Genomic DNA, 72089 nt, shown 5'->3' with positions numbered 1-72089 from the left:
TCATCTCCATTTTCCATTAATTCTTGTGAAACACCTAAAGAGTTAACAAAGTTTGTAAAATCAGTTTTGTATACCTTGAGGGTGTAGTTTCTAAAATGACGTCATTTTTGGGTGGTTTCTATTATGTACAGTAAGCCTCACAAAGTGACTTCAGACCTGAACTGGTCCTTAAATGTGGGTTTTGGAAATTTTCCTAAAACGATTTGCTTCCAAATCATGAAGTACAATGTCTCACGAGAAAACAATCTCAGAATGGCTTGGATAAGCAAAAGTGTTCCTAAGCTATTACCACATAAAGTGATAAATGTCAGATTTGCAAAAAATGACCTGGGCAGAAAGGTGAAAACAGGCCCGTGGTTGAAGGGGTTAAAGGGGTTATCCCATGAATAATGTAAAAAATGAAAATCAGACATTATATAGTCCATAACAATACCTTACTAATAAAGCTAGAACCAGCCTTGTACCTCACATGGATGCAGAGATCACTCCATTCATTTCTATGCTAGATTTATATCCTATACCTGACCTATAAGGGCCACATATGAACCACTACAGAGCCTATTAGAAAAATATATATGCCCTGAAATAATCAAACATCAATTGATATAAAATTGGATCTTTATTAGTATCACATAAAAAGCATATTACATTCCATAGTTATATAAAAAGACACATAGAAGTCCACACCGTACAAAAAGGAGGGACACCTGGAAGGAAATTGGCCAGATACAAATGGTACCAAATATATTGGGGAAAAATTGTAAGTGCTAGTACCATATATAATCCTGGGCGTTTTGGTATGCACTTGCACTTTATACAGATACATTAGTTGGTCTTATGAGCTGCTGGCTTTATAGGGGATTTGTTGTTACATACCCCTCCGGTTATATGTACTATCATATGCTATATGCTTTAAATGCCCTAGACTTATATGTGAGATATTAAATGAGAGGTACCTTTCTTTGTCGGAACCCCCTATTTTGGTGTTTTTTTGATTGATATATTTTTTTTATATACAGTCAGGTCCATAAATATTGGGACATGGACACAATTCTAAAATTTTTGGCTCTATACACCACCACAATGGATTTGAAATGAAACGAACAAGATGTGCTTTAACTGCAGACTGTCAGCTTTAATTTGAGGGTATTTACATCCAAATCAGGTGAACGGTGTAGAAATTACAACAGTTTGCATATGTGCCTCCCACTTGTTAAGGAACCAAAAGTAATGGGACAGAATAATAATCATAAATCAAACTTTCACTTTTGAATACTTGGTTGCAAATCCTTTGCAGTCAATTACAGCCTGAAGTCTGGAATGCATAGACATCACCAGATGCTGGGTTTCATCCCTGGTGATGCTCTGCCAGGCCTCTACTGCAACTGTCTTCAGTTCCTGCTTGTTCTTGGGGCATTTTCCCTTCAGTTTTGTCTTCAGCCAGTGAAATGCATGCTCAATCGGATTCAGGTCAGGTGATTGACTTGGCCATTGCATAACATTCCACTTCTTTCCCTTAAAAAACTCTTTGGTTGCTTTTGCAGTATGCTTTGGCTCATTGTCCATCTGCACTGTGAAGCGCCATCCAATGAGTTCTGAAGCATTTGGCTGAATGTGAGCAGATAATATTGCCCGAAACACTTCAGAATTCATCCTGCTGCTTTTATCAACAGTCACATCAATGAATACAAGAGAACCAGTTCCATTGGCAGCCATACATGCCCACCACCATGCTTCACTGATGAGGTGGTATGCTTAGGATCATGAGCAGTTCCTTTCCTTCTCCATACTCTTCTCTTCCCATCACTCTGGTACAAGTTGATCTTGGTCTCATCTGTCCATAGGATGTTGTTCCAGAACTGTGAAGGCATTTTTAGATGTCGTTTGGGAAACTCTAATCTGGCCTTCCTGTTTTTGAGGCTCACCAATGGTTTACATCTTGTGGTGAACCCTCTGTATTCACTTTGGGGAAGTCTTCTCTTGATTGTTGACTTTGAAACACATACACCTACCTCCTGGAGAGTGTTCTTGATTTGGCCAACTGTTGTGAAGGGTGTTTTCTTCACCAGGGAAAGAATTCCTCGGTCATCCACTACAGTTGTTTTCCGTGGTCTTCCGGGTCTTTTGGTGTTGCTGAGCTCATCGGTGCGTTCCTTCTTTTTAAGAATGTTCCAAACAGTTGTTTTGGCCTCGCCTAATGTTTTTGCTATCTCTCTGATGGGTTTGCTTTGTTTTTTCAGCCTAATGACGGCTTGCTTCACTGATAGTGACAGCTGTTTGGATCTCATCTTGAGAGTTGACAGCAACAGATTCCAAATGCAAATAGCACACTTGAAATGAATTCTGGACCTTTTATCTGCTCATTGTAATTGGGATAATGAGGGAATAACACACACCTGGCCATGGAACAGCTGAGAAGCCATTTGTCCCATTACTTTTGGTTCCTTAACAAGTGGGAGGCACATATGCAAACTGTTGTAATTCCTACACCGTTCACCTGATTTGGATGTAAATACCCTCAAATTAAAGCTGACAGTCTGCAGTTAAAACACATCTGGTTCATTTCATTTCAAATCCATTGTGGTGGTGTATAGAGCCAAAAATGTTAGAATTGTGTCAATGTCCCAATATTTATGGACCTGACTGTATCTTCATGTTTGTAGACGATTATATATGGCACTAGCACTTTACATGTATTACAATTTTTCCCCAATATATTTGGTACCATTTGTCCCTCCATTTTATACGGTGTGGACTTCTATGTGTCTTTTTATACAACTATGGAATGTAATATGTTTTTATGTGATACTAAGGGTACTTTCACACCTGCGGCAGAGAGATCCGGCAAGCAGTTCCATCGCCGGAACTGCCTGCCGGATCAGGCAAAACGTATGCCAACTGATGGCATTAGTAAGACTGATCAGGATCCTTATCAGTCTTAAAAATGCCTGATCAGTCGAAAAAATTAATTGAAATGCCGGATCCGTCTTTCCGGTGTCATCCGGCATTTTATTTTTTCACCTTTTTTTCAGTCTGCGCATGCGCAGAACGAAAGGACGGATCCGGCATTCCGGTATTCTGAATGCCGGATCCGGCACTAATACATTCCTATGGGAAAAAATGCCGGATCCGGCATTCAGGCAAGTCTACAGTTTTTTTCGCCGGAGATAAAACCGTAGCATGCTACGGTTTTCTCTTTTGCCTGATCAGTCAAAATGACTGAACTGAAGACATACTGATGCATCCTGAACGGATTACTCACCATTCAGAATGCATGGGGATAAAACTGATCAGTTCTTTTCCGGTATAGAGCCCATGTGACGGAACTCTATGCCGGAAAAGAAAAACGCTAGTGTGAAAGTACCATAATAAAGTTCCAATTTTATATCAATTGATGTTTGATTATTTCAGGGCATACTTATTTTTCTAATAGGTGCTGTATTAGATTTATATCAAGCTGACAGCTCAAGGGGAGTGTCTTTTCTGCTGCAGCTCAGGAGGCGTGTCCGTGCTCTCCCTATCTCCCTATCCCTAACTCAGGATTCAGTTGAAAGATGAAACTGAGCATGTGCGGCCTTCTCAGTGAGCAGGTCAAAGGAATAAGAAATTAAGTGGCACTATAAAGATTAATTTTACTGAATAACTCAGTAGCTATAAAAAAAAAAAATATTACATGCAATTACAAAAGTATTCAGATCCAGACGCTAGTTTTAAAACTGTACAATATTTTTAATGGGAGAACCCCTCTAAATTTATTTTATTGGGTTTTTATGGGATAGACCAACAACCAGACCAGAAAGTACCGTATGTGTAAAGTGAAAAGAAAATTATACATGGTTTTCAAAAAATTTTGTAAATAAAAATCTGAAAAGTGTGGTATGCATTTGTATTCAGTCCTCTGTACTCTGATACCCCTAAATAAAATTCAGTGTGACCAAATGCCTGCAGAGGTCACCTAGTTTTTCAAATAGAGTCCACCTGTGTGTTATTTATTCTCAGTATAACTACAGCTGTTCTGTGAAGGCCTCAGAGGTTTGTTAGAGAACATTAGTCTACAAACAGCATCATGAAAACATGGAACACGCTAGACAGGTCAGGGATAAAGTTGTGGATGAGTGTAAAGCAGGAGTAGGTTATAAAAAAAATATCCCAAGCTCTGAACATCTCATGGAGCACTGTCCAATCCATCATGGAAGGAGTATGGCACAACTTTAAACCTACCAAGACATGGCAATCCACCTAAACTGACAGCCCAAGCAAGGAGGAATGATGGTGGTCTGACTCTGTATGTTATTACTTATTTTGGTGGGCATGATGATTGCTTTTTACCTTTCTACTTTGTCAATTTACTAATTGTACTGCATGTAAATTGGGCTACACTGCTTTAGCATAAGTAGTTATCCTCACGGCTATACATGTTTCATCATGGTTATACTGCCACCTATTTATGCACTTGCACTTTTTTACCTTTACCCTGTTGCCAGACCACCACAATGGATTGGTTTTTAAAAATGTTTTAATTCTTGTGTTTGCCAATCATGTTGAGTAGTATTTTGTTAAGATAACAAACTTAATTATTTAATTGAGTTTTCTTGTGTGACAATAATATTTTTTACGATCTAACCTCATATATCTGTATTAGTTTTGTAATTAGAAAAGCAGCCAAGGGGCCCATGTTCACTCTGGAGGAGCTACAGAGATCCACAGCTCAGGTGGGAGAATCTGTCCTATTAGGCCCCTTTCACACGGGCGAGTATTCCGCGCGGGTGCAATGCGTGAGGTGAACGAATTGCACCCATTCAGACCCATTCATTTCAATGGGGCTGTGTACATGAGCGATGTTTTTCACGCATCACTTGTGCGTTGCGTCAAAATCGCAGCATGTTCTATATTCTGCGTGGTGAGCGCGGTGACGTCAGGTCAGGTCCTGTTGAATGAAGATAGAAGGTCCTTTTGCGAAGGTTCTTTTGCGAAGGTCCTTTTGCAGGTCCTTCAAGAAGAACAAAGAAGAGGATCCCAGCTGTGCGATCAAGTGGATGAGGTAAGTTATGTTTTTATTATTTTTTAACCCTCAATTGACATTATACTTAGCATTCTGTATTAAAGAATGCTATTATTTCCCATTATAACCATGTTATAATGGAAAATAATAAAATCTACAGAACACCAAACCCAAACCCGAACTTCAGTGAAGAAGTCCGGGTACCAAATTCAGTTTTTTCTCACGTGCATGCAAAACGCAGTGCACTCGCGGGGAAAAAAACTGAAGAACAGAACGCAATTGCAGTCAAAACTGACAAATTGCGTGCCTACTCGCATGATTTTCCCTGAACGCACCTGCATCGCCTCCGGCCCTCACCCGCGACACCCGCGTGAAAGAGGCCTTAGTCCTGTGCTCTGCAAATTTGATGTTTAGAGATGAGTGGCAAGAAGAAAGCCATTTTTGAAAGTAAACCATAAGAAGTCCCATTTGCAGTTTGCCAAAAGCCGTGTAGGGGACAAAACAAACATATGGAAGAAAGTGCTTTGGTCAGATGAGACCAAAGTTGAACTTTTTTGCCTAAATGCAAAATGCTATGTGTGGTGGAAAACTAACACTGCACATCACCCTGAACACACCATCCCTACTGTGAAATATGGTGGTGTCAGCTGTAATTGCAGTGAAAGGTGGTCCTACTCAGGGGGGATGAATACAAATGCACGCCACACTTTCCAGATATTTTTCATTAATACATTTAAGTGTGTGGGTGTAATGTGGAAAAGTTCATGGGTGTATGAATACTTCAAGGCAATGTATATGCAAATCACATAGGCTTACTATTCTTTTCTTTTTTGAAGGAAAGTTAATTTTCATATCTTAGAGTTTCTGGGAAAGATATTAAATTAGATTTCTTTCCAAAAGAAAATGAACACTAAGGGTACTTTCACACTAGCGTTATTCTTTTCCGGCATTGAGTTCCGTCCTAGGGGCTCAATACCGGAAAAGAACTGATCAGTTATATCCTAATGCATTCTAAATGGAGAGCAATCCTTTCAGGATGCATCAGGATGTCTTCAGTTCAGTCTTTTTGCCTTTTCAGGACGGAGATAATACCGCAACATGCCGCAGTTTTATCTCCATATAAAATTCCGAAACACTTTTCCCATTGAAATACATTGATGCCAGATGCGGCTCCGAGTGTTCCAGCAAAACGGATACGGGCATTGTCTGCAAAAAATGTGGAAAAAAATAAATGCCGGATCCGTTTTTTCCAGATGACACCACAGAGACGGATCCGGCATTTCAATGCATTTGTCGTACGGATCAGGATCCTGATCTGTATGACAAATGCCATGAGTTTGCATACGTTTTGACGGATCCGGCAGGCAGTTTCGGCGATGGAACTGCCTGCCGGAATCCTCTGCCGCAAGTATGAAAGTACCCTAAACCTATCAGATGCCAGGAGATGTAAAATACAAAAATTTGCAAATATGTTTCCAGTAAAAGCAGAGCAACTTTGGCTGGACTACAATACTCCTCATGCATACTTGTTGATCTCCCTAAAAGAGATCATCAACCCCCTCCCCCGAGAGAAAGATCAGCCCCAAGGCCACTCATCTGACCAAGGCAATTTTTTCTTTAAACACCTAGTACTCATGTCCTTTTTAAGTGAGAACTGGCTTGAATGTTTCATTTCCAATGGAGTATTACGTCTAGGTCTCTCTGTGATTTGTCCAAAATGATTCACAGGAAATTCAGGGCAAATTCCAAATTGGTAGAATTGATTCACTCATCTCTAAAATGAATCTGTTTTGGGACAGATTCTTAACTGTGTTGGAATATTACATAGAAACATAGAATGTGTCGGCAGATAAGAACCATTTGGCCCATCTAGTCTGCCCAATATACTGAATCCTATTAATAGTCCCTGGCCCTATCTTATATGAAGGATGGCCTTATGCCTATCCCATGCATGCTTAAACTCCTTCACTGTATTTGCAGCTACCACTTCTGCAGGAAGGCTATTCCATGCATCCACTACTCTCTCGGTAAAGTAATACTTCCTGATATTACTTTTAAACCTTTGCCCCTCTAATTTAAAACTATGTCCTCTTGTAGCAGTTTTTCTTCTTTTAAATATTCTCTCCTCTTTTACCTTGTTGATTTCCTTAAAAGTTTCTATCATATCCCCTCTGTCTCGTCTTTCTTCCAAGCTATACATATTAAGGTCCTTTAATCTTTCCTGGTAAGTTTTATCCTGCAATCCATGTACTAGTTTAGTAGCTCTTCTCTGAACTCTCTCCAAAGTATCAATATCCTTCTGGAGATATGGTCTCCAGTACTGCGCACAATACTCCAAATGAGGTCTCACTAGTGCTCTGTAGAGCGGCATGAGCACCTCCCTCTTTCTACTAGTAATGCCTCTCCCTATACACCCAAGCATTCTGCCAGCATTTCCTGCTGCTCTATGACATTGTCTGCCTATCTTTAAGTCTTCTGAAATAATGACCCCTAAATCCCTTTCCTCAGATACTGAGGTTAGGACTGTATCACTGATTTTATATTCTGCTCTTGGGTTTTTACGCCCCAGGTGCATTATCTTGCACTTATCAACATGAAATTTTAGTTGCCAGATTTTTGACCATTCCTCTAGTTTTTCTAAATTCTTTTCCATTTGGTGTATCCCTCCAGGAACATCAACCCTGTTACAAATCTTTGTGTCATCAGCAAAAAGACACACCTTACCATCGAAGCCTTATGCAATTTCGCTGTTAAAGATTTTAAACAATATGGGTCCCAGAACAGATCCCTGAGGTACCCCACTGGTAACAAGACCATGGTCTGAATATACTCCATTGACTACAACCCTCTGGTGTCTGTCCCTCAGCCACTGCCTAATCCATTCAACAATATGGGAGTCCAAGCATATTGGCTGTTTTTAGATTTGTATGGATGCAGATTATGAAGGAAAAATAAAGTTGAATGACAAACAATGAATTGTGAATAAAATAATTAGTAACTGCATTTCTAATAAACCATTACTATGCATTTAATATACACATGACAAATTTTTAAGTAATTCATCCATATAATGTAGTAATCTAGATGTGTACTCTAAGGGGAAAAATTGTGTATTAGCGTCCATTCACACGTCCGTAAGTGTTTTGAGGATCTGCAAAACACGGACACCTGCAATGTGTGATCCGCAATTTGCGGACTACACATCACAGACACTTAAAATAGAAAATGCCTTTTCTGGTCCGCAATTGAGGACAAGAATAGGACATGTTCTATTTTTTTCAGGAACGGAATTGCGGATCCCGAAAAAGCGGATGCGGATCCCGAAAATGCGGATGCGGACCCGTTCCAGCCCCATTGAAAGTGAATGGATCTGCAAATTGTGGAACGAATGCGGACCCAAATTACAGACGTGTGAATGGACCCTAAATGTGAAATTATTTGGTGTTCACACATGAAGTGAGATAATGTATGATGTAAAGTGGCTTATTTACACTACAAGTATATTAGACCTACAGCTGAAAGACAAGTTGTAAGAATAATGATATATTGGGGTGACAACATATTGAGTCTGTCTCCACCATCAGGCTTTAGAATGTACTGCAGTTCTGTATTGAATTTTAAGTCTAGTCTTACATTTGAAGACATCATCACATTCTTGTGTGATTGTGGTACTTTGTACAGGTCCAAGAATTTTATACTGTTGAGGATTTAGTTTCTTAATAAGTGCCACCTCATATTAAAGGGGTATTCCACCTGAAAAAATGTATCACTTCTGTACTGACACAATCCTATGTATAACCTGTGATTTTGTTCCAGGTAGTGAACTGATTTCTTTAAATATTTTAATACCAAATATCTACATATTGCCCTGCCAGGACCTTTCTCCTCAACAATATCACTATCTCAGGGAACATGCTGATGTAAGTGCCCCTGATTATATTGCAAACTTACCAACATTGTAGTTGGTAAATTTGGACCAGGTAAGCCCTGCCCCCGGAAATGTCCACTTATGGACAGGGGTTACATATCAGAATGGTGGAGGTCCAATACCTGGAACCCCCACTGATCAGCTGTTAGAAGAGGCCAGAGCTCTGTGAGCTTCGTGGCCTCTTCCTAGCCCAAATGGCATCACCATACATCTGTCACATGGCCTAGTTGTAGCTCAGCCCCACTGAAGTCAAAGGGGCTGCGCTGCAATGCCAAGCACAGATGATATACAATATATGCCAGGAGCTGGATGTGCTTACCGGAGCTCCTGTGAGCATAGCAGATCTCTGAAACATCTGATCGGCAAGGATGCCGGGACTTAGACCCCCAACGATCTGATATTGTTGATCTATCCTGAGAATAGATCATCATTTACCATTCCTGGTGTAACAGCGGCTGCTGTGCGCTGCTGTTCCCCTACTTACCGCCGCAGTCCCAGGCGCTGTGTTCAGCATTGATCTGCTGCCAGTGCTCCTTCATTTACCACTGTAGTCCTGGGCTCTGTACGTGTAGGTACTGTTGTTCTGGGATCCGCTCCATAGTTTCCTGTCAGCCCTGGCCACAGCATGCTTACTGCTTGCTCCCTACAGCACTTCCTTAAGAGCTGGCGTGTCACTTCCTGTGCTTTATGGGTTAGATCATTTCCTTGCTGACCAATCCTAGCCCTCCTGCACATATATAAGTGGCTTAGCCCATTCCCAGATGCCTCAACGTCAAGGTCCTTGTGTCCTGCTAAGGTTGCTCTTATCTCTGCTTGTGTTCCTGTGTACCTGACTCGTGCTTGAGTTTCTGGACTCCGCTACCTGTTTGATCCCTGCCTGCTTGCCTTGCCTCTCCTGTTGCTGACCCAGATTAGCTGACTTGTACCTATGTCGCCTGCCCTGACCTATTGCTTGTTTGACCTCGCCTCTGCCTCATCCTTCGGTTCCTCACTGTTGCTCCTCGTTATGACTCGACCTGCTGACTACGTCTGCACCTCTGGTACCTTACTCAGGTACCTCCAGGTCTGCCTGGACCATCTGCCTCATGTGACAATCCTCCTTTAAGAAGTAGTGACCTGGTGTTCCCCTCGGAAAGTCTATCCCCATCAGGGGTACTGTGAAGATCAAGGGGTTCACATAGACAATGCCCTTAGAGGAGGTAATACACGTGGCACAGTGGGTTCACACCCGCTGGTTTGTGACACCTGGATAACCTTTTTAAACTTAACACTTTTGCCTGGAAAAACTACTACAGTTTTCTTACTTCCCTCTCCTACTGGAGTGAGATAGTGAATTTTTTTGGCAACTTTTTAAAATAGTCTTAGTGATAAATCTGGAGTGAGACTCATTAACCTAGCTAACATTACCCACTTTCCCATCTAGATTTCAAAACTGGGGTGGGTGGTGTAAAAATGCAAAAAGTAGCAACATTTTGTACAAGTGAAGACAAAAATTTGCAAAAGCAAGAATTCTTGAGTGAAAGCATGATAAATCAGGGTCTTTTAATTAAGTATTAAGTATTTTAATTAAGGAAATTAATACTTTTTATGAGCCCCTTATATTAAGCTTTTGATAGGTTTCCTTAAAATCAGGTCACATACAGGGAAATCTAACTGGCATACATATTTTATTTTATTACAAAAAACCTTACTAATTAAATAAATCTTGAGAGAAAGAATAGTGTAATATTAACTTTACGTTCATAGAGGTATTCAATTCCAAGACTTTCAATCCAGTATTGAAAATCATATACAAATTATGTGGAAGACTAAAGTTAATCCCAACACAAATGAATAGAAATTGTTAAGGAATACAGGATTATGTTCAACCCATATTGTCATACATATCGTGTGAATAATGCACATAAGTAACACTATTATGCAGCATTCTAAAACATAAACCCTTGTAAATTAGATCGCCAAACCGCAATCTGACACCAATCATTGTCTGCTTTGAAGTTAGAGGTAAATGATGTAGAAAACGGAAGCTTAATGTTAAAGGGGTTCTCTTCTTTGGGAGATCCCTACTTGTTAGAAGGGTCCATTGTGAATAAGATGAAAAGAAAGGGGGTAATTTGTAATGCCTGGCACTCTAGAATTCTATATTCAAAAAGTTGTAAAACAGGACTTTTGTGCAAATATTTTGCAACTTTTTACACCACTTACTCTAGTTCTTTTTTTTTTAAACATTCTTTATTTTCAATATTAACATAGTAAGCATAGCAAACATAATACATGCTATGAGATAACACAATATAAGACATGCAATGAGTTTAACTCACAGAAAAGTAAGCAGCTTAGTGTTCCATTCCATATCTCCAATTTCGAGTCTTTGCTCTATTGTGGCTCAGAATCAGAAGTAACAGCCATTGTAATCTTACCCTATAGTATCCATATAGGAGTCGTACATATGGAATCTGCTAAATAGCATATTAATACTACAAGGCACTTGAAATAAGCAAAAAAAAAAAGATAAAAAAAACAGGTTGAAATAAAGAAAGTAGAAAAGGGAGAAAGAGGGGAAAAAAGGTAGGGGGGTGGGGGGGGGTGGCAGCAACTCTCTAAATTGTCCACACAGATAGAGAGGGACTAAGGGGAATTTGCTACAGTACTCCAAAGTTGCCATACCCGAGTAAACCTGTCATGGCTCCTGTTTAACCAGCTGGACATATCCTCAAATTGGTATATCTGAGTGACCTTAGACCGCCACTGTTGAATAGAAGGAGGTTGTTCATCTAACCAGAGTAAAGGGGTGAGAGCTTTCCCTGCTGCAATAAGATGTGTCACAAGATTCCTCTTTGTGGGTTATATAGCTTGGTCGGTCTAGCAAAAACAATCATATTTAGATTAAGCTGAAAATCTGGTGTAGTGAGTAGAGATGAGCGAATTTCACAAAAATTCGATTCGGTCGTTTCGCAAAATTTTCCAAAATGATTTGATCCAAATTTATTTGTGGTGAATCGCATTAAAAAACAGCTATTTCCTGGCTGCAGAGAGCCTGTATAGTGGTGTAGAACACTGTGCCTTGCGGTAACACACATAGGGAGTCTGCTGTGGTAGTAAAACAATACTGTGAGTCAGTATGACATGCAGATGACAGGCGTTGTTCTTAGAATCACAGCACACTTCACTTATTTGGGCAGTTATGGGGCCAAAACTGACCAAATAACTCAAGTGTGAACTCAGCCTTACAGGTTTATGTTAGCGTCAAGAAGAAGCGCACTCCTTTTACACCATCTTCAGCTGATTCCACATAGATGTCTATAGAACCTGTTCTATTTAACGCTTATACAAGTAGAGCACCCCGACAGAGTGGAGAGGGTGTCAGCAGTAAGTTTGTGTTGACGTCACTGATTATTTTGCCCTTCCTCTGATCCGCCAGAACAATAACCCTAAAAAAATGGATCCTGTCTGTGGAGCATCTGCCTTCACTCGGTCAGCATTTGGTCAGTAATCCATCAGTATCGCTAAAGCCAAAAAAACCAAAACAGGAGTGGATCCAAAACAGAGATGACACGTGAATGGAATATTTGCATGTCTTCTGTGTTTTGTACCCACTTCTGCTTTTGGCTACCAAATCATAGCGTGAAAACAAAGGTGATCCGGCACTGAAGGGTCCTATTTTCGACATTTCTTCATTGCCAAAACTTGAACATTTATGAAACAGGACAGGACATAGCGCAGCCTTCTCCCTTTTACTCCTGTTTTGGCTAAATGGGAGTAAGAGAGAGAAGGCTGCTCTATGTCCTGCCCTGTTCCATATATGTTCAAGTTTTGGCAATAAAGAAATGTCAAAAATAGGACCCTTCAGTGCCGGATCACTTTTGTTTTTACGTGACTATACAAGTTTGACCTTTTGCCATGCACGACGGAATTACAGGTGAGCTGGACTTTTGAAACTATTGATCTGGGTTTATATTTACCAAATCATAATCATAATTCTGATGGGACCATGTCATACATGCCTTACAGCTGCTACATAGACAGGATCCGTTGTGCATCTCATTTTTCCTTCCTTCTGACAGATCAGAAGAAGGGTCATATAAATGATGATGTCAACCAGGCCAAAATGGAAAAATAGTGGCCCAGTCATGGAGTGGGGAGGGTGGAAAAAGCATGAGAAGTCCCTCCGAGTCACTTGCGAAAATGGCCCGATGCATGCTCACTTGCTTGCGTAGTGACAGCCGAATTATCACCATTTGCCAGAGGGATGACTACTGGCTCTCCACCATGTTAGACACTCGCTATTGGTCCAAAATGGAGGCTTTTTTACACCCGCTGAGAGGGAGGACAAACTGAAATACTATGTTGTCAGTTGGCCGCTGCCCATGTGCGCCATTGCCCATCCTCATGCAGGACTGCCCGGGGGGGGGCCCTTTGTGCTCACATTCCTCTGCCATGGCTGTTGGAGGTGGTGGGGGGCAGGAGCAGTACCAGCTTTATCAGCAGCAACTTAAGTCTACAGTCGCTGATGAGCAGTTTTCTTCACCCACCTAGTGAAGAAACTACTCACCAGCAGCAGCAGGTAGACATAGAGCAGAACCTGAGCCGGCAGGTGGTGGCATACTTGGAGTGCACCCTGCCACCCCACATCGAAGATCCCCTGGACTACTGGGCAGCTAAATTCGATTTATGGCCACAACTGGCTGAGTTTGCCCTAGACAAGCTATCCTGCCCAGCCAGCAGTGTGGCATCAGAGTGGGTGTTTAGTATGGCGGGGGCCATAGTTACCCCAAGGAGAACTCGCCTGTCCACCCAAAATGTGGAGAAACTGACCTTTGTGAAGATGAATCAGGCGTGGATCAGACAGGATTTTCAAACACCAGTGTCTGATGCATCAGACTAGATCATCCATGAACTGGAGCAGGAAGACATACCAGCACAAGTAATGTGTAGAGAAATGGGTGGTTTTTCTACACAGGTGAAAGGAGAGGAGAAGCAGGAGCAGCCAGAGGAGCTACAGGGTGTAGCTCCTCTGGCTGCTCCTGCTTCTCCTCTCCTTTCACCTGTGTAGAAAAACCACCCATTTCTCTACACATTACTTGTGCTGGTATGTCTTCCTGCTCCAGTTCAGCCCCCACAGGGCTCATGTGGCCATGAGATGTAGTAGCCACGTCTCCTGTCCCATTGCCAGCCAGATTTAGCAGCATCTGTTCCAGGACATGAATCAGTGGAATGACATTGTTCATACAGTAGTCCTGGCGACTGACAAATAAAGTGGCCTCCTCAAAGTGCCCAAGCAAATGGCAGGTGTCATGCATGAGCTGCCACTGGCTAACATCGAAGTTACACAGGGGAGTACCTCTGTCCACCTGTATCATCAAGAAATCGTTTATGGACTTACTCTGTTCATATAATCGGTCCAACATGAGGGGTGGAATTACAATGGGTGGAAACGTTGCATATCAGCCTATGTTTGGGGATGCCGTTCTGCCGCTGTAGCTCAAGGAGAGTGTGCTTTGCAGTGTATGAGTGGCTGAAGTGCAGCCAAAGTTTGCTGGCCATTTTCAGGATGTTTTGCAGATGATTTGAAGACTTCAGGAACCGCTTTACAACCAGATTAAACACGTGCGTCATGTAGGGCGCATGTCTCAGCCCTCCTTGATGCACCGCCGAAACCATGTTATTCACTTTGTTGGTCACCATTTGATTTCTTGATGAAGGACATGAAGCAGTTCCTACCCTGTGTGACTCAGTTCGCCAAGGCAAACTAGGTGCAGAACAGCATGACACCGCTGTGCCCTGCACATGTGGCATGTTGGTGGTGCACTGTGAATTGTCCCTGCAGTGGAGGCTGAGGACACGGTGGACATTGTCGCAGGACCAATGGCGTGAGAACATGGAGGCGGAAACGGCGTCACCTGGCCAAGTTGCTGGTGTGGATGGGCAGGAACCACATTTACCCAGTGGGCCGTAAAGGACATATATTGTCCTGGACCGTAGTTACAGCTCCACATGTCGGTGCTGCCGTGCACTTTGGCAGACACCGACAGGCTCAAGGACTGGCCCACCTTCTGTTCTACATATATGTGCAGGGCTGGTACTGCCTTTTTGGCAAATAAATAACGGCTTGGGACTCTCCACCTCGGCTTGGCACAAGCCATCAGTTCTCTGAAAGGTGCAGAATCCACCACTTGAAAAGGGAGGGACTGCAGCACCAGAAACTTGGCCAGGAGCACATTCAGCTTCTGCGTCGTTGGATGAGTGCACGCATACTGTTGTCAATTGGCAATCACTTCGGTGATAGATTGCTAACGGAATGACTGACGAGGAGGAGGAGGAGCAGGAGCATCAGGACCAGCAGATGATGGAAAGGACAGACAGCTCCCTACGGCTGAGGTGGTGGAGACTTAACTTCATGAAATTGGGTGTGTGCCACTAGGTAATGCAGCGGTTGCTGCGTCAGGCTTGACCACCACATCAGTGCCATGGTTCTCCCAGGCCACTTTATGATGACGATGCATGTTTTAAAGCAGGGCGGTGGTGCCATTGGCACCCTGGCCATGCTTCACCTTCTGCCCACAAATTCGGCAAATGGCCATGTTCACGTCCTCCGGCAGACTAACAAAAAATTGGCACACCGCCGAGTATGGCATTTTCCCACCAATACTCCGTACTGAATGCCTGCTACCCCTGCACCGCTACTTCCCAGGAAGGTAGTCTCCTGCGAAGCGGGCAGTCTACCCCGGGCATGTTTGGCTTCCGACCTCCCGCTGCTGTCACCCTGCTTACTCCCAGCCACGCTACCACCTTGATGGCTCAGCCGCTGTCTCAAGCACAAGCTGCCACCCTCTTCTCCTGATGATGAAGAAGCCCCTTCTTACCCAGCTCCCAAGTGCCATTGGCTACATCAGCCGCTACTATCTACACGTCACTGATGTCTTCTCAACGGTCCCAGGGTCAGGAGCCTGACCGCTCGCAACACCTGCTCCCACGTGACTTTCATCATCACTTCTTGCCCGCCTACCGGAGGAAGCGGCGGATGTCTCCTCCAGATCTTGGCTGGGCAGTAGATGCTGAATGCCCTCTAGTAGAGATGTCCCGAACTATTCACCAGCGAACAGTTCCCGGCGAACATTGCTTGTTCGCGTTCGCCACGGCGGGCGAACATATGCGATGTTCGGTCCGCCCCCTATACGTCATCATTGAGCAAACTTTGACCCTGTACCTCACAGTCAGCAGACACATTCCAGCCAATCAGCATACCCTCCCTCCCAGAACCTCCCACCTCCTATCAAAAAGCAAGGACAGCATCCATCTTAGATTCATTCTGAAGCTGCAGTGTTAGTTAGAGCAGGGAGAGTACTGCTGCTGCTGCTGCTGCTAAATTAATAGGGAAATCGTTAGCTAGGGCAGTGTTCTGTGTCCACTCCAGTCCTCAAAGACTCATCTGCTGTAAGGACAGTGTCCTGACAGCACCCCAAAAAGCCCTTTTTAGGGCTGGTACATCAGTCTGCTTTTATTTATTTTTTTCTATATATATATATTGCAGTTGCCTGCCCGTGTGTGAGAGGCCACAGGCCCACAGACTGTACTGTGTGCACACCACTCATATCGGGTGGCACAGTACCTTGCAGATAAAAAAGTCATTAAATTTTTACCCTTTAATATAATTGCAGTTGCTTGCCAGTGTGTGTCAGGCCCACTGACTGTACTGTGCCCACTGCCAGTGCCCACCACTCATATCGGGTGGCACAGTACCTTGCAGATAAAAAAGTCATTACATTTTTACCCTTTAATATAATTGCCGTTGCCTGCCAGTGAGTGTCAGGGCCACAGACTGTACTGTGCCCACTGCCCACCACTCATATAGGGTGGCACAGCACCTTGCAGATAAAAAAGTCATTTAATTTTTCCTCTGTAATATAATTGCAGTTGCCTGCCAGTAAGTGTCAGGCCCACAGACTGTACTGTGCCCACTGCCCACCACTCATATAGGGTGGAACAGCACCTTGCAGATAAAAAAGTCATTAAATTTTTCTTATGTAATATAATTGCAGTTGCCTGTCAGTGAGTGTCAGGCCCACAGACTGTACTGTGCCCACTGCCCACCACTCATATAGGGTGGCACAGCACCTTACAGATAAAAAAAATAATGTAATTTTTCCTCTGTAATATAATTGCAGTTGTCTGCCAGTGAGTGTCAGGCCCACAGACTGTACTGTGCCCACTGCCCACCACTCATATAGGGTGGCACAGCACCTTGCAGATAAAAAAGTAATTAAATTTTTCCTCTGTAATATAATTGCAGTTGCCTGCCAGTGAGTGTCAGGCCCACAGACTGTACTGTGCCCACTGCCCACCACTCATATAGGGTGGCACAATACCTTGCACGCATAGTACCACTAATATAAAAAAAATGACAGGCAGAGGCAGGCCACCCCGCAGGGGCCGTCGTGGTCGTGGTGCTGTGATTTCCTTTGGCCCAAGAATAATGCCCAGTGTTCAGAGGCCACGTACCCTGAACTCGAAAAATTCTGAAGACATAGTTGACTGGCTTACACAGGACACCCAATCTCCTACAGCTTCCGCTCGGAACCTTGACGCACCATCCTCCTCCAGCTCAGCTTCGGGCACCTCTCAAGTTACCACTCGCCCGCCCGCCGCCACCACCAACACTAGCACCACAGCCGCTTCACTTGATCTGTCAGAGGAGTTATTTATACATCAGTTGGAAGAAATGAGTGATGCGCAACCATTATTGCCAGAGGATGTAGATAACAGGGATATGTCTCAGTCAGGCAGCATTACACACATGGACGTACGGTGTGATGATGTTGTACCCGCTGCTGCTTCCTTTGCTGAGTTGTCAGATACAAGTGAAGCGGTTGATGATGACGATGTGTCCGTGGATGTCACGTGGGTGCCCGCTCGAAGAGAAGAAGAACAGGGGGAAAGTTCAGATGGGGAGACAGAGGAGGAGGAGACGAGTTGGAAGCAGGGGGAGGTCGTCGCAAGGAGCTAGTGGCACAGTCAGACAGCATGTATCGACACCCGGGGTCAGCCAGACAGCACGCCAATCAACGCATGCTGTTGCCACCACCAGAATGCTGTCATTGCAAAGCTCAGCAGTGTGGCATTTTTTTTCGTGTGTCTGCCTCTGATAACAGCGATGCCATTTGCAACCTGTGCCAAAAGAAACTGAGTTGTGGGAAGTCCAACACCCACCTAGGTACAACTGCTTTGTGAAGGCACATGATCTCACATCACAAACGCCTATGGGATCAACACATGATAAGTACAAGCAGCACACAAACTCAAAGCCACCATCCTCCTCCTGGTCCAGCATCTTCAGCCACGTCAGCCACTGCTGTCCTCCTTGCCCCCTCTCAACCACCCGCCACTCCGCCTCTCACCTTCAGCAGTTCCTGCTCATCTGCCCACAGTCAGGTGTCTGTCAAGGAAATGTTTGAGCGTAAGAAGCCAATGTCACAGAGTCACCCCCTTCCCCGGTGTCTGACAGCTGGCTTGTCGGAACTCTTAGCCCGCCAGCTTTTACCATACAAGCTGGTGGAGTCTGAGGCCTTCAAAAAAATTTTAGCTATTGGGACACTGCAGTGGAAGGCACCCGGCCGAATGTTTTTTTCCCAAAAGGCAATCCCCAACCTGTACTCTATTGTGGAAAAGGAAGTCATGGCATGTCTGGCACACAGTGTTGGGGCAAGGGTCCATCTGACCACTGATACCTGGTCTGCAAAGCACGGTCAGGCCAGGTATATCACGTACACTGTGCATTGGGTAAACCTGCTGACGGCTGCCAAGCATGGAATGCGTGGCTCTGCAGAGGAGTTGGTGACACCGCCACAACTTGCAGGCAGGCCTGCTGCCACCTCCTCTACTCCTCCTACTCCATCCACTTCGCTAGCCTCCTCGGCTGAGTCCTCTTCTGCTGCTGCGTCTTGCTCCACATCAACTGCACCCCCCCAGTCCCCAGGGGCTATTCCACATCCCGGATACGACAGTGTCACGCCGTCTTGGGGTTGACTTGCCTGAAAGCAGAGAGTCACACCGGACCAGCACTCCTGTCCGCCCTGAACGCACAGGTGGATCAGTGGATGACCCTGCACCAACTGGAGATCAGCAAAGTGGTGTGTGACAATGGAAGCAATTTGTTGGCGGCATTGAATTTGGGCAAGTTGACACATGTGCCGTGCATGGCACATGTGTTGAATCTGATCGTACAACGCTTTGTGCATAAGTACCCAGGCTTACAGGACGTCCTCAAGCAGGCCAGGAAGGTGTGTGGCCATTTCAGGCGTTCCTACACGGCCATGGTGCACTTTTCCGATATTCAGCGTCGAAACAACATGCCAGTGAGGCGCTTGATTTGCGACAGCCCAACACGTTGGAATTCAACACTACAAATGTTCGACGGCCTGCTTCAACAAGAAAAAGCCATCAACGAGTATTTGTATGACCGGGGTGCTAGGACAGCCTCTGCGGAGCTGGGTATTTTTTTTGCCACGTTACTGGACGCTCATGCGCAATGCCTGTAGGCTGATGCGTCCTTTTGAGGAGGAGACAAACCTAGTCAGTTGCACCGAAGGCACCATCAACGACATCATCCCATTTATTTTCTTCCTGGAGCGTGCCCTGCGAAGAGTGCTGGATCAGGCCATAGATGAGCGTGAAGAGGAAGAGTTGTGGTCACCATCACCACCAGAAACAGCCTTATCATCATCGCTTGCTGGACCTGCGGCAACGCTGGAAGAGGAGTCTGAGGAAGAGGAGTCAGAGGAGGAATGTGGCTTTGAGGAGGAGGAAGACCAACCACAGCAGGCATCCCAGGGTGCTCGCTGTCACCTATCTGGTACCCGTGGTGTTGTACGTGGCTGGGGGGAAGAACAGACCTTCAATGAGATCAGTGAGGACGATGAACGGGACATGAGTAGCTCGGCATCCAAACTTGTGCAAATGGGGTCTTTCATGCTGTCATGCCTGTTGAGGGACCCTCGTACAAAAAGGCTGAAGGAGAATGACGTGTACTGGGTGGCCACGCTAATAGACCCCCGGTATAAGCAGAAAGTTACCGAATTACCGGAAGTCGGAAAGGATGCAGCAGTTCCAAAACAAGTTAAAAAGTATGCTTTACACAGCGTATAAGGGTGATGTCACAGCACAACGGGAATCTAACAGGGGAAGAGGTGAAAGTAATCCTCCTCCTACCACGACCACGCCGGCAAGGACAGGATGCTTTACAGACGTGTTGTTGATTGAGGACATGCAGAGCTTTTTAAGTCCTACCCATCGCAACAGCCCTTCGGGGTCCACCCTCAGAGAACGACTCGACCGACAGGTAGCAGACTACTTCGCCTTAACTGCAGATATCGACACTCTGAGGAGCGATGAACCCCTTGACTACTGGGTGTGCAGGCTTGACCTGTGGCCTGAGCTATCCCAATTTGCGATAGAACTTCTGGCCTGCCCCGCTTCAAGTGTCCTGTCAGAAAGGACCTTCAGCGCAGCAGGAGGTATTGTCACTGAGAAGAGAAGTCGCCTAGGTCAAGAAAGTCTAGATTACCTCACCTTTATTAAGATGAATGAGGCATGGATCCCAAAGGGACTGACAGTGGGGGATGCATTTGACTAAAAAAGGCCTGATGAGATGCCTTGGGCTAAAAATGGTCCACACGCTGCTGTATTTAATCTCTGCATGCCGGTTGACTTGGTGACTTCTCCGCCACCAACTAGGGTTCAAGCCGCAATGTTTTAGTGCACTTTCTGCCTGGAAAACATCAATTTTTCTGGCTGCTGATACAGCAGCGGCTGCAACAATACCTAATTTTTCAGGCATGTGTACATGCCTAATTTTTCTGGCCTCTGGTGCTGCACTGTGGCTGCAAAAACAAAACAAACAAAAATAAAGCCCCTACATGTGTCAATTCCCCTTCGTGATCGTTACCTTGTTGTGGTGAAGGGGCATGCATATCACAATTAAGCGATCACCTCTATGAGTGTCTTGGCAATGTTGGCACACCCCAGATGATAGGGTCGTTGCTTCATTGTGAACAGACCAAAAGCGATCGGCTGGATAATTTTTCAAAGAAAAAACATTAATTTTCTTTGTGATCATCTAAGGTGATCATTAAAGCCTACTAGGCCAACAATGGGCCCACACTGCAGAATCATTGTTTTCTGGGTCACTTAACTGTCACTGAACTACCTCAGCACGACCATAGGCTTTGAAAAACCCCCATCGCCTGCAATCTCCCAAACGTGCGCACGAGCACAGTCCTCACTACACCAAGATGGACGCATAGAGGAATAAAATTTATGTCATGAGTGGGTCAACTATTGACAACTCTTTGCGGTTGTCTAAAATCTATTCGATACACGTCCCCTGATAGGGGACGTAACAGGGATTAAACTGATAAGAATAGTACTACTTAACACACCACTCATATAGGGTGGCACAGTACATTGCACGGCGCCCACGCAATGTGCCCCAAAGTGGAAGTAAGAGGACCGAACAACCATCTTTTTCCATCTCCCGGTTCCTAAAATCTATTCCATACACCGGCCCCTGATAGGGGACAAAACAGAGATTAAACTGGTAAGAACAGATTTTTTTAATTAAAAAAAAAGAGGACAGCCTCTGCGGAGCTGGGTATTTTTTGGCCGCGTTACTGAACGCTCATGCACAATGGCTGTAGGCTCATGCGTCCTTTTGCGGAGGTGACAAACCTGGTCAGTCAAACCCAAGGCAACATCATCGACCTCATCATATATGCATTTTTTCTGGCGCGTGCCCTGCGAAGAGTGCTGGATCAGGCCGTAGATGAGCATGAAGAGGAAGAGTTGTGGTCACCATCACCACCAGAAGCAGCCTTGTCGTCGTCGATTGCTGGACCTGCGGCAATGCAGAGAGAGGAGTCTGAAGAAGAGGAGTCAGAGGAGGAAGGTGGCTTTGAGGAGGTGGAAGACCAACCACAGCAGGCGTCCCAGGGGGCTTGTTGTCACCTTTCGGGACCCTTGGTGTTGTACGTGGCTGGGTGGAGGAAGAGACCTTCAATAACGTCAGTGAGGACAAGGAACAGAACAAGGCTAGCTTGGTATCCAACCTTGTGCAAATGGGGAGTTTGCGGTTGTGCAAATGGACTGTTTGCGGTTGTTTGCGGTGCGTTAAACGGGGAGTTTGGTCTGTCAGAGTTTGGTCTGTCACTGTGAAGCGTGCGTAACCCTTACACTACCTGATCGATACAACATCATACCTGATCGTATACACACACTGGATGCTTTAAAGCACGTTATTCCAAACAACTTAAGAATGTTAGGTGATTTATGCCCTTTATGGATTAAAACCCGACTCTGCGTCAACTATGTAATTTTCCATGGGAGTTTTGCTATGGATCCCCCTCCGGCATGCCACAGTCCAGGTGTAAGTCCCCTTGAAACAACTTTTCCATCACTATTGTGGCCAGAAAGAGTCCCTGTGGGTTTTAAAATTCTCCTGCCTATTGAAGTCTATGGCGGTTCGCCCGGTTCGCCCGTTCGTGAACATTTGCGTAAAATTCGCGTTCGCCGTTCTACCCTCTAGTAGCTAGTCCTCACTGAAAAGTGTAGCCGAGGCTACAGCATATAATACTTCTCGCGCTGACGGAACCAAAAATTACAGAGGAAGGTTCAGGACAGGTGGGAGCACAGGGCCTGCTCTCGGGCCATGCCAAGTGTCGTGTCAGAGGAACCCACCGACTCTTGGCTGTGGGTGTCTGATATCACTTGCGATTAAGTCGAAGACCGAGTCAACCATTCAAGCACTGCTGGGATGCTGGTCAAGACACGACCGCTAGATGACACCAGGAGCTCAGGCCTCTTACTGCGACTCCTGCTGCCACCCCTTCATCTTCTGCTGCCTACAGAAACATTTTGGCCACTGCCCATTCCCTTTGAAGGGCCTGTCACTTGTCTGTCTGACATACTGTTAGATAAAATAATTTTATTAAAATGAAATTAATCCACCCCAAAAAAGACTGTAGTACAATGTAACTGCACAGCAGAACGGCAAATAAGATGTACTTTATTTTATACTTATGCACCCCAAAAACGGCTATAGTACAAAGTAACTGCACCGCAGAACGGCAAATAAGACATACCTTTTTTTTACACTTATACAGCCCAAAAAAGGCTGTAGTACAAAGTAACTGCACCACAGAATGGCAAATAAGATGTACTTTTTTTTACACTTATGCACCCCCAAAAAGCTGTGGTACAATGTAACCGCACCGCAGAATGGGAAATAATATGTACTTTTTAAACTATTAAAACACCCTAAAAAAGGCTGTAGTACAATGTAACTGCACTGCAGAACAGCAAATAAAACTTCCTTTTTTTTTACACTAATACACCCCAAAATAAACTGTAGAACAATTTAAATGCACTGCAGAATGGTTAATTTGACGTACGTATATTTCCTATAAATACACCCTGCAACACAGCACAATAACAAACAAGGTTTGCTGGAATTACAGAGGTATAATCTAGTGCAAACCTAAAAGCAGCATTACAATAGCAATTTGGATCCCAAATAAGTGCAGCAAGGTGTAATAGAATCGCTTCTATTACCCAGGCTGTACACTCTCCTATTGCACCCTATTCTCCTTTTATAGTGTGGATGATGCCTCCCTATGCTTTCGCTACACCTTGAATAATCTTTCCCTGAACTTGTAAATTGTTTTATTTCAGCTCAATATAATCTTTTCTAACCCCGTCCCTAGCGCCTGCTGATGTCTCTCCCTGCACTAAGCACACAATGGAAAATGGCAGAATCCAAAATGGCTGAGGCTATTTATAGGGCTGTGACATCACAGGGGCTGATTGGCTGCATGCATGGCATTGTGGGCAATCCCTCTTTACCAGAGTTCTTTGCTCCATGTCCTAACATGTGCAGCAGCCATTTTAGGAAAAAATGTGATTCGTTCCCATGAAGCGTGAGGAAATTCGGATTCGGTGCAAATCGAATTTTTCCTGAAATTCGGATCTAATTCCACTTCATTAACTTCGATTCGCTCATCTCTAGTAGTGAGTTTTCTGATCACTTCACTGACCCCTTCCCAATATAGTAGAATCAGGGGGTAAGACCACCATATGTGAGACAAAGATCCTACCTCTCCTCTCTTGTATAGGAACTCAGGGGTCCTATACCATCGGGAAAGAAGTTTCAAATGATTCCCTTGGAGACGTACACATGGTGAAAAGCCATAAGAGGACGCCAATATTCTTTTTTGTTTCCTGTTCCGTCAATGCCACATTAAGTTATTTTTCCCACTCCACCAAATATGGTGGTTTGAGAGCTCTCCCCTGGTAGTAGGTATAGTGCCGAGACCTCCCTCTGTTTAATTACTGGTGGTGATAAGCTTTTCAAAAGACGTGAGGGGTCTATAAAATGAGTGTTGCTTCAGCGCCTTCCTGCATACTGTGTGAAAATTAGCAGAAAGAAGGCAGGGTTTTTCCTTATTGATTCAGGGAGTACCTCACACCACTCACTCTAGTTCTGAAAACAAGGTGGAAACATAGATGTGTCACTGTGAATTTTTTAAAAAGTCTCCAAAACAAATTCCCAAAGCTACTCCAGTATGGAGGTGGTATAAAAAACTGGAGTAGTATTTCTAGACAAAAGTGTTAGGTTTAAAGATGTAGAGGGCATATGGCCTCACTACATATTAGGCTACTTTCACACTGGCATTTTGGCTTTCCGTTTGTGAGATCCGTTCAGGGTTCTCACAAGTGGTCCAAAACGGATCAGTTCTGCCCTAAGGCATTATAAATGGAAAAGGATCTGCTCAGAATGCATTAGTTTGCCTCCGTTCTGTCTCTATTCCGCTCTGACGAAACTGAGCCAAATGGATCCGTTCTGACACACAATGTAAGTCAATGGGGACGGATCAGTTTTCTATGACACAATAGAAAACGGATCTGACTGATCCGTCTTGGCTATGTTAAAGATATCACAAACAGATCCGTTCTGAATGGATGCAGAAGTTTGTATTATCTGAACAGATCCGTCTGTGCAGATCCATAGCCTTACACTGCTCTACAACAGATGGTAATGGAGCAATCCTGTCTATGATATGCCATCATGGCTGAGCAGCCTGATAGGAAAACCCACTAATTTGTAGTATATGCAAATTCAACAGTGTAGTTAATAGTGATGCCTCTCCCTCCTATACAGCTCTGCAAGTGGTGGCAAGCAGTACTGCTCACAGACAGGTTGCTGGCAGTTATTTTGAATAATTCCCAAAAAAGCATTTAATATGGAGGATGGGATGTCAAAAAATACTGTTTAACTTAGAAATAAAGATGGCTTATGGCTTCAATACATATTAGTCTTTTTTCAGCCAAACCCACCAATAATGGTGGGTTAGGCCGACATGCTAATGTGTATTCGGAGTTCCTGACTCAGGCAAAATTTATATTTAGGCCTGATTATTTTGTTCTCCAGGGAGATAAGCCATTACCAGAAGTGTCTAGCAGCGGCTTGCTCTTGTCTCCCCATAGAATACACAGACATGTTCAGCTGAGCTGAACATGTATGTGTGTAGGGAAGATATGAGGGAGTTAGGAGAGATAGATAGCCGTTGGACGAACGATCAATTAACTGACAGCTATTGAAAGTGTATGGCCAACAATACAGTAGGGAGATCTAATTACAATGTGCAAATACATGAATGGACAGTACAGGGATGTGTCTAATATATTTTTATACCTAAACCTGCAACCTCGAGAAGAGGGCATCAGGTATATCTAAAGGAAAGAAGCTTTCACCACCCACATAGATTCTTTACTATAAGAGCAGTAAAGCTATACACTCACCTAAAGAATTATTAGGAACACCATACTAATACGGTGTTGGACCCCCTTTTGCCTTCAGAACTGCCGTAATTCTACGTGGCATTGATTCAACAAGGTGCTGATAGCATTCTTTAGAAATGTTGGCCCATATTGATAGGATAGCATCTTGCAGTTGATGGAGATTTGAGGGATGCACATCCAGGGCACGAAGCTCCCGTTCCACCACATCCCAAAGATGCTCTATTGGGTTGAGATCTGGTGACTGTGGGGGCCATTTTAGTACAGTGAACTCATTGTCATGTTCAAGAAACCAATTTGAAATGATTCAAGCTTTGTGACATGGTGCATTATCCTGCTGGAAGTAGCCATCAGAGGATGGATACATGTTCTCATTCTGTTTACGCCAAATTCGGACTCTACCATTTGAATGTCTCAACAGAAATCGAGACTCATCAGACCAGGCAACATTTTTCTAGTCTTCAACAGTCCAATTTTGGTGAGCTCGTGCAAATTGTAGCCTCTTTTTCCTATTTGTAGTGGAGATGAGTGGTACCCGGTGGGGTCTTCTGCTGTTGTAGCCCATCCGCCTCAAGGTTGTGCATGTTGTGGCTTCACAAATGCTTTGCTGCATACCTCGGTTGTAACAAGTGGTTATTTCCGTCAACGTTGCTCTTCTATCAGCTTGAATCAGTTGGCCCATTCTCCTCTGACCTCTAGCATCCACAAGGCATTTTTGCCCACAGGACTGCCGCATACTGGATGTTTTTCCCTTTTCACACCATTCTTTGTAAACCCTAGAAATGGTTGTGCGTGAAAATCCCAGTAACTGAGCAGATTGTGAAATACTCAGACCGGCCCGTCTGGCACCAACAACCATGCCACGCTCAAAATTGCTTAAATCACCTTTCTTTCCCATTCTGACATTCAGTTTGGAGTTCAGGAGATTGTCTTGACCAGAACCACACCCCTAAATGTATTGAAGCAACTGCCATGTGATTGGTTGACTAGATAATTGCATTAATGAGAAATAAAACAGGTGTTCCTAATAATTCTTTAGGTGAGTGTACATGTCTTTACCAGAGGAGGTTGTGGTGACTGATTTAATGTACAAGCTGAAGAAGGGTTTGAATGCTTTCTTGAATGTAAAATATTGCAGGCTATTGGTGTTAGATTACTGGAGATGGGACATTGACCAAAAGATTTATTCTAATTGCATATTTGGACTTGAAAAGGAAATTTTCTCCCTTAAGGTGGGGCAATTGGCATATGCCTCAGACGGGTTTTTGCCTTCTTCTGGATCAACACTGTAGGATAATAGGATGGACTAGATGAACCTGTGTCAGTTTTCAACTTTACCAACTATGTACGGTAACTGTCCCAACTGTCCACCAATGACAGATGTTGAATTTGAACATGCCTGATTCAAAATGTCTGACTGTGGCTTGTCTCCCGTTCCCTTATTGACTAAACTAGTAAGTCAGCCAAACATGCCAGTTTGTTTGGTGTTAATGGAGGGAAACAAGAATTAGGTATGCTAGACTTTAAAGGTAATGTGTCACCAAAAATTGTATCTGCCAGTTAAAACTAGTAATACATATCCTTTTGTTTAATCTGTTTTTATTTTCTGATTGGAGACTTTTTTATTCTACTCTCTGAACATGATTATGGGGGCGGCCATCTTACCTGAGCTGTTCTTAACAGCATTTAAAAAGCATTAAGAAAATTACTTTACGGCAGCCACATGGTCCATAGACACAGTGAACTGGAAGGGCCTCATTGACTTCTATTTAAGAGTTTTCTCTGCATGCTCTGTGACCTGTGCAGAGGTCATTGTACAAGGAAAGAATAGATAAGCTTTGACAATCACCTTTTGTGAACGGTGGACCCTGTCTTATCTGTCATTCTAATCCTGCCTGTAATGATATCACCTCTGTGTATAGATAAGCCGATACCCTACTCACAAAAAGTTAGGGATATTTGGCTTTTGGGTGAAATTTATGGAAAATGTAAAAAGTTCATACTATAGTGATATCATGTAATGAAAGTAGGGCATTTAAGTAGAAGCATGCAATGGTGATTTTCGCATCTCAAACAATTTTTTGAAACAAAAGCCAGCAACAGTGGTGGGTATACCCCCACAAAAATGTCAATGTTTTAATAACTTGTCATGTGGCATTGAGCATCAATTACAGCTTGACAATGATGTCTCATGCTGTTTACAAGTCAACTTGTCTGTTGAGGCATGGCATCCCATGCTTCTTGAAGGGCGCCCCTCAGGTCATTGAGGTTCTAGGGTACAGAATTACGAGCCTCTACACGGTGACTCAGCTGATCCCATAGGTTTTCAATGGGATACAGGTCTGGAGAAAGTGCAAGCCACTCCATTTGAAGTACCCCCCAGTATCCAGCAGCCATTCCCTAATGATACAACCTCAATGAGCTGGCGCATGTCACGGCAGACAGGGTATAAGATACACAGAAAGATGAACAAACAAGTTTCTAGGCGAGAAGCTGGGGATCAAGGTCACCTCCTGGCAAATCCCTACCAGCTCTCCCTATACTGCTATGCCCACGTTCAGACCCTTAAGGTGGGAATAACGTGTCCTCGTGCCTGGGCTGAAAATACCCTAAAAACCCTAAGATGGTGAAAGGGGAATAGAGGCAGCCTGCTCCCTCAGAACCTGGAGGGGCAGGCGTCTCTCTAACAGCCTAGACAGCAAACCACAAGAGAACAAAAAACCAACTTATCTTCCTGAGCAGGAACAGCCAATCCTTCCTTCCTTGCATACACAGAGTCAGACAGAAGCTATAACCCGCAGGGAACACTGGGAGTGGGTGTGATTTAAACTGAAACCAACGACCCCACCCAGTGCACCTGAAGGGAGGCAGATCTAGTTTGACTCCAAAACAAAACAAAAGGCTAGACACGTGCTGCTAATCTGGCAGACCTCCGCACATAGCCTGAGCAGGGCATGACAGCGCATTGTCGTCCATGAAGATTAAATTAAGCCTGTGTTGTCCATGCAGAGGCACAATTACTGGAGTAATGATGTTACTCAAGTATTATGGTCTTGTCACTGTACCATTCACAAAGTGTAGGGCAGATCTGTATTGACTAGATACACCTGCCCACACTGTAACACAACCACCACCAAAAGCTTGTCTGGTGACAACAGTGGCTGATGCATTTCTGTTCAGCATGAAACAACTTTCATTAGTGAACAGCACTGAGGCTCACTGGTCCCTCATCCAGCGTAGATACTACCTGGGCCATGCAAGATGATGACACCTGTGCCTGGTGGTGTGGTCTTGTACCCTTGCAGGTAATCTAGCATGCAGACCACTCTGATGTAAACTGTTTTGAATGGTCTGACGTGACACTTGGGTGCCTCTCACATGGGTGCCTGGAGTTGCATAGCATTCATCATCTGGTTCCGCAGGGCATTGTTCACAATAAAGCAGTCATCGCTGTGGGACGAGGCCAAAGGATGTCCACTTCTATGCCTTTCTGTGACTCTTCCAGTCTCTATGTATCTCTGTTGAAACCTGCTGATAACATTCTGCGACTCTCTAAGCTCAGTGGCCACTTCCATCGGAAAACATCTGAACAGTTGGACATGTGCATTCAAAAGTTTAGAGAAGGGCACATTAAGTTCACCCTTAAAGGTTACAGTCTATTTTAGGTTCTTCCTGAAATTTCACCCACAAGCCAAATATTCCTAACTTTTTTTGTGAGTAGTGTAACTGCAGTAAGGTGATCAATACAGACTAAGAAGTGACGACTTTTATTAGTAGAGTTAATCCGAAGTCACTTAGTTCAAAACTTCGCAATAATACTGTACTGAGATTTGTCTCCGTACAATATTAGAATGTATGGGTATTCCACTTTAAAAATGAACTACCAAAGTTATTCAACAAAGTCTCACGCGACTTTGTGAATAACTTACTTTGGCTCATCGGAGCCCATACATTCTAATACTGTACTGAGTTGAATCTCCATACAGTATTATTCCGAAGTTTTGAATGAAGCGACTTCGGATTAAGCATCCTCAACTTTTATTATTAGGCTTAGCGGCTAGTGTGAAAAGTGCAGGTTTTATGTTTTATTTTTTTTATATAGAAATTGACATGGAAAATAAAAAAAAATGTCATCAAAAATATGTTAAACATAAAAAATTGATTTAATCAATGGGTTATTTTGATTTGTGATGAATTACTTCATCACGAAGCGCATTTCATTGTAAGTAGTGGGTGCAATGACAGGGGACGGTGATTGTGCTGCTCCACATCATTGTACCCTTCAGATGCCACGATCATGTATGAATCTGTTATAAATAACAGAGGGTAAAATGTAAAAAAATTCATACTTACCTCATCCATTTGCTCACGACGTGCGAGCCGTCGCCATCTTGCTTGAAGATCTGACGTCATACGTCACCGCGCACAGGATTTCGTGCAAGATCTTCAAACAAGATGGCGGTGGCCGGCCAGTTGTGAGCAAATGGATTAGGTAAGCATGACTTTTTTTTTTTGTTTTGTACACTATTTTAGGTAAAATCGATTCACTAACACGAAGCACAAGGAAGTTCGGTTTCGCAGCAAATTTATCCTGTAATTCGGTTCGAAGTCCACTTCGTGAAATTCGATTTGCTCAACACTAGATGACACATTTCCTTTAAAATTCCCAATTGTTCCAGTGGGAGATTAGTCTGGCAGTAGCGTACTCCCCTTCCCTAATGAAAATATGCACAGTTGACTGAGCATGTGCATGCGGAAGGTAGGTGGAATAGCTATAATTTACGTCTATACTTCATTCTAAAGCCAACTTTCCTTAATCAGAGTAACTTGAGAGTAATAAATGAATTCGAAGAACAGAAAATATTGAGTAGTTAATTCAATAATTGAATACTTATTGTTATAGCATGCACTTCTAATTTAGGACATAATTTACAGCTAGCGTTAGGTGAGACCTATTGGAAATGTATATCAAGCCTGATAGTTATGCTCTAAATGTACCTTGACATTAATCTTACAGTATTAAGTAGATCTTGTATAGTTTTTCAGCAAATCTAATAAGGCTTCAAATGAGAGAAAGCACCCATTGTGATGATTTCAACCATCATCATTAATGAAAAAACAGTAAACAAGCATACAGCAGCAATAAAGACATTTTACAACTAGGGTTGAGTGAACACCTGGAAGTTTGGGTTCGCCCAAACTTTGCCGCAAAGTTCGGATTCGGGAACTTTGGAGCACTAAAATGGCTCTAAAAAGTAATAGTGTAACGGTCACGTACACACACACACAGGGGGGAGGATAGTGACCACTGCGCTCCACCCTCACCCCTGGCCCTGCCTACTTGCCTCATGAGTCCTGATGACAGGGGACAACTGGACGGCAGTCCCTAACTTGGGATACGTGCGGGAAGGACAGACAAGACAAATAACAGATAGTGAACGGACCGGGTTAAAACCAAGAGGACAACGCAGTACAGAGGGATAAGCAAAGAATGGTCAGGAGAAGCCAGGGTCATAAATACCAAGAGAGTCGAGAAGTACCAAAGGAGTCCACAAAGAATAGTCCGGTGGAAGCCGAGGTCAAAATACCAGGAAGGATGCGCAGTACAGGAGGAGCAGGCAAAGGATCGTCAGGGAACAGGATCAGGTAAGTATACAGGTATCCAACAAATGCCAGGAACCTAAATTAACAGGCAACCTGTGGCCAGCAGGCTGTCTGTATTTATAGTGGGGAGTGAGGGACATGTGACTTGGCCAGCGTCACATGAGCGACCGACCGACCAGTCGAGCACCGAGTGATCAGCTCGGCGCTCAAGGCAGACCTAGGAACAGGGAGCCTCCCAGCTAGCAAAGCCATCCTGGGAACGAGGTCAAACACAGATCTTCGCTCCCGAAGCTAAGAAGCAGGTCTGCGGCTGATGGGTGACCGAGTGCGCCTTCGGCCCCCCCGTTACAGATAGAAAGGGCTGGAGGGCTGCATAAGGAAGCAAAATAGGGGTAAGAGCAGGACAATTGTCCTGAAAATACTGTATTTCGCCGTATAAGATCCACTGGCCCATAAGACGCACCTAGGTTTTAGAGGAGGATAATGAGAAAAAAATATTTTCCATTACACCAGCAATCAGACCCACAATTTTAATCAGACCTCAGCTCACAGCCCCAATCAGACCCCTAATGTTAATCAGTCCTCAGATCAGACCCCCAATGTCTCAGATCAGCCCCCCATGTCAGCCATCAGCCCCCCATGTCAGCCATCATGCCCCTATGTCAGCCATCAGCGCAAATAAAAAAAAATAAAAAAAACTTACCTCTCCTGCTCCTGGACGCGGCCGCTCCTCACCACCAGCGCTTTCTCTCTCTTCTTCCTGGTTCACGGCTGTCAGCTGTGAAGGCTGCGCACAGTGAGGTCACATGGTTACGCAGCCCTGCACAGCAGACAGCCGAACGGAGGACCAGGAAGCAGAGTGAGTACAGATCCTTCACCCCTTTCTGGTCCTGCGGTACTAATGAAGCGCTTCCAAAATGGAAGCGATTCATTAGTATTCGCCCCATAAGAGGCAGGGGCATTTTTCCCCCACTTTGCGTCTTATGGGGTGAAAAAATACAGTAAATGTGGATAGGGAAATGCATTAAAATAAAATATAATTTAAAAAAAGCAAAAAATTATGATCATGAACTAGGAGGCGGAGGTCAAAGTGGAGTAGGAGTTTAAGGAGGCGGTGGATGTTGCGGTGTAGCTGGAAGAGGAGGAGGTAGCCAACACTATTTGTGTAGTTTTTTTTTTTTATTTTTTATTCATTTCTTATAAATTTGGGAACACCCCAAAACACTGGAAAATATAAAAAAGAAAACAAAGAGAAAGTGCGCTGGAGTATAACAATGGTTGGGTGCGGCTGGTATACTTGTCTATTCTGCGTGCTGAACACACATTCGGACAATACACTGGCCGCAGGGCAGTCCAGCTCCTCCAAGGCATAAAGGGCAAGCTCAGGCCATGGCATAAAGGGCAAGCTCAGGCCATGTGCCCAATTTGGAGACCCAGAAGTTAAATGGGGCAGACCCATCAGTTAGTACATGTAGGCGTGTGCACACATACTGTTCCACCATGCTAAGACATTCCATATCAGCTGGTGGTGCTGGTTGTTGTTGCATGCTGACAAAGCTTTTGCACATTTCGGCCATGCTAACCCTCCCTTCTAAGTTGCTGGCGGTGCCCCAGCTGCGTTGGCGACTTGTTCCTCCTCCTCTGCCTTCTCCTTGTGCTTCCACTGAGCCCCTGGTGTCAGGTGGGAATGCCATCAGCAGCGCGTCTACCAGCGTGCGCTTGTACTCGCGCATCTTCTGATCACGCTCCAGTGACAGAATTAAGGACGGCACATTGTCCTTGTAGAGGGGATCCAGCAGGATGGCCCCCCAGTAATGAGCACTGGTTTGAATGAGGTGGTGAGCAGAAGGCCTAAGTTACACTGCAGTGCAGACAGGCGAGCAACAGCAGGGTGAGAACGCCGAAAGCACGCACAGATGGAGCGCACTTTCTGCAGCAGCTCTGACATATCTGGGTAATTTTTCAAGAATCTCTGCACCACCAACTTCAGCACATGTGCCAGACAAGGGATGTGCGTCAAACCGACTAGGCCCAGAGCTGCTACAATATTTCGCCCAATATTGCACACCACCAGGCCAGGCTTGAGGCTCAGTGGCACCAACCACTCATCGGTCTGTTGTTCCATGCCCATCCACAGCTCCTGCGCGGTGTGGGTTTTTTTCCCCAAACAGATGAGTTTCAAAATAGCCTGCTGTCGTTTCCCCCTGGCTGTGCTGAAGTTGGTGGTGAAGGTGTTACGCTGACCAGATGAGGAGGTGGTAGAGGAGGAAGCAGAGTAGAAGGAGGAGGCAATAGGAGGCAAAGAGAAATGTCCTGCAATCCTCGGTGGCGAAAGGACATGCGCCTCGGTGGCGATCGCATGTCCCCGTGACGGCGACAATCCATTTGGATGACTGCCTTATCAACTTTGGAGCAATATTTCAACAAGGACCTTCAGATATACTGTAGCATCATTTTGCTTGTCCTCTCCACCAGAGGAATGAGAGATGAGAAGTTCTCTTTGTAGCAGGGGTCGAGAAGGATGAACAACCAGTAATCCGTGTTGTCTAAAATGCATATAAAGCGCGGGTCGTGGGAAAGGCAGCCTAACATGAAGTCAGCCATGTGTGCCAAAGTACCAACAGGCAAGACTTCGCTGTCGTCATCAGAAGGTGAACTGACCCTGTAAAAGATTGTAGGTGAGGGCCTGCAGGTGAGCTGACCCTGTAAAAGATTATATGCGAGGGCCTGCAGGTGAGCTGACCCTGTAAAAGATTGTAGGTGAGGGCCTGTAGGTGAGCTGACCCTGTAAAACATTATATGCGAGGGCCTGCAGGTGAACTGACCCTGTAAAACATTATATGTGAGGGCCTGCAGTTAAGCTGACCCTGTAAAACATTATATGCGAGGGCCTGCAGTTGAGCTGACCCTGTAAAACATTATATGCGAGGGTCTGTAGTTGAGCTGACCCTGTAAAACATTATATGCGAGGGCCTGCAGGTGAGCTGACCTTGTAAAACATTGTAGGTGAGGGCCTGCTGGTGAGCTGACCCTCTAAAAAATTATTTAGGAGGGCCTGTAGCTGAGCTGACCTTGTAAAACATTATATGCAAAGGGCATATATGCGAGGGCATTATATGTGATGAATAAGCATGTTGATATGATGAAAGAGGAGGAGGAGGATGAAAAAAAGGAAGATTTAACCATATACCCTTTTTTGTGGTTGAAGGGGTGCATGGGAATACAGTGTATTGAGTACATTAAACAACACATTTAAAGTGCTGTGGTTCATCCGCTTTCCTTGGGTGGAGTTGAGAAGTCTGGGGCAATCCAAGCCTTTTTCATTTTTATAAGAGTCAACCTATCAGCATTTTCAGTTGACAGGCGGATACGCTTATCTGTTATAATGCCACCAGCAGCACTAAATACCCGCTCAGACAAAACGCTGGCGACAGGGCAGGCCAGCACCTCCAAGGCGTAGAGCGCCAGTTCCTGCCACATGTCCAGCTTGGACACCCAGTAGTTTAAGGCACTGAGGGATCACTGAGAACGCTGACACGGTCTGCTACGTACTCCTTCACCATCTTCCAAAACTATTCCCACCTTGTGACACTAGGCCGCGCATCAGGGTGAGGGTGCTGGTGGGGTGTCATGAAACTGTCCCAGGCCTTGGAGAGTGTTGCCCTGCCTCTGTTGGAACTGCTGTGTGTTTCCCTCGTCTCCCCTCCTCGGTTGCCCAGTGAAGTATGGACTCTGCCGCCAGCGTTGTAAGATGGAAATTTTTGGAGCAATTTTTCAATAGGGACCTTCTGGTATTGCACTATTTTGCTCATCCTCTCCACCTGAGGAATGAGAGATGAGAAGTTCTCTTTGTAGCGGGGATCGAGAAGAGTGAACACCCAGTAATCCGTGTTGTCTAAAATGCGTATAATGCGCAGGTTGCAGGAAAGGCAGCCTAACATGAAGTCAGCCATGTGTGCCAGAGTACCAACAGGCAAGACTTCACTGTCGTCATCAGGAGGATCACTCTAAATCTCCTCATCCTCTTACTCCTACTTTTCTGCCCAACCATGCTGAACAGATGGAACTAAACTTTCATAGGTACTACCCTCTGTAGTGGAGGCAACCGTCTCCTGCTCATCCTCCTCTTCATCGTCCAATTCGCGCTGAGAAGACGGACGGAGGGTAGTCTGGCTATCACCCTGTGTAAAGTCTTCTTCCCCCATTTCCACCTCTTCCACATGCAAAGCGTCATCCTTAATTGTGAGCAGCGAGCGTTTGAGTAGACACAGAAGTGGGATGGTTACGCTGATAATAGCGTTATCGCCACTCACCATCTGTGTTGATTCTTCAAAGTTTCTTAAAACCTCACAGAAGTCAGACATCCATGCCCACTCCTCGCTTCTGATTAGCGGAAGCTGACTGGAAAGGCGACGACCATGTTGCAGCTGGTATTCCACTACTGCCCTATGCTGCTGACAAAGCTTGGCCAACATGTGGAACGTGGAGTTCCAGCGCGGGCTCAACGCAAATATATTAATTTTCACTTATATTTCTCAATCTCTGGCCCTGACATACAGAATGTATTGGACAGATGTCACAAGTCACTGCAGATGCCCTCTATATAAAAAGTACTGAAAATGATGGAAAAAATATAGTAATTTTCACTTATATTTCTCCAATCTCTGGCCCTGACACACAGAAGGTATTGGACAGATGTCACTAATCACTGCAGACACCGTCTATATAAAAAATATTGAAAATGATGGAAAAAATATATTAATTTTCACTTATATTTCTTCAATCTCTGGCCCTGACACAAAGAAGGCATTGGACAGATATCACTAGTCACTGCAGACGCCCTCTATAGAAAAAGTATTGAAAATTATGGAAACATTTTTTTGTACTGTAGCTATAAAATACTGCCAGCCTGCCACCTCACACAATAGTCCTTAAAAGGACTTTTTCTACTAAATTGATTGCGATCAGACTCCCTACACTCTCTGTCCCTTCCGAAGCGCAGCTCTTCCTGACTACAAATGAGCCGAACATGCGTCATCGGGTTCTATATAGCACCCGATGACGTGTTCCGGCCAGCAAATCACTGTAATGCCAGTAGCCAACATGGCTACTGGCATTACAGTGATGGCAGTACTTACCTGCGCGTTTATTGGTTGCATAGCAGCCGCAAAACGTGCAGGGAGGAGACTCGAGCATGGCGCTCGAGCACATGAGGTACTTGGCAGAGTACATGTGCCGAGCATAGCGATGTAGAGCCGAACAGCAGTTCGGCCGAGCATGCTTGCTCAACACTAATCATTGGCAAAAATTCCCACAAAAAATATGTATCAGGGGCCATTTTTATGCGTCTTAAAGGGAAACTCTCAAAAATGTGCCCTGCTGGAGCCTAGAAATTTTTTATTTCCTATCAGAGTCCATTAAAAAAATTCATACGTTAACGCAATTTATTTTTTTACCATGGAACTGTATGGTTTACGGACGCCACTGTACAGCATCAGTCTGAGGCATCTGTTAATGTATACATTTTTGGTATGCATTAAATGGATGGCAAAAATAGGTTGTGAACCCAGCCCAAGTGTCAGAATAAGCACCAGCACACAGCGGAGCAGCGTGGCGGAAAGGGGAGGCCGCCATGTACTGACAGAGCACTACCTGGTCCTGGTGGTCAGGGATAAGGACTGTGTTTCCCAAGGATCATTTTCTACTGGGAAATACAGGGCACAGTATAATATACTAGAATCTATATAATATAAAAATATTAGCCCTACCCCCAAATAATAATACAATTGGATGCAAACAAGTCTGACTAAACCCTCAAACTGGTGTTAAAATTGAGAATTTAGCCAATATATCCTTATATGAAGGACTGGGCCTTATCAGTCAGTCTTCGGTGGGACTCATAGCCTCCTCCCGCCTCCCATTGCAAGCATGGCTGCATGCTGGAGGTAACTGGGAGTTTGCTGTGAGTTGGACGCTATGCCCCTGTAATTTGCTCACTGGCTCCTGGTATTGCCCATACGGCACAGGTAGGTTAGCGTTAGGTCCCGAGCTACTTGAGATACCTTGGCGCGGTGCTCGGCTCAGATATGTCCTTCATATAAGGATATATTGGCTAAATTCTCAATTTTAACACCAGTTTGAGGGTTTAGTCAGACTTTGTTTGTTTGCATCCACAGTAGTGCACCTTCCTTATTAATGTTTATTTCATATAGCTATTTACATCCACACATTTTTCTATCTTGTGTAGGATGTCTTTTTGTGGTACTTGTGGTCCACTGCAGGCATCCTCCACTGTATGCAATTTTGCTGGGGATTGCCATTAGCAATGGGCCACAAGTGCAGGATCTGCTCCCCTGGTTATAGATGCACAACTGCATATGGGGTTGAGCACTTCCTGCCTTTTGATACTACGCCATTTTCTGTAGTTTGTATACTCTGCCTATACATTACTATCCAGTCTTCAGATAATGCTATATAGCATCCATTAGCATCTTCAAGACTTCGGGAAGGGTGATCCTATGAAGTTCTGCAGCACACAATATGCAGTGTACACTTATGGCCAAAGGAAAACTATTTGAGTTTATGTAGCAGTTAAGCTTTCCGCTTCAGCCTTTTCTGCATCCAGTTACGTGAAGTGTCAGTGTCTGTGACATATACTGTATATGCAGAATGTAAAAAAAAAAGTACAGTGTAGTAAAAAGTGGAAGAGTTGTCCTATATTTTACTATACAGAGCCAGGTCATCTCTTAGTAAATAGCCTAAAATATCTACTGTATACAATTAGTACCTGCATTCTTTACCTTGCATCTAATCCCAGTTCTTTCTATATTAGGAACAAGTCGTGGATTGCGCGACCTTACAAATGACACATCTGGAACTAATGCCTTGGAACCTATTTTAAAACAATGCTTGGGATAGCATTTCACCGTGCATACGCACACATTTTTATTGTTTTTGTGTTTGATCCTGAAGAGATCTCTTATGTTACTATTAGGATGTCAGGTTATTTATTGTTTAGTATAATAAACAAAAGATTTACTGCAGGTTTGTTCTAAAGCAACACTTCCCATTTACAGGAAATGTCTAAAATTTCTGACGTTAAATAAATATTAGCTTTCATTCTTCCTTGACTTGTGGTGTGCTATTATTGTATTTTCAATTGAAATAAATGCTTTACTTAACCACAATCTGCAAAATAGAGCATTTTAAAGGGACAAAGAGTAGTTCTCAAATGAATAGTCTCAGAATTAGAAATTAGTAATTGTAACCCACCTGCTATTAGTAAAAGTCAGATAACATGATATCTAATAATTGATGGATAGATAGATAGATAGATAGATAGATAGATAGATAGATAGATAGATAGATAGATAGAAAGATATAAAGCAAAAATCTGGCAGCGATACGTCCAACTTGAACAAAAAAAGATGCACGTCTGAAGGGACTAGACTATTGCCCAAAACACAAACTAGCAAAAAGGCAGCACTCCAAAATCAGTAAAAAATGAAGAAAATTATATTATTCACCCATGTGGATACGCAATGTTTCTGCTCAACAATAGAGCCTTTCTCAAGCAGTAATACATGTGAACAGATCATATACAGTGGGTATAAAAAGTCTACACACCCCTGTTAAAATGTCAGGTTTCTGTGATGTAAAAAAATGGGACAAAAGCCTCATGCACACGACCGTTCCATGTTTTGCGATCCACAAACCGAATTAAGCAATCGCATTCAAAATCATGTTAAATAGGAGTCAGCATACACCTGCCATCATTTAAAGTGCCTCTGATTAACCCCAAATAAAGTTCAGCTGCTCTAGTTGGTCTTTCCTGGAATTTTCTCAGTCGCAACCCACAGCAAAAGCCATGGTCCACAGAGAGCTTACAAAGCATCAGAGGGATCTCATTGTTAAAAGGTATCAGTCAGGAGAAGGGTACAAAAGAATTTCCAAGACATTAGATGTACCATGGAACACAGTGAAGACAGTCATCATCAAGTGGAGAAAATATGGCACAACAGTGACATTACCAAGAACTGGACGTCCCTCCAAAATTGATGAAAAAAGACGAGAAGAAAAATGGTCTGGGAGGCTACCAAGAGGCCTACAGCAACAATAAAGGAGCTGCAGGAATATCTGGAAAGTACTGGCTGTGTGGTACATGTGACAACAATCTCCTGTATTCTTCATATGTCTTGGCTATGTGGTAGAGTGGCAAGACGAAAGCCTTTTCTTACGAAGAAAAACATCCAAGCCAGGCTACATTTTGCAAAAACACATCTGAAGTCTCCTAAAAGCATGTGGGAAAAGGTGTTATGGTCTGATGAAACCAAGGTTGAACTTTTTGGCAATAATTCCAAAAGATATGTTTGGCGCAAAAACAACACTGCACATCACCAAAAGAACACCATACCCACAGTAAAGCATGGTGGTGGCAGCATTATGCCAAGGGGCTGTTTTTCTTCAGCTGGAACTGGGGCCTTAGTTAAGCTAGAGGGAATTATGAACAGTTCCAAATACCAGTCAATATTGGCACAAAACCTTCAGGCTTCTGCTAGAAAGCTGAACATGAAGAGGAACTTCATCTTTCAGCATGACAACGACCCAAAGCATAAAGTCAGGTCCATAAATATTGGGACATCGACACAATTCTAAAATTTTTGGCTCTATACACCACCACAATGGATTTAAAATGAAACAAACTAGACGTGCTTTAACTGCAGTCTGTCAATTTCAATCTGAGGGTATTTACATCCAAATCAGGTGAACGGTGTAGGAATTACAACAGTTTGCATATTTGCCTCCCACTTGTTAAGGGATCAAAAGTAATGGGACAGAATAATAATCATAAATCAAACTTTCACTTTTTAATACTTGGTTGCAAATCCTTTGCAGTCAATTACAACCTGAAGTCTGGAACGCATAGACATCACCAGATGCTGGGTTTCATCCCTGGTGATGCTCTGCCAGGTCTCTACTGCAACTGTCTTCAGTTCCTGCTTGTTCTTGGGGCATGTTCTCTTCAGTTTTGTCTTTAGCAAATTAAATGCATGCTCAATTGGATTCAGGTCAGGTGATTGACTTGGCTATTGCATAACATTCCACTTCTTTCCCTTAAAAAACTCTTTGGTTGCTTTTGCAGTATGCTTTGGGTCATTGTCCATCTGCACTGTGAAGTGCCGTCCAATGAGTTCTGAAGCATTTGGCTGAATATGAGCAGATAATATTGCCCGAAACACTTCAGAATTCATCATGCTGCTTTTGTCAGCAGTCACATCATCAATAAATACAAGAGAACCAGTTCCATTGGCAGCCATACACGCCCACGCCATGACACTACCACCACCATGCTTCACTGATGAGGTGGGATCTTAGGATCATGAGCAGTTCCTTTCTCTCTCCATACTCTTCTCTTCCCATCACTCTGGTACAAGTTGATCTTGGTCTCATCTGTCCATAGGATGTTGTTCACAACTGTGAAGGCTTTCTTAGATGTCGTTTGGCAAACTCTAATCTGGCCTTCCTGTTTTTGAGGCTCACCAATGGTTTACATCTTGTAGTGAACCCTCTGTATTAACTCTGGTGAAGTCTTCTCTTGATTGTTGACTTTGACACACATACACCTACCTCCTGGAGAGTGTTCTTGATCTGGCCAACTGTTGTGAAGGGTGTTTTTTTCACCAGGGAAAGAATTCTTCAGTCATCCACCACAGTGGTTTTCCATGGTCTTCTGGGTCTTTTGGTGTTGCTGAGCTCACCGGTGTGTTCCTTCTTTTTAAGAATGTTCCAAACTGTTGTTTTGGCCACGCCTAATGTTTTTGCTATCTCTCTGATGGGTTTGTTTAGTTTTTTCAGCCTAATGATGGCTTGCTTTACTGATAGTGACAGCTCTTTGGATCTCATCTTGAGAGTTGACAGCAACAGATTCCAAATGCAAATAGCACACTTGAAATGAACTCTGGACCTTTAATCTGCTCATTGTAATTGGGATAATGAGGGAATAACACACACCCGGCCATGGAACAGCTTAAAAGCAAATTGTCCCATTACTTTTGGTCCCTTAACAAGTGGGAGGCACACATGAAAACTGTTGTAATTCCTACACCGTTCACCTGATTTGGATGTAAATAACCTCAAATTAAAGCTGACAGTCTGCAGTTTAAGCACATCTTGTTTGTTTCATTTCAAATCCATTGTGGTGGTGTATAGAGCCAAAAATGTTAGATTTGTGTTGATGTCCCAATATTTATGGACCTGACTGTCCATCCAAATCAACAAAGGAAGGACTTCACTAGAAGAAGATTAAAGTTTTGGAATGGCCCAGCCAGAGCCCAGACCTGAATCCGATTGAAAATCTGTGGGGTGATCTGAAGAGGGCTGTGCACAGGAGATGCCCTCGCAATCTGACAGATTTGGAGTGTTTTTGCTAAGAAGAGTGGGCAAATCTTGCCAAGTCAAAATGTGCCATGCTGATAGACTCATACCCAAAAAGACTGAGTGCTGTAATAAAATCAAAACGGGCTTCAACAAAGTATTAGTTTAAGGGTGTGCACACTTATGCAACCATATTATTTTATTTTTATATATTTTCTCCCCTCTACCTACAAGATTTCAGTTTGTTTTTCAATTGAGTTGTACAGTTTATAGGCCACATTAAAGGTGGAAAAAGTACTGAAATAATTTATCTTTTTTAAAAAAAATTACATCACAGAAACCTGACATTTTAACAGGGGTGTGTATACTTTGTATATCCACTGTATATAGTATATATATATATATAGATCCGGAAAAAAGAGCGGCACTCCAAAAAGTAAAAGAAAGTGAACCTTTATTCACCCCAGTGGTGCAACGTTTCGGCTCTGGTCACGAGCCTTCCTCAACGCTTGAGGAAGGCTCGTGACCAGAGCCGAAACGTTGCACCACTGGGGTGAATAAAGGTTCACTTTCTTTTACTTTTTGGAGTGCCGCTCTTTTTTCCGGATCCATTTATTGGGGATACCAGTCTATTCCCCTAGGGACGTGCACCCGCAATTTCTCTCTGTAGCCAGTGCCGCCATTTTTCTCTTCTATATATATATATATATATATATATATATATATATGCAAAGTTCATGTGCAATGAATCATGAATCAATATACATAATAAAACATAAAAAACAAAAGTAAAGTGCTAAAAGTGCCATAAAAAGTGCATGGTGCCATAGTACATCAAAATGTGTTCATACAATTGTGCACATAATTATCATATCCCTATACATAATACAGTGAGTACACAAAATCACATAATACCATGATTAACCGCTTGCCGCACATGTAACGCCGAAAGGCGTCATTGTGGCGGCTCTCCCAGGCTACGCTAATGCCGATTGGCGTCATCTCGCGTGAGCCGAGATTTCCTGTGAACGCACGCACACAGGCGCGCGCGTTCACAGGATCGGAAGGTAAGCGAGTGGATCTCCAGCCTGCCAGCGGCGATCGTTCGCTGGCACTCTGGAGATGTGATTTTTTTAACCCCTAACAGGTATATTAGACGCTGTTTTGATAACAGCGTCTAATATACCTGCTACCTGGTCCTCTGGTGGTCCCTTTTGTTTAGATCGACCACCAGAGGACACAGGTAGCTCAGTAATATGTAGCACCAAGCACCACACTACACTACACCCCCCCCCCTGTCACTTATTAACCCCTTATTAGCCCCTGATCACCCCTGATCACCCCATATAGACTCCCTGATCACCCCCCTGTCATTGATCACCCCCTGTTATTGATCACCCCCCTGTAAAGCTCCATTCAGACGTCCGCATGATTTTTATGGTTATACTGATAGATGGATCGGATCCGCAAAACGCATACGGACGTCTGAATGGAGCCTTACAGGGGCGTGATCAATGACGGGGGTGATCACCCCATATAGACTCCCTGATCACCCCCCTGTCATTGATCACCCCCCTGTCATTGATCACCCCCCTGTAAGGCTGCCTTCAGATGTCCGTATGTTTTTTACGGATCCACGGATACATGTATCGGATCCGCAAAACACATACAGACGTCTGAATGGAGCCTTACAGGGGGGTGATAACCCCATATAGACTCCCTGATCACCCCACTGTCATTGATCACCCCCCTGTAAGGCTCCATTCGGACGGACGGATGATTTTTACGGATCCACTGATACATGGATCGGATCTGCAAAACACATACGGACGTCTGAATGGAGCCTTACAGGGGGGTGATCAATGACAGGGGTGATCACCCCATATAGACTCCCTGATCACCCCCCTGTCATTGATCACCCCCCTGTCATTGATCACCCCCCTGTAAGGCTGCATTCAGATGTCCGTATGTTTTTTACGGATCCACGGATACATGGATCGGATCCGCAAAACACATACGGACATCTGAATGGAGCCTGACAGGGGGGTGATCAATGACAGGGGTGATCACCCCATATAGACTCCCTGATCACCCCCCTGTCATTGATCACCCCCCTGTCATTGATCACCCCCCTGTAAGGCTGCATTCAGATGTCCGTATGTTTTTTACGGATCCACGGATACATGGATCGGATCCGCAAAACACATACGGACATCTGAATGGAGCCTGACAGGGGGGTGATCAATGACAGGGGGGTGATCACCCCATATAGACTCCCTGATCACCCCCCTGTCATTGATCACCCCCCTGTAAGGCTGCATTCAGATGTCCGTATGTTTTTTACGGATCCACGGATACATGGATCGGATCCGCAAAACACATACGGACATCTGAATGGAGCCTGACAGGAGGGTGATCACCCCATATAGACTCCCTGATCACCCCCCTGTCATTGATCACCCCCCTGTCATTGATCACCCCCCTGTCATTGATCACTCCCCTGTAAGGCTCCATTCAGACATTTTTTTGGCCCAAGTTAGCGGAAATTTATTTATTTTTCTTACAAAGTCTCATATTCCACTAACTTGTGTCAAAAAATAAAATCTCACATGAACTCACCATACCCCTCACGGAATCCAAATGCGTAAAATTTTTTAGACATTTATATTCCAGACTTCTTCTCACGCTTTAGGGCCGCTAGAATGCCAGGGCAGTATAAATACCCCACATGTGACCGCATTTCGGAAAGAAGACACCCCAAGGTATTCGCTGAGGGGCATATTGAGTCCATGAAAGATTGAAATTTGTGTCCCAAGTTAGCGGAAAGGGAGACTTTGTGAGAAAAAAAAAAAATAATCAATTTCCGCTAACTTGTGCCAAAAAATAAAAAATTCTATGAACTCGCCATGCCCCTCTTTGAATACCTTGGGGTGTCTTCTTTCCAAAATGGGGTCACATGTGGGGTATTTATACTGCCCTGGCATTTTAGGGGCCCTAAAGCGTGAAAAGAAGTCTGGGATCCAATAGTCTAAAAATGCCCTCATAAAAGGAATGTGGGCCCCTTTGCGCATCTAGGCTGCAAAAAAGTGTCACACATCTGGTATTGCTGTACTCAGGAGAAGTTGGGCAATGTGTTTTGGGGTGTCATTTCACATATACCCATGCTGGGTGAGATAAATATCTTGGTCAAATGCCAACTTTGTATACAAAATGGGAAAAGTTGTCATTTGCCGAGATATTTATCTCACCCAGCATGGGTATATGCAAAAAGACACCCCAAAACACATTGCCCAACTTCTTCTGAATACAGAGATACCAGATGTGTGACACTTTTTTGCAGCCTAGGTGGGCAAAGGGGCCCACATTCCAAAGAGCACCTTTCGGATTTCACAGGTCATTTACCTACTTACCACACATTAGGGCCCCTAGAATGCCAGGGCAGTATAACTACCCCACAAGTGACCCCATTTTGGAAAGAAGACACCCCAAGGTATTCCGTGAGGGGCATGGCAAGTTCCTAGAATTTTTTATTTTTTGTCACAAGTTAGCGGAAAATGATGATTTTTTTTTTTTTTCTTACAAAGTCTCATATTCCACTAACTTGTGACAAAAAATAAAAACTTCCATGAACTCACTATGCCCATCACGAAATACCTGGGGGTGTCTTCTTTCCAAAATGGGGCCACTTGTGGGGTAGTTATACTGCCCTGGCATTCTAGGGGCCCGAATGTGTGGTAAGTAGTTTGAAATCAAAATCTGTAAAAAATGGCCAGTGAAATCGGAAAGGTGCTCTTTGGCATGTGGGCCAAAAAAATCATCATTTTCCGCTAACTTGTGACAAAAAATAAAAAGTTCTATGAACTCACTATGCCCATCAGCGAATACCTTAGGGTGTCTACTTTCCGAAATGGGGTCATTTGTGGGGTGTTTGTACTGTCTGGCCATTGTAGAACCTCAGGAAACATGACAGGTGCTCAGAAAGTCAGAGCTGCTTCAAAAAGCGGAAATTCACATTTTTGTACCATAGTTTGTAAACGCTATAACTTTTACCCAAACCATTTTGTTTTTTACCCAAACATTTTTTTTTATCAAAGACATGTAGAACAATAAATTTAGAAAAAAATTTATATATGGATGTCGTTTTTTTTGCAAAATTTTACAACTGAAATTGAAAAATGTCATTTTTTTGCAAAAAAATCGTTAAATTTCGATTAATAACAAAAAAAGTAAAAATGTCAGCAGCAATGAAATACCACCAAATGAAAGCTCTATTAGTGAGAAGAAAAGGAGGTAAAATTTATTTGGGTGGTAAGTTGCATGACTGAGCAATAAACCGCTAAAGTTGTGGAGTGCCGATTTGTAAAAAAGGGCCTGGTCACTAGGGGGGTATAAACCTGTGGTCCTTAAGTGGTTAATATGCATTACAAAACATAATTTCACCTGTATACTTCATATGCAAATGATGATTAAATGAATAGATCAAAAGATTAGGCTTACCAGGGGACAAACAACATGTGTGCACGCTTGTGTTACAAATGACAGTGATCATGTCATTTATGTACTATCTTGCCCCTGTAATTCACTTTATGTAGGTGAGACTACTCTTGACCTGAAAACTCGACTCATCCAACATCGCTACACTATTCGCAAAAAGTGCCAGGATTTACCAGTGCCCAAACATTTCTCTGAACACAATTATAGTGAACATCAGCTGCGGTTTCACACAATTGACCATGTCCCGCCATTAACCCCTTAAGGACTCAGCCCTATTTCACCTTAAAGGGACACTGACAGGCCCGATAAACATATTTAGTTATTCCTATGCAGTCATAGGTCTATTAAAGTGTATTACAATCACATAAGAGTACTCCCTGTCGGTATTTTAAACCATGTAAAAACAACTTTATAATCATCTGTCAATCAGCTTCCTTTATGCCCAAGGGGCGGTTTTTCACATCTCTTTATGCCCAAGGGGCGTTTTTACTCCTACCTTTGTGCCCAGCCGCGCCTCAACTGTCGCTTCCAAGTGCCGCCCAGCTCATTATTATTCACTGGCTGGGCGGCTTTTACAGTCCCCGATCCTCCCGAGCCGACGCAGGCGCAGCAGGAGACGCTGGCATTGAATAAGGGACGCAGGCGCACTGCGAGTGAGGGTGCCGGGCAAGTTATCGCGCAAGTTATCGCGCAGAAGGTACAAGTGAGTTCAATGCCAGCGTCTCCTGCTGCGCCTGCGTCGGCTCAAGAGGATCGGGGACTGTAAAAGCCGCCCAGCCAGTGAATAATAATGAGCTGGGCGGCGCTAGGAAGCGACAGTTGAGGCGCGGCTGGGCACAAAGGTAGGAGTAAAAACGCCCCTTGGGCATAAAGAGATGTGAAAAAACGCCCCTTGGGCATAAAGGAAACTGATTGACAGATGATTATAAAGTTGTTTTTACATGGTTTAAAATGCCGACAGGGGGTACACTTATGTGATTGTAATACACTTTAACCCCTTAAGGACCGGGCTCATTTTCACCTTAAGGACCAGGCTCATTTTCACCTTAAGGACCAGGCCATTTTTTGCAAATCTGACTAGTGTCACTTTAAGTGCTCATAACTTTAAAACGCTTTGACTTACCCAGGCCGTTCTGAGATTGTTTTTTCGTCACATATTGTACTTCATGACACTGCTAAAATTGGGTCAAAAAAGTTAATTTTTTTGCATAAAAAAATACAATTTTTACCGTAAATTTTGAAAAATTAGCAAATTTCAAATTTTCAGTTTCTCTACCTCTGTAATACATAGTAATACCCCCAAAAATTGTGATGACTTTACATTCCCCATATGTCTACTTCATGCTTGAATTGTTTTGGGAATGATATTTTATTTTTTGGGGATGTTACATGGCTTAGAAGTTTAGAAGCAAATTTTGAAATTTTCAGAAATCTTCAAAATCCCACTTTTTATGGACCAGTTCAGGTTTGAAGTCATATTGTGAGGCTTAGATAATAGAAACCTCCCAAAAATGACCCCATTCTAGAAACTACACCCCTCAAGGTATTCAAAACTGTTTTTTCAAACTTTGTTAACCCTTTAGGTGTTCCACAAGAGTTAATGGCAGATGGAGAAACAATTTTGAAATTTATATTTTTTGGAAAATTTTCCAATATAATCAATTTTCTCCAGGAGTAAAACAAGGGTTAACTGCCAAACAACACTCAAAATGGGTTGCCCTGATTCTGTAGTTTGCAAAAACACCCCATATGTGGTCGTAAACTACTGTTTGGCCGAACGGTAGCACATAGAAGGAGGGGAACACCATATGGGTTTTGGAAGGCAGATTTGGCAGGACTGGTTTTGTTTATACCATGTCCCATTTGAAGCCCCCTGTTGCACCCCTAGAATAGAAATTTCAAAAAAGTGACTCCATCTAAGAAAGTACACCCCTCAAGGTATTCAAAACTGGGTTTACAAACTTTGTTAACCCTTTAGGTGTTCCACAAGAGTTAATGGCAGATGGAGAAACAATTTTGAAATTTCTATTTTTTGGAAAATTTTCCAATATAATCAATTTTTTCCAGGAGTAAAACAAGGGTTAACTGCCAAACAACACTCAAAATGGGTTGCCCTGATTCTGTAGTTTGCAAAAACACCCCATATGTGGTCGTAAACTACTGTTTGGCCGAACGGTAGCACATAGAAGGAGGGGAACACCATATGGGTTTTGGAAGGCAGATTTGGCAGGACTGGTTTTGTTTATACCATGTCCCATTTGAAGCCCCCTGTTGCACCCCTAGAATAGAAATTTCAAAAAAGTGACTCCATCTAAGAAAGTACACCCCTCAAGGTATTCAAAACTGGGTTTACAAACTTTGTTAACCCTTTAGGTGTTCCACAAGAGTTAATGGCAGATGGAGAAACAATTTTGAAATTTCTATTTTTTGGAAAATTTTCCAATATAATCAATTTTTTCCAGGAGTAAAACAAGGGTTAACTGCCAAACAACACTCAAAATGGGTTGCCCTGATTCTGTAGTTTGCAAAAACACCCCATATGTGGTCGTAAACTACTGTTTGGCCGAACGGTAGCACATAGAAGGAGGGGAACACCATATGGGTTTTGGAAGGCAGATTTGGCAGGACTGGTTTTGTTTATACCATGTCCCATTTGAAGCCCCCTGTTGCACCCCTAGAATAGAAATTTCAAAAAAGTGACTCCATCTAAGAAAGTACACCCCTCAAGGTATTCAAAACTGGGTTTACAAACTTTGTTAACCCTTTAGGTGTTCCACAAGAGTTAATGGCAGATGGAGAAACAATTTTGAAATTTCTATTTTTTGGAAAATTTTCCAATATAATCAATTTTTTCCAGGAGTAAAACAAGGGTTAACTGCCAAACAACACTCAAAATGGGTTGCCCTGATTCTGTAGTTTGCAAAAACACCCCATATGTGGTCGTAAACTACTGTTTGGCCGAACGGTAGCACATAGAAGGAGGGGAACACCATATGGGTTTTGGAAGGCAGATTTGGCAGGACTGGTTTTGTTTATACCATGTCCCATTTGAAGCCCCCTGTTGCACCCCTAGAATAGAAATTTCAAAAAAGTGACTCCATCTAAGAAAGTACACCCCTCAAGGTATTCAAAACTGGGTTTACAAACTTTGTTAACCCTTTAGGTGTTCCACAAGAGTTAATGGCAGATGGAGAAACAATTTTGAAATTTCTATTTTTTGGAAAATTTTCCAATATAATCAATTTTTTCCAGGAGTAAAACAAGGGTTAACTGCCAAACAACACTCAAAATGGGTTGCCCTGATTCTGTAGTTTGCAAAAACACCCCATATGTGGTCGTAAACTACTGTTTGGCCGAACGGTAGCACATAGAAGGAGGGGAACACCATATGGGTTTTGGAAGGCAGATTTGGCAGGACTGGTTTTGTTTATACCATGTCCCATTTGAAGCCCCCTGTTGCACCCCTAGAATAGAAATTTCAAAAAAGTGACTCCATCTAAGAAAGTACACCCCTCAAGGTATTCAAAACTGGGTTTACAAACTTTGTTAACCCTTTAGGTGTTCCACAAGAGTTAATGGCAGATGGAGAAACAATTTTGAAATTTCTATTTTTTGGAAAATTTTCCAATATAATCAATTTTTTCCAGGAGTAAAACAAGGGTTAACTGCCAAACAACACTCAAAATGGGTTGCCCTGATTCTGTAGTTTGCAAAAACACCCCATATGTGGTCGTAAACTACTGTTTGGCCGAACGGTAGCACATAGAAGGAGGGGAACACCATATGGGTTTTGGAAGGCAGATTTGGTAGGACTGGTTTTGTTTATACCATGTCCCATTTGAAGCCCCCTGTTGCACCCCTAGAATAGAAATTTCAAAAAAGTGACTCCATCTAAGAAAGTACACCCCTCAAGGTATTCAAAACTGGGTTTACAAACTTTGTTAACCCTTTAGGTGTTCCACAAGAGTTAATGGCAGATGGAGAAACAATTTTGAAATTTCTATTTTTTGGAAAATTTTCCAATATAATCAATTTTTTCCAGGAGTAAAACAAGGGTTAACTGCCAAACAACACTCAAAATGGGTTGCCCTGATTCTGTAGTTTGCAAAAACACCCCATATGTGGTCGTAAACTACTATTTGGCTAAACGGCAGGACATAGAAGAAGGGGAACGTCATTTTTGGAAGGCAGATTTTGCTGGACTGGTTTATTGACACCATGTACCCTTTCAAGCCCCCTGATGCACCCCTAGAGTAGAAACTCCATAAAAGTGACCCCATCTAGGAAACTACGGGATAAGGTGGTTGTTGTTTTGGGACTATTTTTGGGGTAAATTTGATTTTTGGTTGCTCTATATTAGTCTTTTTTGAGGCAATGTAACAAAAAAATGTAATTCTAAAATTGTTTCTACATTCACTATTTGGTTTTGTGGAACACCTAAAGGGTTAACATAGTTTGTAAAGTAACTTTTGAATACCTTGAGGGGTGTAGTTTCTTAGATGGGGTCACTTTTTTGGAGTTTCTAGTCTAGGCTACATCAGGGGGGGCTTCTAATGGGACATGGTGTCAAAAAAAAAACTGTCCATCAAAATCTGCCTTCCAGAAACCATATGGAGTTCCCTTCGTTCTATGCCCTGCCGTGCGGCTATATAGCCATTTACGACCACATATGGGGTGTTTCTGCAAACTACAGAATCGGGGCAATAAATATTTAGTTTTGTTTGGCTGTTAACCCTTGCTTTATTACCGGCAAAATGGATTCAAATTGAAATTTTGCCCAAAAATTGGTGTTTTGGCACAGTTTTTATTTTATATTTTTAACACCGTTCATCCGAGGCGTTTGGTCAAAAGTTATTTTTATAGCGACGACTTTTACGCACGCGACGATGCCCAATATGTATGGCTCTCAGACTTTGGAGACACTAAGCAGGCATCCTAAAACTGCGGCCCTCCAGATATTGTAAAACTACAATTCCCACCATGCCCTGCTGATGGCTGTAGGTTGTCTGGGCATGCTGGGAGTTATAGTTTTACAACATCTGGAGGGCCGCAGTTTGAGGATGCCTGCTCTAAAACTCATATTTTTTGGGGAAAGAAAAATTGTTTCCGTGTCTCCAAAGTCTGAGAGCCATAGTGTTTTATGTTCTCTAGTGGACTGTTGAGGATTATAAAAATTTAGTACTCCATGGAAGTGTGATACTCCCTGAAGCAATTGATAATGCAGAGGCCCGGATGATCGGGGCAAGTGTCACATTGAGTAGTGGTGTCCTTCCGTATCCCCCTCTTGTGACACACTCTGCACTTTTTTTGGGTTCGTCCCTTCTTTCCAGTATGGGGGACCACACCTGGAAAGTTTTGGCCAGGGACGATCCGGGCGCCTCCAATTCCCGAGGTACTCCGGCCTGCTCTTTCCCGGTCCGAAAAGATCAGGTCTTTGAGGACTGCCTCATAGAACTGGAGGAATGTCCCTGTGCTGCCAGCGCTTCGGGATAGTACAAAAGAGTTGTACATGGCAACCTGTACCAAGTAGACCGCAACTTTTTTGTACCATGCCCGGGTTTTGCGCATGGCGTTATATGGCGTGAGGACTTGATCAGAGAGATCAACTCCTCCCATATACCGATTGTAGTCGACGATACAATCGGGCTTGAGGACCGTTGCCGCGGTACCTCGCACAGGGACAGGGGTGGTGCCGTTACCGTGGATTGTGGACAGCATAAGGACATCCCTCTTGTCCTTATACCTGACCAGCAACAGGTTTCCACTGGTAAGGGCACGGGTCTCACCCCTGGGGATAGGTACCTGGAGGGGGTAGGCAGGGAGGCCGCGTTGATTTTTCCGCACGGTCCCACAAGCGAACGTGGATCTGGCGGCAAGGGACCTGAACAAGGGAATGCTGGTATAAAAGTTATCCACGTACAAGTGGTAACCATTATCCAGCAGTGGGTACATAAGGTCCCACACGAGTTTCCCGCTAACACCCAGAGTGGGGGGACATTCTGGGGGTTCAATACGGGAATCTCGCCCCTCGTACACACGAAATTTGTAAGTGTACCCTGAGGCACTCTCACAAATTTTGTATAGCTTCACGCCATACCTCGCCCGCTTTGTGGGAATGTATTGGCGGAAACTGAGTCTCCCCTTGAACGCAACGAGAGACTCATCAACCGCGACCTCCCTTCCAGGTACGTAGGCCTGCTGAAATGTGGCCCCAAAGTGATCGATGACCGGCCGTATCTTATACAGCCGGTCATAGGCAGGATCACTTCGGGGGGGACATGCTGCATTATCGGAATAATGCAGACATTTCCGGATGGCCTCAAACCGGTGACGTATCATGACCATACTGTACAGTGGGGTCTGGTAGAGTATGTCCCCACTCCAGTATTGCCTGACACTGGGTTTTTGGACTAGACCCATATGCAGCACGAGGCCCCAAAATGTCCTCATTTCGGCTGCACTGACCGGCGTCCAGCCACCGGGTCTAGCCAAAACTGAGCCTGGGTTTTGAGCGACGAACTGTTGGGCGTACAGATTCGTCTGCTCCACCATCAAATTCACCAGTGAGTTACTGAAAAAAAAACTAAAATAGTCTATTTCAGTAAACCCCACTGTGGGAATCTGGATTCCAGGATTGCCAGCAAAATCCGGAATCTCAGGCTCAAAGTCCACTGGGGGACACCAGCTAAGTTCATCGGCAGGGGGCTCCGGTGGACTTATTTGGTGGGCCGGGAAACCAGTACGAACCCCAGGGCGGCTCGTACTAGGGTGGGCCACAGAATCCCTAGCATGTGGGGCCCCTGGCTCCGCCTGGCGGCGTCTCCGCCGCCTTGGTGGCTCATCGTCATCAGATGATGATGAGGAGGATGCGGATGACAAAAGGAATGTGGGGTCATCCTCATCCTCACTGGGGCTCTCAGAGTCGGAGGCAATCTGGGCGTATGCCTCCTCGGCCGAGAACATCCGGTGGGCCATGGGTGTGTGTGCGTGTAGGTGTGCGTGTGTGGCAAACTTTATTATATGTGCGTGTGTGTGGGGGCAACGGGTGTTCGCGTACTAAAAAGTCCAGGCAAAAAAATGGGCAAGTGTTAGAAAAAAAAAAAGTTAAAACTTGCTGATCAGCGGTACAACGCTGATCAGCGGTCGGTGGGGTGGTGGGGCGGGCGATGCGCTAACAGTGGACGGACGCTAAAAAGTGCCGGCCAGTCAGCGCACGCAGAAAAAAAAAAGTGGTGGTGAGTGGGGGGTGGGGGGTGCTGGTGGGGGGTGGGTGGGGGGGGGAGGCAGGTGGGGGGGGGGGGGAAGTGGCTGGTGGGGGGTGGGTGGGGGGGCAAGTGGCAGGAGGGGTCTGGGTTAGGGTTAGATGGAAGTTTGGAAGTTTGGAATAAAAGTACTTTTTTTTTTTTTTTTTTCTAACTTACTTTTCCCTTCTTTCCCTGCCTAACGGTGCCTCTCCCTCACTGACCCTAACCTACCTGGGTGGCGATGGGTGCAGGAGGGTGATGGATGCCGATTAGGGGGACACAGGAGCTCGTTCTGGACGGTGCTGCACGGTCAGGGTGCTGGACAGGAAGAGGAGGGGAGAGAGGAGCGCAGGAAGTTTGAATCTCGCGCCTCTCTCCCCTGCACCAATCAGCACCCTGGACAGCGGCATTCAGCACCAGGGCCAGCACCGCCTCTCCAAATCCTCGGACTGCGATAGGTGGTGTATAATTACGCCACCGATCGCAGTCTTTTTCCGGTTCATCGGGTCACAGGACACCCGAATGGACCGGAAACGCAGAAAACCGCAGGTCTGAATTGACCTGCGGTTTTCTGCGATCGCCGATACGGGGGGGTCAAATGACCCCCCCCTGCATTGTTACGGGATGCCGGCTGAATGATTTCAGCCGAAATCCCGTTCCGATTAACCCCTGCGGCGCCGGAGTTCCGATTTTAAGTCAGGACGTACCGGTACGTCCTCGGTCCTTAAGGACTCGGGAAATAGGGCGTACCGGTACGTCCTAGGTCCTTAAGGACTCGGGAAATAGGGCGTACCGGTACGTCCTAGGTCCTTAAGGGGTTAATAGACCTATGACTGCATAGGAATAACTAAATATGTTTATCGGGCCTGTCAGTGTCCCTTTAAAGACCCGGCCATTTTTGGCAAATCTGACCAGTGTCACTTTAAATGGTGATAACTTTAAAACGCTTTGACTTATCCAGGCCATTCTGAGATAGTTTTTTAGTCACATATTGTACTTCATGACACTGGTCAAATGAAGTAAAAAAAAAAAAAAATTTATTTATGAAGAAATACCAAATTTACCAAAAATTTGTAAAAAAATTGCAAATTTCCAAGTTTCAATTTCTCTACTTCTATAATACATAGTAATACCTCCAAAAATAGTTATTACTTTACATTCCCCATATGTCTACTTCATGTTTGGATCATTTTGGGAATGATATTTTATTTTGGGGGGATTTTACAAGGCTTAGAATTTTAGAAGCAAATCTTGAAATTTTTCAGAAATTTTCAAAAACCCAATTTTTAGGAACCAGTTCAGGTCTGAAGTTACTTTGCAAGGCTTACATAATAGAAACCACCAAAAAAGGACCCTATTCTATAAAATACACCCCTTAAGGTATTCAAAATTGATTTTACAAACTTTGTTAACCCTTTAGGTGTTCCACAAGAATTAATGGAATATAGAGATACAATTTCAAAATTTTACTTTTTTGGCAGATTTTCAATTTTAATAATTTTTTTCCAGTTACAAAGCAAGGTTTAGCAGCCAAACCAAACTCAATATTTATGGCCCAGATTCTGTAGTTTACAGAAACACCCCATATGTGGTCGTCGTAAACCACTGTACGGGCACACGGCAGGGCGCAGAAGGAAAGGAATGCCATTCGGTTTTTGAAAGGCAGGTTTTGCTGGACAGTTTTTTTTGACACCATGTCCCATTTGAAGCTCCCCTGATGCACCCCTAGAGTAGAAACTCCATAAAATTGACCCCATCTAAGAAACTACACCGCTCAAGGTATTCAAAACTGATTTTACAAACGTCGTTAACCCTTTAGGTGTTCCACAAGAATTAATGGAAAATAGAGATACAATTTCAAAATTTCACTTTTTTGGCAGATTTTCCATTTTAATCATTTCTTTCCAGTTACAAAGCAAGGGTTAACAGCCAAACTAAACTCAATATTTATGGCCCTGATTCTGTAGTTTACAGAAACACCCCATATGTGGTCGTAAACCGCTGTACGGGCACAAGGCAGGGCGCAGAAGGAAAGGAATGCCATGTGGTTTTTGGAAGGCAGATTTTGCTGGACTGGTTTTTTTTCACTCCTAGAGCAGAAACTCCAAAAAAGTGGCCCCATTTTAGAAACTACGGGATAGGGTGGCAGTATTGTTGGTACTAGTTTAGGGTACATATGATTTTTGGTTGCTCTATATTACACTTTTTGTGAGGCAAGATAACAAGAAATAGCTGTTTTGGCACCGTTTTTATTTTCTGTTATTTACAACATTCATCTGACAGGTTATATAATGTGATATTTTTATAGACCAGGTTGTCACGGATGCGGCGATACCTAATATGTATACTTTTTTTTATTTATGTAAGTTTTACACAATGATTTCTTTTTTGAAGCCAAACAGAGGATCTGCCAGCAACACCAACACCTGGGTCACCAAGCATCTCCACAATGTCCCGCGGAAGCGTTAAGCTCTCCATATCCCAAACGCTGGAGAGGAAGAGAAAGTACCCCCCTACCCACCCGCGATCCCTAGCCCTAAATGTCAGCATTTCTAAATTACTTTAAAATGCTGTCATTCTGTCTGGTGGAGACTGATAGTTTTAAAGGCCTTATGGCGGTGGCTGTCCCACAGTACGTCGTGCCCAGCCGCCACTACTTTTCAAGGCGAGCCATCCCTTCCCTGCACAACCAAGTAGGGGACAAAATCAGGTGTGCACTGCGCAATGCCATCTGTGGCAAGGTGCACCTGACTACGGATACGTGGACCAGTAAGCACGGTCAGGGCCGTTATATCTCCATAACAGCACACTGGGTAAATGCAGTGGCGGCTGGGCCTGAGGCGGATAGCAGTTTGGCGCATGTCCTTCCACAACCGAGGATTGCAGGGCAATTCAGTTTGCCTCCTGTTGCTTCCTCCTACTCTGCTTCCTCATCCTCTACCACCTCCTCATCGGTCAGCGTAACACCTTCACCGCCAACTTCAGCACAGCCAGGGGTAAACGACAGCAGGCAGTTTTAAAACATCTGTTTGGGGGACAAACCCCACACCGCGCAGGAGCTGTGGACGGGCCTTGAACAACAGACCGATGAGTAGTTTGTGCCAGTCAGCCTCAAGCCCGGCCTGGTGGTGTGTGATAATGGGCGAAATCTCGTAGCAGCTCTGGGACTAGCCGGTTTGACGCACATCCCTTGCCTGGCGCATGTGCTGAATTTGGTGGTGCAGAGATTCCTTAAAAATTACCTCGACATGTCAGAGCTGCTGCATATAGTGCAGGACGTCTGTGCGCACTTTCGGCATTCTCACCCTGCTGCTGCTCGCCTGTCAGTGCTGCAGCGTAACTTCGGCTTTCCCGCTCACCGCCTCATATGCGACGTGCCCACAAGGTGGAACTCCACCTTGCACTTGCTGGCCAGACTGTGCGAGCAGCAGCAGGCGATAATGGAGTTTCAGCTGCAGCACGCACGGGTGAGTCGCTCGGCGGAACAGCACCACTTCACCACCAATGACTGGGCCTCCATGCGAGACCTGTGTTCCTTGTTGCGCTGTTTCGAGTACTCCACCAACATGGCCAGTGCCGATAACGCCGTTCTCAGCGTTACTATCCCACTTCTATGCCTCCTTGAAAAAATGCTCCTGGCGATGATGGAAGAGGATGTGGCACAGGAGGAGGAGGAGGAAGAGGGATAATTTCGTAGGGTTTCCGGCCAGTCATTCCCAAGTGGCTTCGAGGGTGGGTTCCTGCACCCACAAACCCAAGGTACACAATTGTCCAGCCAGGGCACAGTTGTGGAGGATGAGGAGGTGAAGGATGAGGAGGAGGAGGAGATGGAGGAACCATGTTCACAGCAGGCTGGCACACAGACCAGCTCATGGCCATCACTGGTGCATGGATCGGGGGATACAGAGGACACAGACGATACACCTCCCACAGATGACAGCTTTTCGTTGCCTCTGGGCAGCCTGGCACACATAAGAGATTACATGCTGCAGTGTCTCCGCAACGACCGGCAAGTTGCCCACATTCTCACTTGTGCTGATTACTGGGTGGCCACGCTGCTGGATCCCCGTTACAAGGACAATGTACCGTCCTTAATTCCGTCACTCGAGCGTGATCGTAAGATGCGCGTGTACCAGCGCACGCTGGTAGACGCGCTGCTGGTGGCATTCCCGCCTGACAGCGGGGGCACAGTGGAAGCACAAGGCGAAGGCAGAGGACGAGGAAGAGGTCGCCAACGCAGCTGGGGCACCGCCAGCACCTCAGAAGGCAGGGTTAGCATGGCCAAAATGTGGAAAAGCTTTGTCAGCACACCACAACAACCAGCACCACCAGCTGATATGGAACGTCTTAGCAGGAGGCAGCATTTCACCAACATAGTGGAGCAGTATGTGTGCACACGCCTACACCTCCTGAATGACTGGTCTGCCCCCTTCAACTTCTGGGTCTCCAAATTGGGCACATGGCCTGAGCTTGCCCTTTACTCCTTGGAGGTGCTGGCCTGCCCTGCAGTCAGTGTATTATCTGAACGTGTGTTTAGCACGGCAGGGGGCGTCATCACAGACAAGTGCAGCTGCCTGTCCACAGCCAATGTGGACAAGCTCACGTTCATTAAAGTGAACCAGGCATGGATCCCTCAGGACTTGTCCACAGAATAGACATGTATACCGGCACTAAGCAGCCATTGTTATACTGCAGGGCAATTGCTCATGTTTGTATTTTGGATATTTCTCACTCTTTTGGAGTGTACCTTAATTATTGGGTGTAGTACCACTGCTATACCTAGTAGATCGGTAAAAAAAAAAAATTATAAATTGTCATTTACATTTTATGGTGAAATTAACAAATCTTTGGGTGTATAGTACCACTGCTATACCTAGTAGACAGGTTAAACAAAGAAAAAAAAATTGTCATTTACTTTTTCGGGTGAAATTTACCAATTTTTGGGTGTATAGTACCACTGCTATACCTAGTAGGCCAGTTTAAAAAAAAAATTGTCATTTACATTTTAGGGTGAAATTCACCAATTTTGGTGTGTATAGTACCACTGCTTACCTAGTGGAACGGTAAAAAAAAAAAAATTGTCAATTACATTTTCTGGCGAAATAAACAAATTTTTGGGTGTATAGTACCACTGCTATACCTAGTAGACAGGTTAAAAAAAAAATTGTCAGTTATATATTCTGGTGAAATTCACCAATTTTTGGGTGTGATGTACCCTCCTCTACCTAGTTGACAGCTTAATAAATTTCAATCATTTTTCTGTTACATTCTTGGGTTGACAATATACAATTTTAGACGTGAATAAGCACCTGCTATGCATAGGTGACAGGGAATAAAATTTTATAAATTATTCAGTAATTAATGCGCACCACATCCTTACATTCAATGCTTAAACTTTGAAAAGTTGTCACACTTTTATGCTTTAATAATTTCTCCCATATTTCAACTCTAATTTAAAATTTGAAAAAATTGATCCTCCCTTAAATTTAGTCTCTTTTTCTCACGCTCCCTCTCCGGCCTGGAACCCTGATTCCCCGCCACCCGTAATCACCAGGCGCATAAAAGAACATCGAAAGTTGATAGAGCAGATATCAAATTGGATCGTGAACATCACGGTGACGTGCGACATGGTGAGGCAGTAAGTGTGCACACACCTACACGAACTGACTGACAGGGGTCAGCCCTGCAACTTCTGGGTCTCCAAATTGGGCACATGGCCTGAGCTTGTCCTTTACCCCTTGGAGGTGCTGGCCTGCTCTGCAGCCAGTGTATTGTCTGAACGTGTGTTTAGCATGACTGGAGGGGGTTATCCCAGGTTATATTTCCCAATGTTTTGGGGTGTACCCTAATTTTAAAAATAAAATTTAAAACCAACAACCAGTGTAGGCTACCTCCTCCTCCACCGCCGCTTCCACCTACACCGCCACATCCACCGCCTCCTCAACCTCTTACTCCATATGGATTTGATCCTCCTAGATCAAGATTATTTTTTTTTTATTTTTACGTATTTTATGTTATTTAAAGTCATTTCCCTATGCACATTTGTTTGCAGAGCACTTGCCATGCTCTTAACCACATTTTGACGCCATTTGCAGCCCTCTAGCCCTTTCCATGAAATTTTTACAGCCATTTTAGTGCTCAAAAGTACGGGTCCCTATTGACTTCAATAGGGTTCGGGTTCGGCGTCAAGTTCGGGTCAAGTTTGGGTCCCGAACTCAAACTTTTTTCCGAAGTTCGGCTGAATCCGTCGAACCCGAACATCCAGGTGTCCGCTCAACTCTAGTGGTGACCTTTTCCTTTCCCTAGCCGTGAGGCTTAGTTTAGGGTCATTTTCCTTCTGTGGTCATTCTGGTGTTCCTCCCCTCCCCATATATTGTGACAGCCAGGGCCGGATTAAGAGCATCATGGGCCTGGTGCTGAGGATTTTGCTGGGCCTTTTTATGGAATTGCACTCAGTGTCTTAATTACATATATATTTTATCGATACCATTAAAGTATTTTGTTCCTGCAACTACCCCTTCATTTGGCGTCTATCTTGGCAACATGGAGGGGGGCCACGGGAGGGGGACCCTGAGGGTGGGGGCACCCTCAGGGCACTATAGTGTCAGGAAAACCGCTTTGTTTTCCTGACACTATAGTGATCATTTAACATGACTATGAAGATTACTGTTTTCTAGCTGCTGTGGACTGTGGACAACAGCAGCTAGAAACAGTAATTTTCATAGAGCTGTGTTATGATTTATGGACACAGCACTCAGCATGCTTAGCCAGTCAGATAGAAGGCTGGCTAAGCATGCTGAGAGCTGTGTCTAAATAACATAACACATTAAAGGGATTCTGTCACCAGGTTTGACCCGTCAGCTAAAAATATGCTGATGTTCAGGGCGTCTGCACGATTCCTAATGTGGGCTTATAAATGTCATCTGTGGGCTTATTTAGCTAAAAAACAGCTTTTACTAACCTGTCAGTCAAACAAATAAGGTGCCCAAGGGGATGTTAATGGATGCAAGGTGCCGGCCGCACCCGCCGCCGTTCTTGCCCAGCGCCGCCTTTCCGGACTTCTGCGCCGCCTCCTAATCCTCTGTGCCGCCTCTCGCTCTCTCTCCCTCCCCCCTCCTCCTGCTGTAAGATCTCGCGCATACAGGGGTTGAGCGAAGTGCCGGCGCATGTGCACTTCGCTGTAAGAAGCCAAATGGAGAAGTCTGCACGGGCGCATCAGGCAGAGCCCTGTGCGCAAGCGCGAGATCTTACAGCAGAAGGAGGGGGGAGGGAGGGAGAGCGAGAGGCGGCACAGAGGATTAGGAGGCGGTGCAGAAGTCCAGAAAGGCGGCGCTGGGCAAGAACGGCGGTGGGTGCGGCGGGCATCTTGCATCCATTAACATCCCCTTGGGCACCTTATTTGTTTGACTGACAGGTTAGTAAAAGCTGTTTTTTAGCTAAATAAGCCCACAGATGACATTTATAAGCCCACATTAGGAATCGTGAAGACGCCCTGAACATCAGCATATTTTTAGCTGACAGGGGTGAAACCTGGTGACAGAATCCCTTTAAAGAAATTACTGTTTCTAGCTGCTGTGGACTGTGGACTGTGGACTAGCAGCTAGAAACAGTAATTTCTTTAATGTGTTATGTTATTTAGACTGAGCTCTCAGCATGCTTAGCCAGTCAGTAATTGTCATAGTGCTGTTCTGATTTATGGACACAGCTCTCAGTATGCTGAGCCAGCCTTCTATCTGGCTGTGCTTCTTGAGAGTCACAGTCCACAGGCTCAGAAACAGCCAGATAGAAGGCTGGCTAAGCATGCTGAGAGCTGTGTCCATAAATCATAACAGCACTATGATTGCCCTCCCTTCCAACTGGATGAGTTTATCTGATACCTGCCCTGCTCCAGAAGCTCCTGCTGTCTCGCGGGCTGGTGTGGCTGAGCGCTGTGGGCCATGCGCTGGTCGAAACTGCTGAGTAGGTTGTACACAGCGCAGCGTGCAGGAGGGATAACCGCGGGCGCACTGAGGTCATATCCGGCGGGCCGGCATTACAGGAACCGCACCAGCTGCTCTGACGTCCTGCCGCCGGATATCCTGTGACGTATATCCGGCGGCAGGACGTCAGAGCAGCTGGTGCTGTTCCTGCAATGCTGCGGCCCGCCGGATATGACCTCAGTAGTGATAGGAAGTTCGGATCTTTCAGATGAATCGGTTCATTTGAATCAGCTCATTCAAATGAACCGATTCATGAATCGGATCTTCGGTTCACTTGCTGAGTCACTGACTGCTGAGCTGACTCGCAAGTGAACCGAAGACTCTAGGTGCCGGTGCGCATGCGCAGATGCTATCCATTCGATTCACTTGCTGCTGCTGACTCAGTCGGCTCTTCAGCTCTCTAATGAGTGAGTCAGGATCAGGAAGAGTGATTGATTATAGTGATAGTGAAGGGAAGCTGAGGCTGACGCCGGACAGGAGGACTCAGGAGCGGTCACTGTGGTGTGCATTGTTGTCTGTTGTGCATTGTTACCCACAGTGACAACAGTCTGACACTGACAGTAGTACAACCAACCAAGTGAAGTGAAATGTGAATGCACGCACAGGGAAAACTATGTGCTGAATTGATAACAGTATTACAGTAACACAGTCACCGGCTGATAATGCAATAGTCCCCACAGTCCCCACTTAATGGAATCCATAAAGGAGATGTGAACCCACCCTTAGTTATATAGCTACTGAATGAGATGCCTTTAACATATATATCTCCTGAGAAGCCAATTTGATCCTAAAGGGTTAATTCAACCTGTAATCTAAACTCTGTGTCATCTGTCACTTCTCTTATCTCTCTGCTCCTGTCAAAGGCGTACATAGAAATCACTGGGCCCCATAGCAAGAATCTAAATTGGGCCCCCATTCCCCTTTTATAGCCCCTCCCACTACCCATTCCAGGCCTCTCTCTTTGTTCCATGAACTATGTTCGCTGCTGTTTTATAATTTATGCCATCAGGGCCGGATTGGGATTACAAAACAGGCCTGGCACACAAAAGAGGCATAATAGATACAGTGTGTACAGATGTATAGTGTATACAGCAGTGTACTGATATGTGAGGAACGTGGTATAATATATGCAGTGTGTTCAGGTATATAGTATATACAGCAGTGTACTGATATATGAGGTATAAATTACAGCTCGTACCTCACATATCAATCCAATACTGTATATACAATATACCTGTACACACCATCTATTATACCTCGTACCTAACATATCAGTACACTGCTGTATATACAATATATCTATACACACTGCATATATTATACCTTGTACCTCACATATCAGTACACTGCAATATATATTATATATCTGTACATATTGCATCTATAATACTGTTTAATATATGCAGTGTGTATATATATATATATATATATATATATATGAGGCATACAAGGTATAATACTGTAGATGCAGTGTTTATAGAAATATGTGGTCAGTTATATATTATGGTCACTATATATGAAGTACATGAGGTTGTGGTCACTGTACCTGTCTGAAGTATTATACACGAGTGAGCAATGAGTAAAAACAGGGCATGGAGGGGGGGTAAATGATGAAAAGTGGAGGACCTCCTCTTACCACTCCATTCCAGTCTGTATGGATCAATGCAGAGCTGATTGTGAACTTCTAATACTTGCTGTTAGGGGTTGAAGGACCTGTGATGATGTCATCACAGGTCCTGGCAGATGTACCTTTCAAACCTAGGAACTACACCATTTTTGGTGCTGTTCCTTTGCTAGATTCTGCAGGACCTGTGATGTTGAAGATGATATCATCACAGGTCCTGGCAGATGCACTGTTCTAACCTGGGAACTACACTTTACAGAGGACCTTTCACCGATTTTGACCCTATGAACTAACTATACAGATATGTAGAGCGGCGCCCGGGGATCTCACTGCACTTACTATTATCCCCGGGCGCCGCTCCGTTCTGCCGCTATGCCCTCCGGTATCTCCGCTCACTAAGTTATAGTAGGCGGAGATACCAGTCCCTAAGTTATGGTAGGCGGAGTCTGCCCTAGCGCTGGCCAATCGCAGCGCAGAGCTCACAGCCTGGGAGGTTATTTTCTCCCAGGCTGTGAGCTCTGCAATGCGATTGGCCAGCGCTAGGGCAGACTCCGCCTACCATAACTTAGGGAACGGAGATACCGGAGGACATAGCAGGAGAACGGAGCGGCGCCCGGGGATAATAGTAAGTGCAGAGAGATCCCCGGGCGCCGCTCCACATGTCTGTATAGTTAGTTCATAGGGTCAAAATCGGTGAAAGGTCCTCTTTACACTGTGCAATTCCCTTACAGGACCTGTGGACTCCCTGTACTACTCAGACCTGCCAGTGCTTGCCTTGCCTCAGCTCTGATTGGTTGGTGGGCGGGGAGGGGAGGGGCTGGCAGAAGCAGCTTCCACTCTAGGATCATATTACGCTCCTCCCGAGTCCCTCCCTCAGGCTCCTGCTGCCAGCGTGAGGTGAGCGTCTCTGCAGTGTCTGTGTGCTGTGTGACGCTGTACAACAGAGGACTTTTAACACTCCCGACGGCCTTTTGGCTGGGGATGGGCCTATTTTATGGTAGGGGCCTGGAGCTGCAGCTCCATCAGCCCCTATGTTAATCCGGCCCTGGTGACAGCTAAGCTTTCCCTGATAAAATTCTCAAATCTACCCAATTATATCACCAATTCTCACCCTATGGTGTCCCTAGTTATTAGCTTGTGTCTGCAATTGTTTTTTGCTAGACATAGCCACTAGTGATGGATGAACATCGGTTGGGACAGTTCGCAAACGCGATCGCGCAAACGCAATCAAATGTTCGCGAACCGCAAGTTCGCGGCGGGCCCCATTCACTTTAATGGCAGGCGAACCAGAAAAACCTTCAGCTCATATTTGCAGCCACCAAATACTTAGTAGAAGTGCACAAATAGTCCAACGACATGGACAGTGACATACTAGAGGGGGTTCAATGACAAAAATTCCAACAAAAAATATGTCTTAAAGGGAAATTCTCTTAAATGTGCCCTGTTGCGCTAATTAAAAGCACTATATAGAAAGTATATTATTGGCATATACCACCCCTGCTTCAATCATTTTTTTGGGGGGGCAACTGGTATATCACACCAGTAGAAATGATTTGTTCCAATAACCCTTGTCCCTCTATATACCTACGGTATCGCAGCAGAACCGCACACAACTGCTGCACAATACAAATGCACTATGATATACACTGCTCAAAAAAATAAAGGGAACACTTAAACAACACAATGTAACTCCAAGTCAATCACACTTCTGTGAAATCAAACTGTCCACTTAGGAACTAACACTGAGTGACAATCAATTTCACATGCTGTTGTGCAAATGGGATAGACAACAGGGGGAAATTATAGGCAATTAGCAAGACCCCCCCAATAAAGGAGTGGTTCTACAGGTGGTGACCACAGATCACTTCTCAGTTCCTATGCTTCCTGGCTGATGTTTTGGTCACTTTTGAATGCTGGCGGTGCTTTCACTCTAGTGGTAGCATGAGACAGAGTCTACAACCCACACAAGTGGCTCAGGTAGTGCAGCTTATCCAGGATGGCACATCAATGCGAGCTCTGGCAAGAAGGTTTGCTGTGTCTGTCAGCGTAGTGTCCAGAGCATGGAGGCGCTACCAGGAGACAGGCCAGTACATCAGGAGACGTGGAGGAGGCCGTAGGAGGGCAACAACCCAGCAGCAGGACCGCTACCTCCGCCTTTGTGCAAGGAGGAACAGGAGGAGCACTGCCAGAGCCCTGCAAAATGACCTTCAGCAGGCCACAAATGTTCATGTGTCTGCTCAAACGGTCAGAAACAGACTCCATGAGGGTGATATGAGGGCCCGACGTCCACAGGTGGGGGTTGTGCTTACAGCCCAACACCGTGCAGGACGTTTGGCATTTGCCAGAGAACACCAAGATTGGCAAATTCGCCACTGGCGCCCTGTGCTCTTCACAGATGAAAGCAGGTTCACACTGAGCACATGTGACAGACGTGACAGAGTCTGAAGACGCCGTGGAGAACGTTCTGCTGCCTGCAACATCCTCCAGCATGACCGGTTTGGCATTGGGTCAGTAATGGTGTAGGGTGGCATTTCTTTGGAGGGCCGCACAGCCCTCCATGTGCTCGCCAGAGGTAGCCTGACTGCCATTAGGTACCGAGATGAGATCCTCAGACCCCTTGTGAGACCATATGCTGGTGCGGTTGGCCCTGGGTTCCTCCTAATGCAAGACAATGCTAGACCTCATGTGGCTGGAGTGTGTCAGCAGTTCCTGCAAGACGAAGGCATTGATGCTATGAACTGGCCCGCCCGTTCCCCAGACCTGAATCCAATTGAGCACATCTGGGACATCATGTCTCGCTCTATCCACCAACGTCACGTTGCACCACAGACTGTCCAGGAGTTGGCAGATGCTTTAGTCCAGGTCTGGGAGGAGATCCCTCAGGAGACCGTCCGCCACCTCATCAGGAGCATGAACAGGCGTTGTAGGGAGGTCATACAGGCACGTGGAGGCCACACACACTACTGACCCTCATTTTGACTTGTTTTAAGGGCATTACATCAAAGTTGGATCAGCCTTTAGTGTGTTTTTCCACTTTCATTTTGAGTGTGACTCCAAATCCAGACCTCCATGGGTTGAAAAATTTGATTTCCATTTTTAATTTTTGTGTGATTTTGTTGTCAGCAGATTCAACTATGTAAACAACAAAGTATTTCAGAAGAATATTAAATTAATTCAGATCTAGGATGTGTTATTTTTGTGTTCCCTTTATTTTTTTGAGCAGTGTACTTTCTATGTTGGTGCTCGGCGGCACCAAATCAGAAACCATATGTCCTTCCACAATCCGGGGGGTTCCAGTGCATATCGATGAATCCAGGAGGGAAAGCAAAAAACATCCATCCCTGGGCTAGATGATGATGTGGTATTGAAGGACAGGGTGGGCAAAGAACTGTCCCTGATATTGCCCTACAGGGAGGTGCTATTCTGGTCCTGATAGCCTAACCACAGAGCACCCGCCCTGATAAGAGTGACCCCATCCGGAACCTTACCCTATAAAAAAATGGCCCTAGTAAGCTCCTAGCCCCTAAGCCCCTGACTTCCAGGTGATCACTATATAGATCTATCTATGTGTTTTTGACTCATTATAAAAGTATATTATAAGTATATCGCACCCCTGTGTTTCACACCTATCGATAGCACACCTATACTAGTCCTTAAAAGGACTTTTGTGGCCCTATTAGCTAGCGTTTTGTATCCCTAACAGTCTGTCCCTGCTCCACACAGCAACCTCTCCCTACACTGGCAAAAGACTGAATGTAAAATGGCAGCCAGATCAGGTTTATTTATAAGGTAGGGGGTATGTCCATGTGCTGAAATGTCTCAAATGGCTGTCCTGTACCACCTGATGGATGTTGCAGAAAAGACCGGCACTCGCTGTAGATCAATACAAGATTGATCTACAGCGAGTGCCGGTCTTTTCTGCAATATTACATTGGGGACGCCATCCCACAGACTCGTGCACCGCGACTTCAAACAGCAGTGCCGACCTGCGACTATTATACCTGATGGATGTGTCATGGGTCAAAGTTCTTCACAATGTAAAAGAATATGGCGGGCGTGAATATCGGCATATGTTCGCATGTTCGGCGAACCGCGAACGAGCAAAGTTCGCCGCGAAACGACCGCCGGGCGAACTGCAAGGCCATCTTTAACAGCCACAACACATCCTTTCACATCCACAGCAGAAAACACAATGGCGCCTGGCTTGTTCAGAGAAGAAGTACATGGCTGAATACTTTCCCCTAATTGACTGATCAGGCTGTCTGTTAGCGTCAGACCTAATCAGGGAAAGCCCCTACCCCTCCACAGAGTCATGTGATTCTCTATATTTGGTCTCTACTGTCATTTTCTCTGCCAATTTTCACAGAAAAATTGTGTTGGGAGCCATTTTTGCGCAATTTGGTCAAAGCGAATTACCAAAACTTCAGATTTGTTTGCCAGATTAATTTTTGTGAAATTTGTAATTTGATGGAATCGATTTGCTTATCTCTAAAATATATGATAGATAGGTAGACAGCCATATTATTTTAAAAATCTTAATTTATTCAGCACTGAGTATGAGTGCCACATGTAGATATTACAAGAATTGATTGCGGCACTCACCAAACTCTTTCTGCAGTACTTTATTTCTCTCCCCATTAAAAACAGACCTCAGTGCGGGCACATATACAGCTTCAGGCACACACTTACATGCATTGGTGTGCTATCAGTGAGGTTATTAATGGTAGTCTGAGGAATGTTCTGCCAAGTTAAATGCACTTGGGCACATAAATGATAAAGATCGCTGCTGGAAGAAATTGCCAACCAATAACCTCCCACATTTGCTTGATGGGAAAGAAGTCTAGAGACACTGCAGGCCATGGTAGCTTGTTTATGCCATGCAGTCTGCTCATTATAGCATGAGCAACATGTGTCCATGACTTATCACTGAAGAGGATAGATCTCCATTCCAGCGTCCATTCCTATCTTGCTGTGCACAATGATAGTTTTGAGAATGGCAGTGTGAGGTTTAGACTTCTGGCTCATACCCAAATGTTGTGCAAACACCTTTTGATGGTTTGATGATGTAGACATTGTTTTCCACCCTAGGTTGTAATCTATACATTTAATCTTCAACCTCTATATGGAGGATTTGAACAAAAGTAAATTAAGATTTTTTCCATTTTAAGTAGCATTATCCTTGAAGTTAGATACATTTTATATATATATATATATATATATATATAAAAAGGAAATAATGGCGGCACTGGAAACAAGCAATATGGGTGCTAATTCCAGGGATGTAGCTGCTTACCCCAGATGAACAATGATGAAAAAAGGACAGCACTTCAGGTAAAGGAGTAGTGGTGTTTAATCACCCATGTGGATGGCAACGTTTCAGCTCAAACAAGAGCCTTTTTCAAGCAATGAACACAGTGTATGCTGGGGTATATATAGTCCAACCCCCATTACATCATAATACAATCAATCAACAACAAAGATAAAAAATAAAGTGCAAGAGTGCATATACAATATCAAAATACAGATATACATGTGTAATACCCATAGGCGAAAAAATCGCTACAGTAATATATCAAAAATATAATACATGGTGTACATATTATAACCTACAAAGAGGTAATTAGTGATTAGGGACAGGTGTACACAAAGTGGGAGGAACAAGAAATGATAATGCTGCAAAAAGGAGGGGAAAGCGGTGACATATCCAGCGCCGTTCATCGTGTCGAACATGTCGCATACCGCTAGATCCGGCGTTCGGATACAGGCAATGCGCAGACGCCAGAAAGTGTCCGACCACGGCATGACGTCACCACCAGTTGTTGCGGAGACATGCGCACTACTGCTAAGAGTCTTGGTCGGCCATTTTACAAAAGGTCAACGTGTCCCATCACTGTGTATGCGCGTGTCCATGTAATAATTGACAGGACAGCGCAACACGGAAGAATAAGCCGTGTTATATGACATGAATTCATGGGGGACGAGCGAGATACTGTAGCTCATAATAGATACAGATCCCACAATCCATGGGCAAACAGTATAATGGAGACCACAACAGAGTATGCCGCGATCCTCACATACACAGCCCATAGATCCCCCACAAATCCATCATGAATCTATATCACACAGTGTGGAATGACACAGGGTATTCAACAAAAGCAATAAAAAGCTAACGGACCAAAAACATATAGATAAAATTAAAAACTCTCATATAAATAAGTAAAGACATGTAGACACAATGTGTATGCACTGGGTACGTCCCACTTCTCGATTCAGCAGCGTCATTCTTGTCTGTGAATAAAAAAGAATCAGAAAAAATGGCTTAATAGTGTTCAAAATACACTATGTAACACAAGAAGAGAGTCGCATATCACATATAGAGCCATAGGGGGCAAACCGCTCATCTAAACATAAATCCCCGGATTGTAATCCACATTAAGCCCATTGGGTCTCAAACTGTTAAGAGTGTAGATCCAAAAAAGCTCTCTCTTTTTAAGGATCAACACCCTGTTCCCCCCACGTCTAGGCATGGGTACATGATCAATGGCCCAACATTTGAGATCTTTTTCGGAATGTTTAAATTCCGTGAAATGTTTGGCAACAGGGAGATCCTTTCTTTTCTGGCGTATGGATAATCGATGATTATTAAGCCGCGTCTTAAGATCGGTTGACGTTTCACCCACATATATTAACTTACATGGACAGATCAAAACATAAATCACGTAATTGGAATTACATGTAAGGTGAAAGCGAATTAAATGTGAAACTCCAGTGGTAGGATGGATAAAAGCACTGCCTTTGCCCATGTATTTGCAATCAGTACAACACAAGCAGGGAAAACTACCCTTACCATATGAGGTTAAAGAAGTTTGTATTGACCTAGATCTAGGGCCAATATCTGCTCTGACAAGCTGATCTCGTAAGTTTCTGGACCTGCAATATAAGAATAGGGGGGGAGATCTGAATTCCTGGATCTCACTATGGCAACCTCCCAAAATACCCCAATGTCGCTTGATGATGCGATTAATCTCTTCACTCTGTTCCGTAAATTTAGAAATAAAAGGAATCCGGGTCAGAGACCCCTCAGATGACTTCCTTTTGAGGAGACTAGTTCTATCCAAGCTGCAGACCTTGTTGATATGGGAATCAAGTAATTGGGTAGGGTACCCCCTTTTTTGAAATTTACTAGCCATATTGTTTAGGGATGAATCTAACTTGTCAGGCTCAGAAACTATACGTTTAACCCTGAGGAATTGTGAAAAGGGTAAATACTTAAGCGTGTTGCGTGGATGGCCACTATTATAGCAGAGAAGGGTATTTCTGTCGGTGGGCTTAGTATAGAGCTGAGTGTGTAACTTACCCTCATTAAATGTAACAGTGGTGTCCAGAAACTGTAATTCAGTTTCCGAATGGACCAGAGTGAATTGTAGATCCTTGTTAACACTGTTTAAAAAAAATGTGGAACTCCAGCAACTGAGCAACACTACCAGTCCATATGAGGAAGATGTTGTCGATGTATCTCCACCACCGCAGCAAATGGCTGCGGTGGTGTGACACATGGACGACATCTTCCTCAAAGCACCTCATAAAGATGTTGGCGTAGGTAGGTGCTACGTTAGACCCCATCGCCACGCCTCTTTTTTGTTGGAAAAACGTATCCTGGAACAGGAAATAGTTATGTCTCAAGACAATCTGTAATAAATTGATGATAAGCAGCCTAGCGGCCAGCATGTAAGATGAGGAGCCAAGCATACGAGAAATGGCGTCAATACCTAAATCATGATTGATAGAGGTATATAGCGAAGTGACGTCAAAAGATGCCAGATGGACCTCATGGACACCGGTAAAATCAATCTCATTCAACTTGCATAGGAAGTCAGTCGTATCTTGTATATACGACTCAGCCCCTATTGCAAAGTCGTGCAGAACCTTATCCAGGAAAATAGCAATACAACTAAAGATGGAGTCCGAGCCGGAAACGATAGGTCGTCCGGGAGGATCAATGAGAGACTTGTGCACCTTCGGGAGTATATATAGAACCGGAGTCACCGGATGATCTACAGTGAGAAAAGTGCACAAGTCCTCATCAATAGTACCTGCCAAAATGGCGTCTGCCAAACATTTCCTGATAAGTCTAGCAATCTCAAATTTGGGATCAATCTGAAGAACAGAATAAATATTAGTATCATCCAACTGACGCTGGATCTCAGCCACATATTTACCGGTGTCCATGTCAAGGGTGGCGCAGTGGTCATCATGGACACCGGTAAATATGTGGCTGAGATCCAGCGTCAGTTGGATGATACTAATATTTATTCTGTTCTTCAGATTGATCCCAAATTTGAGATTGCTATACTTATCAGGAAATGTTTGGCAGACGCCATTTTGGCAGGTACTATTGATGAGGACTTGTGCACTTTTCTCACTGTAGATCATCCGGTGACTCCTGTTCTATATATACTCCCGAAGGTGCACAAGTCTCTCATTGATCCTCCCGGACGACCTATCGTTTCCGGCTCGGACTCCATCTTTAGTTGTATTGCTATTTTCCTGGATAAGGTTCTGCACGACTTTGCAATAGGGGCTGAGTCGTATATACAAGATACGACTGACTTCCTATGCAAGTTGAATGAGATTGATTTTACCGGTGTCCATGAGGTCCATCTGGCATCTTTTGACGTCACTTCGCTATATACCTCTATCAATCATGATTTAGGTATTGACGCCATTTCTCGTATGCTTGGCTCCTCATCTTACATGCTGGCCGCTAGGCTGTTTATCATCAATTTATTACAGATTGTCTTGAGACATAACTATTTCCTGTTCCAGGATACGTTTTTCCAACAAAAAAGAGGCGTGGCGATGGGGTCTAACGTAGCACCTACCTACGCCAACATCTTTATGAGGTGCTTTGAGGAAGATGTCGTCCATGTGTCACACCACCGCAGCCATTTGCTGCGGTGGTGGAGATACATCGACGACATCTTCCTCATATGGA

Source organism: Bufo bufo, chromosome 4 (assembly GCF_905171765.1).
Source record: "Bufo bufo chromosome 4, aBufBuf1.1, whole genome shotgun sequence".
NCBI lineage: Eukaryota > Metazoa > Chordata > Amphibia > Anura > Bufonidae > Bufo > Bufo bufo.
The sequence above is the reverse complement of the archived record's forward strand: the minus strand, read 5'-3'. Positions refer to the sequence as shown.